At 43.4% G+C, this 72,089-nt stretch overlaps 1 protein-coding gene across 1 annotated transcript; it reads right to left on the reverse strand.

The window, feature by feature from the left end:
- Positions 1 to 11,049: 11,049 nt before the first annotated feature.
- LOC147901335 (uncharacterized) lies at positions 11,050 to 56,268 on the reverse strand. Its single transcript, XM_087375453.1, has 2 exons — positions 54,133 to 56,268; positions 11,050 to 11,859 (listed from the first exon to the last, which is right to left on the reverse strand). Exon 1 carries the CDS (start codon positions 56,145 to 56,147, stop codon positions 54,234 to 54,236), a length of 1,914 nt encoding a protein of 637 aa, XP_087231579.1. The 5' UTR covers positions 56,148 to 56,268; the 3' UTR covers positions 11,050 to 11,859; positions 54,133 to 54,233.
- Between the last annotated feature and the right edge of the window lie 15,821 nt (positions 56,269 to 72,089).

Genomic DNA, 72,089 nt, shown 5'->3' on the forward strand with positions numbered 1-72,089 from the left:
CTTCCAATTGAACGATTGAAGCTTTTGCGAGCATGAGTTTTAGGTATCAGAATGCACAGGATCATAGTGTTCGATCCACACCAAGGGATTTGTATTGACTTGGGTGTGAAGGCGTGTGGCTACATCTGTGAGGTATCAAAGCATCTGACTGTGCCACGGGACTTGGCCCAAGAACTGAGCCATTACTTACCCATAGTGGGGCATTCAGCCTTGCACATCTGTTCAACCTTGGCTAGATTGAGAGCGATCCCATCTTTAGCCACTGTGTACTGCAAAGGTGCACTTTGTCGGATTGGGCACAAGTGGGCTGCATAGCGTTTGGTGATGCAAGCTCGAGATGATGGAGGTGCTCTACCTAGGCTCTGAAACACTAAAGTCATCCAAGAAAATTTGCATGAAGGACATCAAGTATTCATCGAAAAATTCTTGGACAAGGTGTTGGAACATCGTTGGCGAATTCTTGAGGCCAAGGATCATAACATTAGATGCCAATGCCCCATTCAATAATGAAGGTGGTTTTCTCTTGATCTTCCTCAACCATGTGTACTTGTTATAACCATTGACCCCTCGACACATAATCAAGGAAGGGTATGGGGAAGCGGTTAGTCACTGTGGTAGCCATTGAGCCAGCAGTAATCCACACAAACTCATAGGTTTTTATTTTTCTCAAGAATGGTGACGACCGGGGAGATCCATGTGGCACAGTCAACAAGGTAAATGAAGCCTACTTGCAACAATTTGTCAATGTCTTCTTTCACCTTTAGGGTGTAATTTGGTTTCATCTAGTACCATCGTTGGCAGACTGCATCCTTGAGCATAATCAGGTATTGGCAAATTGGGGATTGATGCCCTTCGTATCTATGTAGCTCTAGGAAAAAATTGGGGATCGATGCCCTTCGTATCTATGTATGCAAGAAGGCATTGGAGGTCTGACTAAAAATTCGAGAGTAAGCCGGGAACTCTGCTGACTCGGACAATCCGTGGGTCGGAGTCTGAACCTAGATTCAGGACAGACATGTCCTCTTCTTTGACACAGTCCAAATGTTGGAGTTTGCATTCAAGGCTTTCTCATCCTGAATAAGTGTTTGAATGTCAGGATCAACTTCCATGCTATCATCAGGTAGTATTCAAAGTGGCAATGTTCGTTTGCATCGTGAAGCGGTAGTGTTGTTTTGTGGGGGAAGTACTTGTTGAGAATGGCTATGACATCCATTGCAAAGAGGCTAATAAGGTCGGGGTTATTCTCAAGGAACTCATCTTCTTCATCTTTATCCAATCAATTGATCATGTTGATGCCTTCGGCAACTTGAGGTCGTATGTGCAATCTTAACCAATCTGGCCAAGGAGTCATGGCTTGCCCAATAGCATGGGGTAGGTGCCACTAATATCTTCCATTTGCAGCACTACTATGACAATTATGAAGGTGAGGTCGGCAACGTTTATACTAACTCCAAGGAGAAGGGCCATTGATTCACCATTCTTACCACAATGGGGCTAGCTCCCATTAGACGATCCGAGCCGCTAACACATATCATCGGAGATAATGTTCACTCCTAACCCACCATCTAGCAACACGGTCGGAATAACTCGACCCATCAGTGTGGTTGTAATTACTACTATATTTTTGTCGTACATCTGATCTTCTTATCCCTCCACCTGTAGGTCATGATGGGTGGTGCAAACAGTCGAATTAGAGGCCATCCCCATAGGGATGCCACACTGCCGTCGGAGGCAGGTCTAGCTATTTGGGGACCGTCCCCATAGGGTTGCCTTCGCCTTCTTTATTGTCTACATCACCCTCCAGTGAAGAAGGTTTGGGGGGTGGGGAAGGGCACCCCTCACATCTCCATCCCAAGATGTGCTCGTTGCTGGGAGCCTCATGCCATTAGCCAGCCTTTCTTGAGCTACACAACGTCTGCAGGTGTTAATAAAGCGACGTGAATGGGAGGGGGCTGGAAAATTTTATTATTCGCTCCGACTCGCATCACCAGCTGTAGCCAGCATCTCCTTCTTCCTATGGGGAAGGCGAGAGCTTTGGCAGACCCTCCATATTCTTCATCCCGCACCCTACCTAGCGAGGGTATGAGGACGACCTCTTAGCACCAGTCAAGACCTACATCACACATAGTTGGAATTGTGTCTACCGAAGTGAGCTTCTTCGAGATTGGTGTAGTTAGCTAAAAAGCAATAATCACCCTTTGGTTTGGGACTCATGGTGTCGTCTACTCTGAGCATCTAATCTCTGTCATATGGTCTCATGAAGAAAGATAGATACTCATCCCTCATTTGGATGGACCAAGAGGAGGCAAGAGAGGGGCCTGAACCCATCTTCAAACATACAACAATGCTGATCTCATATTTCTTAGAACACAGGACATATAAAAGCGAAGTGCTCCTCTAATTCAACCTTCTGCAAGTCGCATAAAGTGCCATTGCAGCCCTCCCAAAGGATGCCTTTCACCTGTCCAATCTCAAAACTAACAGTGATTGAGATCCTCACAACATGGGAGAGGTGGATCTGAGTAGATCAATGAAACCAAGATCTGCAACAGGCCATGCTCTTTGTTAAAATTGAGCTCAATCGAGAGCTCACTAGGTGCTAATCAAGTCCTATACATGTGTTACTGTGTGTGTTATTTTATGGGATCCTCTCAAATGACCTAATTTGCCTCATGATAAGTATGGAAAATTGAGGGGGTCTCAATACTATATTGGAAAAAGTGACAATTTGTCCATGTGAAGCTAAGACTCAAACCATCTACATGTCCAAGCATATAGCATCTTTCATCTCCTCAACTGCTAATGTCATGAATGCGAATAGGGACAACCATGGTAACCTACGTCGACCTGGCGTGTAATCAAACTCCTTAACACAAAGGAGGTATGCGATTACCGGGAACGCTGCCTGTAGCTGAAGAGAAGCGCCATTGAACTTTGCTAGGATAATCAAGTGTGGGATTAAAGGCTTACTATGGATCATCTATGCAAAGTAGTAAAACCTAGAGCCTCTCTATTCGAGGGCCCAATCTGCATCTAATAGGTTGGGACCCCACCATACATACTAGCTAGGCGCACTAAGGAGTCGAAAGTAAGAGATATATATGCTTTCTCAAAACTGATTTTGACAAAGCTTATGACATATTAGAATGGGAATTTCTCCTACAATCTCTGGATGCCTTAGGTCTTGGTCGAAATTCTCTCTTTTATCAACTTAGTGCTCACAAATGCCTCAGCAAAAATCTGTATATAAGGTGCATTAGAATGCCTTGATATTTGTAGCCTAGCTTCTAGATTATTCTAAGACAAGATATGCAATACTAAGGGATGACCAAGACACTCTGAGGATGCAAAAAAGTCCATAAAGGTAAAGTCTTCAGACTCCTGGACATCCCCTTGGGATTTCATAACATGAAAGAAATGTGGGAATGGCTTCTCAACAGATTCAAAGGTAGACTTCACAAATGGAGAGGTTCATTTGTCATATATCTTATGTCGGTGCCCTTAGAAAACAACTTTAAAAAATGTGTAAAGATGTGCAAATCTTTCCTATGGAGAGGCAATGATACTATAAGAAGACCATTGTGATAAGAAGGGTGACAAACCCTTACCATAGTTTGTACCATTTGATGAGATTGGAGAGGGTCTCTTTGTTGCAATTTAGGCATCTATTCCAAATTCAGACTAGAAATAACCAAGGTGGCCCAATTTGGATGACAAAGGTTGCTTAGAGAGCAAGGGATGACAATGGAATTTTTATGATATGAACCAAAGCTGTTGAAAAGATATACAATGCAAGAACTCTATGAGGGTTACTTGCAAAAGACGCTTGAATGGGTTCCAAATAAAGAGGGCTTAACAAAGGTGGAAGTGAGTAGAATTATTCATTGCTGGAAATCTACTTGTCATGTTGGTGTCCTTCAAAAACAAGTCTTAAGAAATTTATAAAGATGTGCAAATCTTTCCTATGGGGAGACAATGATACTAGAAGGAGAATAGCTAAGGCGAGATGGTCCAACTATACAAGACCTAAAGACGAGGTAGAACTAGGTGCGGAGGACATTCAATAAACTAATTACAAACTGATAGCAGTAGCATAGATTATAAAGACAGTATTGCATCCAAATATGGTTCGGGCCGCCTCCTTAAAAACTTCAGGTTTCTCACACCTTTAAGATCTCTTTAATGGAAAAACTCCCTAGACTTTCTACCATATGCAATCCTAAACCATGTAGGTAGTCAGTTGTGGAAATCTCTATGGAATGCCTTTAAAGAAATCAAGAGTTACGTTATTTCCTCTAGCAAGGGCTCCTTTATGTGTTTGGATTCTATTTGGGTGTTTGGTTTTTTAAAGAATAACCCCCTAAATGATACAAACTTTATGAGGGCCAATCCCTTATTCAAAAAAGGACTTCAAACTTGGGTCTCTGTTTTTTTTCAAGAATAACCCCCTAAAAGATAGACTCATGAGGGCCAATCTTTTGTTCAAAAAAGGGCTTCAAACTTGGGTTCAAATTTGGCATAAACTCCTTGATCAAATCCTCTTAAACTATAATGATGCGCAAATTAAAGTGGATGTACATAACAACAATTTAAGCAATGGCAGAGACATTATCTAGGACCGGCAGAACCATGTCAGTCCCTGCTCTTTTCCTATCAACTAAGTACTTTGAACACTGCTCAATTCATCCTTTGTTACATTTTGTGGACCTTTAAGTGGGCATCTGCACCGCAGACAAATACTACAAAGTATCTAAGCCCATGTCGAAGATGGGAACTGCGGTGCAGTATCACTGCGCTGGTCCTCTACATGCTGTCTGAGGAACCAAGTCCATTGGGCCGCTGAGATCAATTTATTTACCGAGCTAATCAAGTATGTAAGTTGGTAGCAAGGCCCTTTTATCACCAAGAAAAATGCTATATCTTACTTGGAACAGTAAGATGATGGAAATTCCAAATTGAAGCGCGGCAAGGTATGGTAAACCAACCAAAGCATGCAGATACAGTTTTCTAAGTTACTATGAAGCCAGATCCAACATCTGTCACAGATAATCAGTGTGATATTCCAAAGCAGACCCAAAGGTCTCTCATCTGTTTCAGTTTCAGCAGAAAGGAATGTCACAAGCATTGTAGGCCTGTGAGCATCTATCTAACCACAAGGGCTGCCCATAACAGCCAGTCTGCCTTAGACTTAGATCACAGGCAGCAATAGGCAGTCCACGTGCAACTCCCTGAAGGATCAAGAAGCGAGTGGAAGAGAGCAAGAACAAGACCACAAGAGTGGTGGGTGTGAATCAAGAAGTGGTGGGTGTTCACACTGTAACTGTAACATAAAGTGTACATGAGGTGGCACAGGGCCTTAACCCCAACAACCTCCCACCTGAAGGCAATGTGCCTCAAAAAAAAATCAGAAATTACAGCAAGTACATATAAAATGTACAAGGCCAAAACATGAGACATGGCCTATCCAACACCCATCAGTGCCCTGCAATGTGCAAACCGCTCTGCTGGCAAGTTCTTGGTGAAAAGATCCGCAGGGTTATCATCAGTATGGATCTTGACAAGTTCTAACAACTTGTCATCCAATACCTCATGAATAAAGTGGTACTTAACATCAATGTGCTTGGTCTTCTGATGAAAGACCGGGTTCTTTGCCAACATAATAGCACTCTGGCTATCACAATGCAAAGAAGGAATATCCCCTGAAAAACCCAAGTCTCCCACCAGACATGAAAGCCATATGGCTTCCTTGCAAGCCTCAGTGGCTGCAATATACTATGCCTCCGTGGTAGACAATGCTGTGCATCTCTGTAACCTGGATATCCATGAAATAGCACCACCTATGAAAGTAAACACGTAGCCCGTGGTGGACTTACGGTTGTCTGCATGCCCTGCATAATCTGAATCTGTGTATCCATGCACTTCTACATCTTGCTTGCCAAAGCATATGCACACATCTTGAGACCCCTTAAGGTATCTCAATATACCCTTAATTGCCTCCCAATGCCTCTTACCGGGGTTAGCCATATACCTACTGACCACTCCCACTGCAAAAGCAATATCTGGTCTAGTAGCAACCATGGCATACATCAGACTGCCACATGCAGAAGCATAAGGAACCTTGGCCATCTGAGCCCTTTCATCATCTGACTGAGGGCTGTCCTCTTGGCTGAGTTTCAAATATGGTGGCAAGGGTGTGCTCAAAGCCTTCCCCTTCTCCATATTGAACCTCTCCAGGACTTTGCCAATGTACTCTTTTTGTGAAAGATAGAGTAAACCCTTTGACCTGTTCCTCACAATCCGCATACCAAGAATGTGATTTGCATCACCAAGATCCTTCATGTCGAAGGTTTTGTGCAGTCCTGCCTTCAAAGCATTCATATCGATAGATGACTTCCCAGCAATAAGCATATCATCCACATAAAGAATGAGTATAAGAAGACTACCATCTCTTGCCTTCTTAGCGTAGAGACAATGATCATGATTAGACCGTCTGAATCCTTGTGCTTTCATGAAAGCATCAAACTTGTGATACCACTCTCTGGGTGCCTGCTTGAGCCCATAAAGACTAATCTGCAATTTGCATACAAGCCCTTCTTTCCCCTTGACTTGATATCCCTCTGGTTGCTGCATATAAATATCCTCATGAAGGTCTCCATGAAGGAAAGCCGTCTTCACGTCCATTTGGCCAAGATCCATGTCTTGACAAGCAACCAAAGCTAAAACAGTCCTCAATGTAGTCATCTTGACTACAGGAGAAAAGATTTCATCAAAATCAACTCCCTTTTCCTGCTTGAACCTCTTAGCAACTAATCTTGCTTTGTACTTGGGCTTAGCATCCCCTGGAGTGATCTTCAACCTATAAACCCACTTGCATGGTAGGACTTTCTGGCCTGCAAGCAACTGCACTAGATTCCATGTCTGATTCTTCTCAAGAGATTGCATCTCTGAAACCATGGCTTTCTGCCAATTCTTTGCGTCCTCCCTCTTCATGGCTTCTTTAAAGCATGAGGGTTCACTACAATCTGTCACCATGATGTAATCATCAAGTGCATTCACCCCTGGAACAAACCTGTCAGGCATCCAGGACACCCTGCTGCTCCGCCTAACCCAACCATCTTGATTAGGTGGCTGATTTGCTTGCTGTTCCTGCATATTTTGGGGCTGTACAGCCTGCTCTGGAAGCACATCTTGCTGAATTTCAGGCTGCATTTGTGGCTCTTCCTGTGGAGGATAATATGGGCATTAAAAGCCGGAGGTGGCTGCTGATTTTGACCATTTTGGACAGCATTTTGATTGGCATTTTGTGGTTGTCCTGGAGGTCCTTCCTCCTCAAAAATGACTATTCTCACTCCAATGGTATTGATAGGCTGTTTTTGCATCCTATCTTCTCGAAAAATCACATCATTGCTCCTCACAATCTTGTGAGATTCAGGGTCCCACAACTTGTAACCCATCTCTCCATTGTCACCATACCCAAGAGAGATACACTTGCGTGACTTTGGGTCTAATTTGCTGCATATTTCCCTTCTGACATGCATAAAGGCCTCGCAGCCAAACACCCTGAGATGTTTGTAAGAGGGTGGCTTTCCTGACCACACCTCCTTAGGTACCTTCAAATCCAAGGCCCTGTTGGGTGACCTATTGATGAGATGTACTGCTGTCTTAACAGCTTCTGCCCAAAAACCATGGGTCAATCCTACTTGTGAGAGCATGCTAAGAGTCCTCTCTTGAATGGTCCTATTTGCCCTTTCAGCCACGCCATTTTGTGGAGGATTGTAGGGAGAGGGCAACTCCCTCTTTATCCCCTTCTCCTCACAAAATGTAGTAAATTCCCTTGAGAGGTATTCCCCTCCATTATCAGACCTGAGGCATTTAAGCTTCTTTCTTGTCTGATTCTCAACAAGTGCCAACCAAGTCTTGAAGACTTTGAACACATCACTCTTATGCTTAATGGGATAGACCCATATCTTCCTCGATGCATCATCAATAAAAGTGACAAAATACTTGGCACTGCCCAAAGAAAGGTTGGGCATTTCACATACATCTGTATGTACCAAAGTTAGGACTTCCTGCCTAACATTTCCAGCCTTTTTATGGGCTGATTGCTTATGTTTGCCATAAATACAACGATCACATGCTGAAAAATCAAAAAAATTAAGTCTCGGCAAGTAACCCGAAGAAGACAATACTTTCATTCCTTTCTGGCTCATATGGCCCAACCGGCTATGCCACAATGAAGTGTGTGGCTGCTCGGTCACATGGATTACATTAGCATCAACACCCTCAACATACAATGGATACAAGGTGCCTGATTTGCAGCCCTTGGCCACAACCATATTTCCCTTAAGTACCTTCCACATAGAATGACCAAATTGGGTAGTGGATATCAAGCTCTTCCTGAGCTGTGGCACATGTCTCACATTGTGCAATACAAATTCAGAACCATTTGGGAATTTTAGATGCACATCCCCAATGCCAACAATGTCACAGGCATAATCATTCCCAAGTTTCACGCATCCTCTCTTCCCTGCATCATACGAAGCAAACCACTGCTCATGAGGAGTAACATGATAGGATGCACCTGAGTCTAATAGCCAATCCTGTGCATACGAGCCATCATTGGCCACAAGAAAAGAACTATCACCAGAGAAGGCAACAAGTATGACATCGTCATTATCTTCATCACTGCTAATCACTGCATTGAGCTCCTCAAGTTTAGCCTTGCCCTTGGTGTCTTTGGCATCTTTTTTAGCATCTTTGTCCTCTTCTTTTCTTTCCTTATCCTTGCCTTTGTTTTTCAGCTGAAAACAGTCCTTTTTGATATGCCCCTTCTTATGGCAATACTGGCATTCAAGGTCCTTCCTAGGACGGGACTTACTGCGAGATTTTCCTTTATTTTGATTTTCCCCTCTATTTTGCTGCCTACCTCTGCCCACAGCCAATGCACTTGCATTCTTATTTTCACAGCTATTCTTACGCCTCACCTCTTCCTGCAGAAGAGCGCTCTCCACATCTTGGCATGACAATCTTGTGAAGGCAGGGGCTGAATTGCTTATGGCTGTAGCAAAAGTATCCCAACTGTCAGGGAGGGTACTCAAGAGGAAAATGGCCTTCACCTCATCATCAAAATTCATTTTCTGATTTGTGAGTTGGCTGAATATAGAGTGAAACTCATTGAGGTGAAGTGAGAGGGCTGTCCCCTCTTTCATGCTTAGTTTCATGAGCCTCTTCAACCAAAACACTTTACTAGCTGCACTCTGACTCTCGAAAAGGGACTCAAGTGTTTGCCATATGCTGTAAGCGGTGGCTTCATTCTCTACATTGAAGTAGATCTTCTTAGAGATGGTCAAAAGAATGGTACTCTTGGCCTTCTCATCCATGGTTTCCCACTGAAAGTCACTCACTTCATCTGGCTTGATCTTTTTATACTTGATAGGCATATTTTGATCTTTCTGGACCAACACATTGTATATTTGCTTCTTCCAATAAGAGAAATTTGCATTCCCCTCCAACTTCTTGATGTTCCAATAGTTGCCTTCGTTGCTTGAAGACATGATGATAAGCCCAAATAGAAGCAAATAAATACACCTAAGGCACAGAGAGCCTCAAAGTCACGTGCTGTGACTAAATGCAATGTTGTCCACTCTCCAAAACTGTAAAAAAAAACAGTAAAAAAAAACACTCTAAACGTGCCCAAATCTCTTCCAAAATTGTGGCTGCACTTGTACAAAACTGTCACAAAGGTCCCCGAGCCTTGACAAGTGACCAAATGTCACTCTAGAATGAATGATCAAGTGACACAACTATCCCAGATTGTTTAGCAGGTGTTTGGGCAAACTCTCCCACCTCAAATAGGCATATGAACACTGTCACAAGGCTAAACTCAGAACTGAACTGAGTTTTCACACTCTCCAAGAGTGTACAAATGCGCTGTCCACAACAAGGAGCATTTACCCAAAACTGACCTGATTGCAAAATCTCCTCTTTTGTCAATACATTTGACACATAGACATGTAAATCCCCTTCCAAAACTGTCTACAACAGCCAATGACACCAATTTGAGCAAAAGCCCCTTGTTTTGGCGTCGATTGAAGAGAAATTTCGTCGAATAGGCATCCACAAGTGCGTACAAGCACTCTAGCGTCAAAAGCCCCAAATTTCTTGCATGCAATTTCTGCAATTTCCGAGAATGCACCACAATGTGCACCAAATCCTCAAATTTCTGCCCAATGTGACCAAATGTCACACAATCCAACTGCCCACTTGACCAAATGTCAAGTGTACCTGCGAACCACGACTGAAATACCTCGAAGAAGGATGTTCCCACACGCGAGATGATGTTCCCACGAGTAAAAATAGGTTGCCCACACGCTGAATGTGTTTCCCACACTCGAGAGCTCAAGAAATGAGCAAAACAGGGTTGTTTTTAGCAAGGTCACGAAAGACGTCGAAGGAGGAGGAACGAGCAGCTTTCTCGAGTCTTTTTGAGCCGAAACACGACCCACGAAGGGCATAGAACAGTGGCACGTGACCCCATGAAAAAAGGACGCGTAGGGCAGTCCGAAAAACGCAGCCCGGAAATCTCGGCGGATTTTTAGGGATGGCCCGGATTTTTAGGGATGGTCCGTACAGCGTGCACGAAGATCGAGAAAGTTTGCCCGTCAAGTTTGGAACTGAAACGAGCGAGAAACGGGCTGGGACGAAGTCGGGGCAGCAAACGCGAAACTTCTGGACTGAGGGTGAGGACGCGGGATGGAGATGATGAGCCAAAGCTCTGATACCAGTTGAAGGATCAAGAAGCGAGTGGAAGAGAGCAAGAACAAGACCACAAGAGTGGTGGGTGTGAATCAAGAAGTGAGGGCACACCACAACCCTCAAGAATATATTAGGATAGACACTTGGGTGGAACCGGTTCGGAGTGAACCGTGTTCACACTGTAACTGTAACAAGTGTACATGAGGTGGCACAGGGCCTTAACCCCAACACTCCCTAGATGGGGCACTACCACATTGATAGACGCACCAAACAACATCAGATACTGTTCCAGGTCAATGGTCACAAATCAGGGTCAGCCCTAGATCTAGATAGTCAATCTGTTTCCACAGGGAGGATCAGCCTATAAGGCCCTCCAATCCCTCACTCCTCAGCATCCGCAACAACCTCAGTCATCACCTTCCAGCAACTTACTCTTCAACAGGATAACAGCAACATAGTGTTTCACAATCTCATCAACAATAGTGCTCCAGCCAGCAATCGATGACGACTTCATCCCACACCAAATTCTTTGGTACAGTCGTAGCTAGCAGATGTGTATTACCAGGGCCACAAGTAATGTCATCAAGTCGTACATTGTGCGCAGTAGTTCATACATGTCATGTATTGCATGTAGTACTTGAAGCAGATACATGTTATGTAGCTACAACAACAGGAGTCAAAATTCGGCCTCATTTGGCTCTGCACAATCTATCATCATCCTATTTGTTTCTTGTGCCCAAAATGTCTGTCAAAAGTTAATAGTAGAACGCATCTGATGAACCATCAACGCCAAGTTTCCATCTTGACACTAACTTAGAACATGAAAAAAAGGAAAACGACGAGATTTGAGATGTATCTCCATAATCATCGTGATTCGAATATTTAAAACACAATATCTTCCCAAACAATCACATCTGAAGAGCACCCCCACACCTCAAAGGAAAAGACGAGCCAATCAGAAACCATGTATTCTCATATCTGAGATGATGCTACCAAGATATTATCAGTGAAACAACCACATCCCCATTTGTGGCCTTGAACCCAAAAATCTCAACTTGTTTTTTGTCCCTCCCACCTCCAGCTTGATGCACGTCTTTCTTGCACCTGCAGAAAGCCAAATAAAAATCAACTTGATCATGATTCCACGTTTTGGAAAACACCTCTGACCTTCAACAACGAAAGGGCTAAATTGGGGAAGAGAGGGAATACAATACTAGGTTTGTTAAAAGCAGGCATTGCATCATAAGGTGAGAAACAAGTTGTGTAAGCAATAGCTAGCTTCAAGTGCCAAAAAGCAGTATCAAACTGGAGCATTTGTGACAACTGTACAGATCATAGAATTCAGTGGATTACCCAATAAAAGCCACACCGATCATCAACAATATGACACAAATATGTACCTTATTATTATTTTTGAAAATGTCATCACCCATGGGTTTCTTAGTACAGCACTCAGCAAGGGCCCTACTGAGCCCTTGCATGAGCCCATAGTGGCTTGTATGAGATACTATTTTGATTGTACCTTTCTCATAGGCCTGTGAGGCCTATCGAAGATTTCAATCTCTCTCTCTCTCTCTCTCTCTCTCTCTCTCTCATCTTTGACCCACTCATGCTGAGAGTAAACCATTCCCATCTAGCTTTCGACCTGACCCTTCCCCAACCCATCCAAAACACACATAGTACCACATCATCCACATACGACTTCGATAACTCCCTAGACCATATATATGACAACTATCGCGCCACTCTGTTCGAGCACATAGAGGAGCAACCAGATATAGATGCCAAAGCCCTCCTTTTTACTAATGCCATCCACATCATTGGTATGATGATGAAAAATGCAAAACACTTAGGCAATGCTTGCTTTATATATAGTGCTTGCTTCATATATGGTTATTGCAATTATGAATTTTTACTCATGTATGGGCTGAGTAGTTGGCTGATGGGTGTGCACTCGCATTTGGAAGAGTTTGAGGAAGGAGTAGTCATCCATGGGATGTGAGCTACCTCTCGGTTGCTGTGTGCTAGAAATTGGAAGTTGAGATTTCCTTGGGAGGGTAGGCGATGATAGTCTTGGTGACGATATCAACAAGCGATGTGGGGTCACATTGTTCGATTTTGACGAGGAGTTTCCCACGCTGGTGTGATGATGTATCATGTGACTGCCCATGTTGCTCTTTTGGGAAGCGTGAGAGTTGGCTAGTTAAGGGAAGAAATTGCTCTAGGTTCTCAAGGATTGGATTCATAGCCTAGAAAACTAGCTTTGTTGCAGTTGAGTAGTTTGAGGGAAGAGAGATTGTTCATAAGCGAAGAGAGTGGCTTGATTTACAGATTGGGGCATCACGGACATGGGCGATGAGATTGGGGATGGACGCTTGGTTCTTGAGGAGAGTGTGGCTAATTTCAGCGAGTTTTGCTGTGTTTTGGCCGGTTGGAAACAAGCGGGATTGGCTTTATTTAAGGCAAGATTGTTTTTTCGCTCAGATTGTATTTTTTTGTTTTTTCTAGCAGGAAAAGCACTCACTCTAAAACAAGATGCCAACCTTATAGAGTTCGCCCAACTTTGATGCTCCCTTCCTGCCTATTTGAATACCCATGGCCTCCTTCGCTCTCACTACTTCACCACAGCACATTGATGTGTTTATCTCTCCCTCCTAGATTCTGCCATCTCCACTACTACTTTCCACCTTGATCCCACGTATTGATCCCACATAGCCCCAGCTTCTCTTCTTGCCTATGGGAGGTGCAAGAATTTGGTCGCAGCTCCTTTCTTCTAGCTACTCTCTTTTGTGAGCTGCTCTTAAGCCATGTAAGGACATTATAGCAACAAGACACCTTCACTCAACTTCTGTCTTGTTGAGCTTGAGGATGAAGTTACGTCCAAGGTTATACCCCGTCCTCCCGAAGTGCTACTTAGGGAGATGGATTTCCTCAAGGATGAGCTTTGGGAGGCTCTTCACTACTATAAGAACCCTCAGTACCAGAAGTGTATTGCAGAAGGCTCATGCTGTCCTAAATGTAGACAGCATGTTCTAGACCCTTTCCGATGTCATCCTGCTTCAACATGTATCCACTTGCTTGGTACTATTTCTTTTTGTTTTTCAATAGTATGCTTATTAAGAAATGAAATGTTTTCCTGCTGTTTAGTTACGGACAATGGGGACTAGGTCTAGCATTTGAGGGTGGACCCCCTTGCTTGGGGTTATGGGCATTAGTGACCCACAAGAGTGATGGCCTCTCTTTGAGAGGAACATCTAGGAACCACACCCCACCTGAGTACCCAAACATGGGACCAATCAAATGCACAGATTGTATACCGACCTAGGAACCATTCAAGAGAATGTTCCCTGAGCTTTGGGTGTGGGCCTGGCAGCATGCCAAGAGTAATGGAGATACAAGATAAGACGACAAACAAATGAGCTCAGTATGGCTCAGTTATGACCTTAGAGTACGTCAATAGATAGTCTAAGCTGTTAGGAACCCGTGGGTGCGATCAGAATTAAATTCTGACAACTTTAAAATTTTAGGGTTTTTGGGAGTGACGTGGCAGCTGACACGTGGCAGACTGCCACATGGAATCTGAGCTGGCAGGTCAGTCCACCTGTCCCACACATGTGGCAACATGCATGGCAAGTGGCAGGGCATGCAGGCCAAGTGTTTGGCCCCAAATCTGGTAGATTTGGGGCAGGTTGTGGGCTGTCCTCTTTGGGACTGCAGCCCACCAAAAATCTGGGACAAGTGTCCACCTTCCACTCTAGGCCTAGGGGAGGGGGGCTGAGCCTATAAAAGAAGGCCTCTCCCCTTCATTCCACACATGAAAATTTCGTCACTTTTCTTCTCCCTCCTCTTGGATGATGCAGCAGAACCTCTCCAGCTCCTTGGGTGCAGCCAGCTTCTCCCCAGGCCATTCTCTCACCTCAGCAACACTTTCTCTCTCTACAGTTCCAGCCCCTCCTCTCCAGAAATCTGCCCCCTCTCAGCTCTTCTGGAACAGCAGCAGCTCCTCTCTTACATCTCCTCCCTTGGGATCAGCATTGGCACTCTCTCTCTACAGCTATCACTCCATAAAAGCTTTCTCTCTCTAGCCTATAGGCTGTTTTTCTAAGCTGTTCTCATTCCAGCCCCATTTCCACACTCTCCTCACCCAAGGTAGCTTCAGAGGCATCAAGGACTTCATCTACAAAAGGGTCAAGTCACGAAGGGAGCCTGTATTGTCAAGTTTATCTCATTTACAGCACTATTTCATGTTGTTTCTACTATCTTTCTAGAAACTAGTGCTTGTCTCTAATGTTGGATGTAAGTGGTGATTGTTGCAAGCTTCTTCCTTGTGGATTGGGCAAGCCAAGAGTTGAAACCTGAGCTTGGAGTCCTCTTTTGTTATCTACCTTGTACATATGCTCTTGAGTCTTGTATCTAGGTCCTAGGTTGGATAAGGAGGGGGGGGCCGTCTTGGCCCCTCAATCATATTGCATTTTCCAATGATGTCACTTTGTGTTTAAGCTGTATAAGTCTTAATTACAGCTTAATTGCAAACTCTTAAGTTCAAGTATATGTGTTTGGCAACTTGCAATCATCTCATTCAAATGCCTCTGCAAAATCCGTTGTCTGAATTGATAGAAAGCACCGAGTAGTTTACATTGGTATCAGAGCTTAGGCAGTGGTCCTGTACTCTGTGCTTTCTCTTGTTGAGTCTCTCCTTCATTGAGTTATCTTGTCATCATGGCAGCCAATGGACCTGACCCTCCTCCTAACCTGCATGAGTTGAGTGTTCTCTTGGCAAACATTGCTCAACAGGTTCAAGTGCTGGAAAGCAACCAAGCAGAAACTCATGACATAGGGCCCCAATCCCAAGGAAGAGGCCGTGCGGACAACACCAACTCCAACAAGGAGGGAAGATCATCCTCTTCTTCCCCTCCTCGAGGTAGACGGCGTCATCGGAGTCCATCTCCTTCGAGACGTCCACGGAGACGAAGGTATGCAAAGCATAAGGTACCTCTTGGAGATAAGCTCTTCAAGTTTACCAAGTACAAGGGAGAGGACAAGCCCGAGGTCTTGCTGGCCTGGATCCGAGACCTCGAGTATTTCTTTGAGGGGGATGAGTACGAAGACAAGGCGAAGATCCGGTTTGCCGTCTTGCACATGCAAGACCGTGCTTCACTCTGGTGGGCAGCTATGGTCAACACTAGACAGCAAGCCCACACCTGGAAGCGCTTCAAGAAGAACTTGATGAGGCACTTCCTGCCTAAGGAGTTTAAGAGAGATACAATGGTGTAGTGGGACATCCTCCGCCAACGCCAAGAAGAGAAAGTCAGTGAGTATGTTTATCGTTTTTGGGATACTTTGTTAAAAGTTCAAGCATTCAGTAGGAAGGATAAAAAAGAGCAGCAAAGGAAGTTCTTTGCTGGCCTACGGTATATCGTTCAGCATGAGGTGGACATTGCCACTCCTACTTCTCTCGAAGACACCATCAACATCGCCTTGAAGGTGGAGAAGAAACAATCTTTCTCCAACAAGTGGAATGGCAGCAACAACAAGCGGAAGTCCCAGGGAACCTCTTCCAAGGAACAAAAGGGTAAGGAGACAGCAAAGGACGCACCAAAAGAGCAAAAATCAGCCAGCCAGCCTCCTTCGAAGAAAGCAGCCCGCACTTTCAGCTCATTGTCTCCACAACAGAAGCAAAAGTATTACTCCGAAGGGCGGTGTTTCAAGTGTGGCGATCGAGGCCACAACTTCTATGAATGCCCTCAAGCTGCCAAAAACAGCAGCAACAAAGAAGCAGCCCTCAAAAAGCCAGTTTTGGTAGTCAACAAGGTGGAAGCACCTCCAAAAAAGGGAGCTGTAAACGACACCCATAGTTTGTTGAAAACATGGGGTCAGGTAAAGGATCAATCCGCTTTGTTTTTGTTCGATAGTGGAGCTACTCACAACTTTATTTCTCATGAGATGGCACAGAACCTCGGGATAGCCCTAGAGGATAAAGGAGAAGTCTTGGAGGCAACTGCAGCCTTCAAGAACCAAGAAGAGAAGGTGTACCCCATCATCGGCAAGCTTCGGATACACATCCAGGGATACTTGGATCATCTACCCTTCATGGTGGCACCACTTCAAGGATCAGATGTAATTCTCGGCATGCCCTGGCATAAGCAAGTCAACCCCCGAATCGATTATGTGAAGAATATTCTAACCCTCCAACATAAGGGTAGAGATGTGAGCATTACAGCGGGAGTTTCACGAAACACCATTCCTATGGTAAGTCATGCACGATCTCCCAATTTGCTTAAGAAAGGAGTATGTTCTTTTCTAGTGTTTGTACGCGATAAGCAACCAAGTGAAAAAAAGTCAGATCCTCTCACAAAAGAAAGATTAGATTTCCTTCAGGAATTCTCTAGTTGCTTCTCTCAGGAACTTCCTAGTCACCTCCCTCCTGAGAGACCAGAGGATCACAAAATTGACATAGTTCCAAGGTCTTCACCTCCAAATAGACCCCCATATAGAGTTAGTTAATCTCAACAAGATGAAATCTTCAAGCAAGTCCAAGAACTCTTGGACAAGGGATTGATCCAACCCAGTAGTTCTTCTTTTTGCTCTCCTGTCTTACTAGTCCAAAAGAAGGATAAAACCTTCAAGATGTGCATAGACTATAGAGCCTTAAACAAACAGACGGTTAAGAATCGTTTCCCAATTCCTCGTATAGACGATATCTTTGATCGTTTAGGATGATTTGAAATTTTCAGCCGTATAGATCTTAAGAGTGGCTACCATCAGGTACGAGTTGTACCTGAGGACATTCATAAAACAGCCTTCCGAACCACATTTGGGCTGTATGAATATATGGTAATGCCATTTGGCCTTACTAATGCCCCAGCCACGTTCAATCGACTGATGGAACGGTTGTTCAGGAACTATAGACAGTTCACTGCCGTCTTCTTTGATGACATCCTCATTTTCAGCAAGAATGAGGAAGAGCATAAGGAACATCTAAAGATTGTATTTCAAATCTTAGCTGAAAATGCTCTTCACATCAATGAGAAGAAAAGTGAGTTATTTCTTCCTGAGATTCACTATCTTGGTCACATTATCTCACGAGAAGGTGTCCGTATGGACCCAGCCAAGATACAGACAATTGTAGAGTGGCCTGACTTGAAGAATGCCCATGAGGTAAGGTCTTTTCTAGGCCTATGCTCATATTACCGAAGGTTTATTTGGCATTTTGCTGAACTTGCAGCCCCTCTACATGATCTCACTAAGAAAAATCTGGAGTTCAGATGGACTCAAAAAGAAAAGGACTCTTTTAATGCTCTAAAGCATGCCCTGACTACAGCTCCTGTACTTATCATTCCTGACTTAAGGAAACCATTCCTAGTAGCAGCTGATGCCAGTTGTCACGATCTGTGACGTATTCCTTTCTCTCTTTCTAGACTTATGAATGGTTTGATGAATGGACACTTGTGGAAGGGTATGCCCTTTCGACGGGACACTTCCTAAGAGGCACAACTCTTGCCCTTTCGACGGGACACTTCTTAATGAGGCACAACCCTTCACAAGAGACATTCTAATGAAGAGACATTCCTATTGTAATGTACCCTCTCATCAAGGGTCACACCCTTCACAAGGGGTACACACCTCTTCATGCACATACCCTTTGGAGTACACACCTTTTCATGTGTGACTCTTCACTCTCTATATAAGAGAGGCCCAATTGTATGGATGACACAATCACATCCACCCTACAGACATTCAAGCAATACAATTATTCCTTGTTCTCTGCTATCTCAGTCTCTTTTCTGTTCCTTAGCACAGTTCTAAATATAGTAAATCTAGGATTTCTTACAGTGGTATCAGAGCAAAATTCGCTCCTGCCTGTAGGAAATGCCCCCCACCTTCTAGCGCTGATCTGATACATTTTTGCCGCTAGAAGGACATCCGTGCACATAGTGCATGGAAGAGATGGAGAGGATGAGCGTAAAATTTTTAAACGCCTAAAGTCATCCTGGCCTCTCCATCTCCCTCACATCACAAGTTGATGTGAATGGACACGACCAAAATCGTGTCCTTTAAGGTGCTTGGGCTGTCCCAAAACCAAGGGACGCGCCTTTTCCACCATGGGACACACCTTTTGGTGACGAGTCTCGACTCCTCACTCATGGGACATACCCCATCGTGGGCAAAGGGACATACCTATTCATGCAGGGTCGCATCCCTTTTAACAATAGGGACATATCCCCTCATGAACAGGTGCACCTATTCCAAGGGTCACACCCCTTCGAATAGGCACACCTCCTAGGCCCAAGTACCTACAAAAGGGAACCTAGAGGGGTAAAAAGGGATAAAAATTAAACCCATCCCCTAACCCTAGGTTTACCCTAACTACCCTAGGGTTAACTTAACCCCCAACTTAATATTGGGGCAAATAACCCTTAGGCAGCCCAACGAATCGTCGTACCTTCCAGCCAACACAAAGAACAAAAAACGGCCGTACGGATTTCCCGCAGCCTGCGCCAGCCATCGCAACCTTCCGTACCAGCCCTGCGCAGCAATCCGTACAAGCCTGCGTCATCCGTACCAGCCCTGCGCAACAGTCCGTACAAGCCTGCGCCATCCGTACAGCCCTGCGCAGAAGTTCGTACAGACTGCGCCATCCGTACAGCCCTGCGCTGTCCGTACAGCCCCTGCATACGCAGCAGCACGCCGCCGGTCTTCTGCCTTTTTCCGCTGCCAGCCCTTGGTCTCTGTCGCTGCCAAGTTCTGCCCCTTTATAGCCCTGTTGGTATTGAGTCGCCTGCTCCTTTCCAGCCTGCAACGGGAGCACAATTACAGCCAGCCTTTCGGTCGACAAACAAGGGAACTGCAACAGTTTTCGCCATTCTTTTCCTGCTAAATCAGCAACACTTGCAGCCTCCTCTCGCGATGAAGACAGCCTGTTGACAGCCCGGACCAGACCAGCCTCGAGCGCTCCTCGCAAAACACTGCAACATGGACCTCCGGACAACGATTTGCAGCCTTCTTCTACGCAATTACTTGGCAGATTAAAGTATTGCCAGGTGGAGTCTTTCCAATCTGCTTTTTCAGGATTCTTTTTAACAAATTACAGCAAATGAAAGAATCCACATTAAAGCATGGAAACCCCTGGTAATTCACCCGGTCATTCAAGGACACCTCAGGCACCTGCTACTACACAATATCGTGTTCAAATTGCACAGCCAGCCCATTTTGGAGCCTTTGCATCTTGGGTCTTCTGTGTCACGTGCCCTCCGAGTGACTTGGATCACATCCTCTACCTTCTGCGTGAGGCACCTCCAGTTACATTATTTCCTCAGCACAGTACAGGTTGTGTTCCACGAAACACGAAGATATCCGGAACACGATATTCCTCAGGAGTTTGCTGTTCATTTTTGGAGAGAGTTTTACCCTTCACCTTCGGCATCCCCAGGGTACTCTCCACCTCCTTCAGCTCCCCGATATCCTCCTCTACAGGGTGTACCTTCTCCCAGTCAGTATTTACATCCTGAAGGCACTCCCTCTCCTGGATATCCTCCTCTTCCGACAGCAGCTCCTTACCCTTTCTCAGATCCGTGGACTCTGCTACCTACCCCTGTCTTATCCCGAGCAGTAACACCTTTTTCAGAATCTCTAGTGTTACCTCCGACAGGACCTCCCTTACCAGATTTCCACGGGTGGTTCCATCCTGCCTCGCCTGCCCCCTCCAATATGAGCAACCTCAGGGAGCAGCCCGAATCCTCTTTCAGGGATGGTACAAACTAGAGCGCAAGTTCGCGCCTCTCTCACAGGGATTTCCGACATGTCGCACCGCTCGCGTGAAGCCTCTCCCGAGATTAAAGAATCAAGTCCCAAAAAGATCCCTGAAGGCAACACCCAAAGTGAATCTCTATTGCAACTTCAAATATCTCAGCTTCAGGACAGCATCTCCGACCTGGTTCAAAAAGTTCAACAACTCCAAGATTCTCGAAGTCCAGCACATACAGAGGACGACGTGACGCAACCCGACGACGATGCGGACTCTTTCCCCCCCGAGGTAGAAAATACTGAACTGCGTACTCTCTACCGATTACTTCAAGCTTCCAAAACAAAACGACTTGACGTCAAACTTCCGGAAGCCTACACTGGTCAACGTAATCGCCGAACTGTTGACCAATGGCTCGCCAAAATGCGCATGTATTTTGACACTGTTGACCTCACGGAAGGCAAAAAGATCGCCTTGGCAGCCTCCCTCCTAAAGGATACAGCATTTCTATGGTGGCAAAGACGCTTAAAGGACGGAAAAAGTGTGTTAACTTGGGAACGTTTTGAACACGTGCTCCGTAAGCAGTTTGTACCTGCCAATGCGGACTTCCAAGCACGATCAAAACTTCGACAGTTGGAGCAAACGGGTTCCCTGTCTTCTTATATCTCTCAGTTCACCACATTGGTGCTAGAGATTGATGGTTTAACTGAGGATGATCGCCTTCATGCTTTCATCTCAGGCCTACAACCCTCGTTACGCATTGATGTTCTTAAAGCCAATATCACCACCACAGATGGCGCTATTGCTTACGCAGAGCGCATTACAGATTTCCTCAACACAGGGAAGCAGAGTGCTAATCGCACACAGAACTCTCCTATGGCCAAAGGTGCTCGCCCTCAAGATAATACCAGGTTTCGCAAAAACTTCGGTAATCAAGGTCAGCGACAGTCTCAAGATCCCCAGAAGCCTCAGAAATCATTTACTGGATTCCAACAGAAGCAGTCCCCCAAGGATCGTGTTTCTTCTTCTTCACAAAGTCATTACCGACAGCCCCAACATAAAGGTGCGGCCACTGACAAGAAGAACAACTCCAGCTCAAAAGGACTTTGTACCATCTGTACAGGCGACCATAGATGGTTCGATTGTCCCAAGCGACCAAAGCAAAATTCTAATATGGAACCTAGCACTTCCCCAAAAGAAGATGCTACCTCAGCACAAGACAAGAAAGGCAAAGCTGTTCGAATGGCGAATACCATCCACCTGAGCCTTGCCAGCAACCCCGAACCTTCCCTGGCCACTCAAGTACTTTGTGTTCAAGGATCGATTCGTGGAACAACGGTCACCATCCTCATCGACAGTGGCTGTTCTCATAATTTCCTAGCCAGTTCTGTGGTCGATAAACTTCTGTTGACCACCAGTCCTAGCCTCATGGACTATCAGATTGAACTCGCAAATGGAACAACTTTCTTGTGCAACACCAGGATCAAAAACTTGTCTTTTCGCATCCAACATTATACGGACAAGTTGAACTTCGACATTATGCCTCTTTCTCGGTACGATGTCATACTCGGACAACAATGGCTCTACGACTATGATCCATCAATCAGTTTTCGCAGCCATACTATCCAGTTTGTCCACCAGGGAAAACTTATTGAGCTAACTGGTTCCAGGGATTCTCCTTCAACCCCAGTTGCCTCTGCCCTACAAGTCAAGAAGTGGGTTCGTAAACGCCAAGCAAAGACTTCACTTCTGTTGGTTACGGCAGTCGAGGAGACACCAACAAAGGATCCTCCTGAATACCTCAACCAACCTTTTTTCCAACCTTACCTGGATCTTTTTCCACAGGAATTGCCAAAGCAGTTACCACCTCGACGACCAGTGGATCACCCAATCGAACTTATTCCCGGCAGTAATCCACCGTCAAAACCTCCTTATCGGGTTTCTCACACTCAAAATGAAGAAATCCAAAGACAGGTCACCAAGCTACTCGACAAAGGTCACATTCGGCCCAGTCGCAGCCCTTTCGGATCTCCTGTACTACTTGTGGAAAAAAAGAACAAGTCTATGCGTCTCTGCATCGACTACCGAGCCCTCAACAAGCTCACTATCAAAAACAAGTATCCATTGCCTCGCATCGATGACCTCTTCGATCAACTTCTACATGCAACACAATTCTCCAAGATTGATCTTCGTTCAGGTTATCATCAAATTCGCATACGAGAAGGTGATGAATACAAGACAGCTTTTCGAACAAAGTATGGACACTATGAATGTTTGGTCATGCCTTTTGGGTTAAACAATGCCCCGGCCACATTCATGACATTAATGAACGACATCTTCAGGCCTTTCCTCGATAAGTTCGTCATCGTTTACCTCGATGACATCGTCGTTTTCAGCAGATCCCTACTTGAGCACAAACAACATCTTCACCAAGTTTTTGAAGTTCTCCGCGCAAATTCTCTCTACATCAACATTGAGAAGAGTGAGTTCTTCAAGACCCAACTCGAATATTTGGGACATGTTATTTCAGCTCAAGGTATCTCTGTGGATCCCAAGAAGGTCGAGGTAATCCGAAACTGGCCTACTCCTAAGAATGTTCATGATGTCCGCTCTTTTCTCGGATTGGCAAACTTCTACCATACAAAGGTATATCAGTTTTCCGAAATCGCAGCTCCTATGTCCGAATTATTGAAAAGCACAGCAATTTTTCAATGGCTTCCCGAAACCGAGTATAGTTTCCAACAACTCAAGCAAGCACTCACTACCACACCAGTTATGGCTATTGCTGACCCAAATCTTCCATTTGAGGTCATGACCGACGCTTCCGACATCGCTACTGGAGCAGTCTTGATGCAAGAAGGCAGAGTTATTGCTTTTGACAGCCATAAACATTCTGATATCCAAACCCGATATCCGGTCTATGATAAGGAGTTTCTTGCTGTTGTACATGCTTATCGCTCTTGGAAACATTATCTCATGGGTGCCGACTCTGTGGTCAAAACAGACCATCACTCTTTAAAGTACATCTTTACTCAGCCAGTCATGAACGCTCGACAAGCACGCTCGGTTGAGTTTTTGGCCAACTTTCACATGACCATTGAGTACATACCAGGACTACGCAATGTAGTTGCAGATGCTCTCAGCAGGTTACCTCTAGCATCAGCCATGGTAATCTCTACATTATCTGTGGATGTTCCGAATTCATTCAAAGGAAAGTATTTCAATGATAAAGACTTCGGCACCGCAGTACAGGTTCTTTCCAAAGATCAACCTTCGACTTCCGAACAAAAGATTTTCTCATCCTATTCTTATACGGACAACCTTCTGTATTATCAAGATCGCGTCTGTGTACCACATGACAAGGATGTTCGACGTCTTTTGTTAAAAGAGCATCATGTAGTTCCTTATGCTGCCCATCCAGGCATCAATAAGACTTATCGGTTACTCAGTGCAACATACTACTGGCCTCAGATGAAAAGAGATGTCATCAACATGGTTACATCTTGCTTATCCTGTCAACAAATGAAAGCAAGTCGACGACTTCCAACAGGACTTCTTCAGCCTCTTCCAGTTCCAACTGAAAGGTGGGAAAGTATTTCCATGGATTTCATTACAACACTACCACGATCTTCCCGAGGTAACACTCAGATTATGGTAATTGTTGATCGCTTGTCCAAAATGGCACACTTTGTTGCTTGCAAAAGCAGTGCACAGGCCCCGGACATAGCCAAACTCTTTATACAACACATCTTCCGACACCATGGATTGCCCAAGAATATCATATCCGACAGAGATCCTAAGTTTACCAGTCACTTTTGGATTTCACTGTTCGAATCTTTGGGTACAACTCTATTGTTCAGTTCAGCCTACCACCCAGAATCAGATGGACAGACTGAAAGAGTCAACCAAGTTCTGGAAGAAATGCTTCGACATTATGTTCAGTCACGCCTAGCAACTTGGGAAGAGTATCTACCACTCCTTGAGTTTGCTTATAATAACTCTTTCCATAGTGCCATCAGCATGACTCCATTCCAAGCAGCTTATGGACACACTCCGATTGTACCAACAAATTTTGTACTTCAACATCGAGTGGCCCTAGCTGATCAACTGGTTCAAGAAATGCAAGACATTCTACTGCAAGTCAGGGATCATATGCGAAAAGCGCAAGAGCGGTATCAACGGTCTGCCAACAAACATAGACGTCACCTGGAATTTAACACTGGTGACATGGTGCTCTTATTAGCCCCACATCGCTATAAGACGGTTAAGTCTGTGTTTCCTAAGTTGCGACCAAGATACTATGGACCTTTCCGGATCGTCAAGAAAAATTCACCTTTAAGTTACAAATTGGAATTACCACCATCATGGGGTAAAATCCATCCAACATTTCATATTTCTTGGCTAAAGACGTACATTCCAGGCGATGAAGCAGTTCCTCTTGCAGGTGATTATGTCCCAGAAATTGAAGACGATTATGTTCTCCTTATTCCTGAGCGTATTCTGGACCATCGACAGCGAGAGACTCGACATCGACTTATCACAGAATTCCTTGTTCTTTGGCGAGATCTGGATGACTCCGACGCTACTTGGCAGTCCGATGAAGACTTACAGCAGTACCCTGATCTTTTACAGCAGTATTTTCAGCATCTACCATGATACCCATCAGTTCATTCTCTCCACCAGGGTCTTCTTTTGAGTGGGAGGGGATGTCACGATCTGTGACGTATTCCTTTCTCTCTTTCTAGACTTATGGATGGTTTGATGAATGGACACTTGTGGAAGGGTATGCCCTTTCGACGGGACACTTCCTAAGAGGCACAACTCTTGCCCTTTCGACGGGACACTTCTTAATGAGGCACAACCCTTCACAAGAGACATTCTAATGAAGAGACATTCCTATTGTAATGTACCCTCTCATCAAGGGTCACACCCTTCACAAGGGGTACACACCTCTTCATGCACATACCCTTTGGAGTACACACCTTTTCATGTGTGACTCTTCACTCTCTATATAAGAGAGGCCCAATTGTATGGATGACACAATCACATCCACCCTACAGACATTCAAGCAATACAGTTATTCCTTGTTCTCTGCTATCTCAGTCTCTTTTCTGTTCCTTAGCACAGTTCTAAATATAGTAAATCTAGGATTTCTTACACCAGTGGCGATTGCCTTGGGGCTTCTCTTACCCAGGATGGTCATGCTGTGGCCTTTGAAAGCCGACGACTAAGAGATGCTGAACTTCATTATGATATCTATGAAAAAGAACTCTTAGCTGTAATTCATGCTCTCAAACTTTGGAAACATTATCTTTTAGGGATAGATTTTCTTGTAAAAACTGATCATGAAAGTCTTAAATATTTTCTAACTCAACCTCTAATCAGAGAGAGACATATGAAATGGTCTACCTTTCTACAATCATTTCATTTTCAGATACAATATACTCCTGGAAAAGAGAATGTAGTGGCTGATGCCCTTTCTCGTAGACCACGGCTTCACCATATTCCAGTTCCCTATCATGATGAGCTAACAGCCCTCAAAGAATTCTATGAGGGAGATGCTGATTTTGCTCAGCCATGGGCACATTTGAAAGATGGAGGCACCCATCATGCCTACCACATCAGGGATGGCTATTTATACAAACTATGTATCACAAAGCAGCTTAGATCTAAAGTGATGGAGGAAAGCCATAACCCACCCTATGCTGGTCATAGGGGTATTGTGGCCACTTTTTCAGCCATGGATAAATTTTTCTACTGGCCTAATATGAAAAAGGACACTGCTGCCTACATTTCAGCTTGTCTCGCATGTCAAAAAGCTAAGTATGAGAGAGGAAAACCCAAGGGTTTACTTCAGCCCCCACCCATTCCTGAGAGACCATGGGAACACATCACCATGGACTTCATTACAGGAATTCCCAGGACCAATCAAAATCATGACATGATTTGGGTGATAGTAGATCGATTCAGCAAGCAAGCCCACTTCATTCCTTGCAGAAAGAATCTCAAGGCACCTGAAGCTGCCCATTTATTTATTAGACACATCTTTAGACACCATGGCATGCCCAAGTCTATAGTATCAGATAGAGACTCAAAGTTCACTAGTAACTTCTGGCAGGCTTTGTTTGAGAACCTTGGAACTCTTCTAAGTTTCTCCTCAGCTTTTCATCCTCAAACGGATGGCCAAACTGAAGTTACGAATAGTACACTCTTGGATTTGCTGAAATTTTATGTGCATGACCAGCAAACCTTTTGGGAGAAATTCCTTCCTCTTGTGGAGTTTGCTTATAACAACACAATTCATTCCTCCACTGGAAAAGCTCCTTTCGAAATTGTATATGGTAGATCTTTACCAACTCCACTCATGCAAACAAAAGAGAAAATCTTTGCCGCTGATCAATTCGTGTAGGATTATGACTCTGCTTATGCCACAGTTCGAGCAGCCATTCAAAAGGCACAGGAGAAACAAAGAGCAACTGCAAATAAAAGACGGAGGGCGTTTGCAGTGAAAGAAGGCCAATGGGTCTTATTGAAATTTGAGAAAGCCCGGTTAAAAACCAAAGTGGGCAAAAAGCGCATCTACTTCAAGCTATCCTTTCGATATTATGGTCCTTTTCAGGTGTTGCAGGTAATAAATGATGTCTCAGTCCGATTGAGACTTCCAGAGCATTGGAAGATCCACAATGTCTTCCACGTAAGCTTGGTGAAACCCTTCATTGGGGAACCACCTCAAGAGCCCACACTGGACGATGCACCTGAAGTAGAGGACACTGAGATCTTGTTGATCCCAGAGCAAATTATTTTGCATAACTTCACTACGGGACGTCGAGGCACGACTCGCAAAATGTACCTTTTGAAGTTCAGAGGGCTCCCATCCACCGATGCCCAATGGGTGGACAGAGCTACATTTCAGGAGTGTCCTGAAATCCTGGATGCTTATGAGGAAGCATTTCAGTTGCGGACAACCGAATGAAAGACGGAGGGAATGTCATCCTGCTTCAACATGTATCCACTTGCTTGGTAATATTTCTTTTTGTTTTTCAATAGTATGCTTATTAAGAAATGAAATGTTTTCCTGCTGTTTAGTTACGGACAATGGGGACTAGGTCTAGCATTTGAGGGTGGACCCCCTTGCTTGGGGTTATGGGCATTAGTGACCCACAAGAGTGATGGCCTCTCTTTGAGAGGAACATCTAGGAACCACACCCCACCTGAGTACCCAAACATGGGACCAATCAAATGCACAGATTGTATACCGACCTAGGAACCATTCAAGAGAATGTTCCCTGAGCTTTGGGTGTGGGCCTCGCAACATGCCAAGAGTAATGGAGATACAAGATAAGACGACAAACAAATGAGCTCAGTATGGCTCAGTTATGACCTTAGAGTACGTCAATAGATAGTCTAAGCTGTTAGGAACCCGTGGGTGCGATCAGAATTAAATTCTGACAACTTTGAAATTTTAGGGTTTTTGGGAGTGACGTGGCAGCTGACACATGGCAGACTGCCACATGGAATCTGAGCTGGCAGGTCAGTCCACCTGTCCCACACATGTGGCAGCATGCATGGCAAGTGGCAGGGCATGCAGGCCAAGTGTTTGGCCCCAAATCTGGTAGATTTGGGGCAGGTTGTGGGCTGTCCTCTTTGGGACTGCAGCCCACCAAAAATCTGGGACAAGTGTCCACCTTCCACTCTAGGCCTAGGGGGGGGGGCTGAGCCTATAAAAGAAGGCCTCTCCCCTTCATTCCACACATGAAAATTTCGTCACTTTTCTTCTCCCTCCTCTTGGATGATGCAGCAGAACCTCTCCAGCTCCTTGGGTGCAGCCAGCTTCTCCCCAGGCCATTCTCTCACCTCAGCAGCACTTTCTCTCTCTACAGTTCCAACCCCTCCTCTCCAGAAATCTGCCCCCTCTCAGCTCTTCTGGAACAGCAGCAGCTCCTCTCTTACATCTCCTCCCTTGGGATCAGCATTGGCACTCTCTCTCTACAGCTAACCTCTCCAACTCCTTGGGTGCAGCCAGCTTCTCCCCAGGCCATTCTCTCACCTCAGCAACACTTTCTCTCTCTACAGTTCCAGCCCCTCCTCTCCAGAAATCTGCCCCCTCTCAGCTCTTCTGGAACAGCAGCAGCTCCTCTCTTACATCTCCTCCCTTGGGATCAGCATTGGCACTCTCTCTCTACAGCTATCACTCCATAAAAGCTTTCTCTCTCTAGCCTACAGGCTGTTTTTCTAAGCTGTTCTCATTCCAGCCCCATTTCCACACTCTCCTCACCCAAGGTAGCTTCAGAGGCATCAAGGACTTCATCTACAAAAGGATCAAGTCACGAAGGGAGCCTGTATTGTCAAGTTTATCTCATTTACAGCACTATTTCATGTTGTTTCTACTATCTTTCTAGAAACTAGTGCTTGTCTCTAATGTTGGATGTAAGTGGTGATTGTTGCAGGCTTCTTCCTTGTGGATTGGGCAAGCCAAGAGTTGAAACCTGAGCTTGGAGTCCTCTTTTGTTATCTACCTTGTACATATGCTCTTGAGTCTTGTATCTAGGTCCTAGGTTTTCACTGAGTTCATCAGTTTGGAAGGTGCATTGCACCTTGGTCTTGTATCTCCATTTTCAGAAATAAAGTGAGCCTGGATAAGGGGGGGGGCCGTCTTGGCCCCTCAATCATATTGCATTTTCCAATGATGTCACTTTGTGTTTAAGCTGTATAAGTCTTAATTCCAGCTTAATTGCAAACTCTTAAGTTCAAGTATATGTGTTTGGCAACTTGCAATCATCTCATTCAAATGCCTCTGCAAAATCCGTTGTCTGAATTGATAGAAAGCACCGAGTAGTTTACATCCGAGTTATTGGGAAGCCTAATTATTTGGTGGTCACCCACTTCTTTTTTGGCCCGACTAGATCTTTGAACCACTTTTGGTTTAGAAAGTCCCCAATGTTTATGACTTGTGTATGAAATTATCTTGTTATTAAATTGACCGGATTATGGTTGGTTTGGTTTCTGCTTTGTAACTAAGTTGGCATTTATAATTTAATAGTATTTTCTAATTATATAACATGCATATATCTTGAAGTTTTCAGATATATGGTACATTGATGATGCTTGAGTATTTGTTACATATGCTTTACAAAACCAGAACTAACAAAGGCAATTCGATTACCAACAAGGGCTCTGTGCTCTCTGAAGATTCTATCCACTCATCCAGTTGAAAGTGGCAAGTGCATTTGTCCATCCACATGGCATTACGAGAAATTCATACAAGCCAAATGTGGTCCTGAAAGCTGTTTTATGCATATCCTCAGGTCGTATCCTGATCTGATGGTAGCCACTCTTTAAATCTATCCGTATGAACATTGCAGACCTCTCTAACCTACCAAGATATCATCTATCCTCGATATCCGGAATCTGTTCTTGATGGGTATCTCATTCAGAGCCCTATAATCTATGCACATCCTCCACGATCCATCCTTTTTTTGCACAAGCAACACGGGGGAACAATAGGGAGATGACCTGGGCTGAATCAACCCCTTCAAAGGTTTCGTAAAGCAAATGTAACAAATACTCAAGCATCATAAATGTACCATATATCTGAAAACTTCAAGATATATAAAAAATTGCATGTTATATAATTGGAAAATACTATCAAATTATACAGCGAGTTTTGCTGTTTTTTGGTCGGCTGGAGAAAAGCAGAATTGCCTTTATTAAAAGCAAGATTGTTTTTTTGCCAAGATTGTAGAAAAGCATGTTACTTTCCTTTTTTTTCCTCTCTAAGCACTCGCTCTAAAACAAGCAGCCATCCTTTCTAAGTTCGCCCAGCTTTGATGCTCCCTTCTTGCCTATTAAATATCCTTCTCTCTCACTACTTCACTACAGCATATTGATGCGTTTATCTCTCCCTCCTAGATTCTGCCATCTTCTCTCTCTTGCCTACAGGAGGAGCAAGAATTTGGTTGCAGCTCCTTTCTTTTAGCTACTCTCTCTTTTGCGAGCTGCTCTTAAGCCCAGGAAGGACATTATAGCAACAAGACACCTTCACTCGAACTTGAGGATGAAGTTACGTCCAAGGCTATACCGCATCCTCCCGAAGTGTTGCTTAGGGAGATGGATTTCCTCAAGGATGAGCTTTGGGAGGCTCTTCACTATTATAAGAATCCTCAGTACCAGAAGTATATTGCAAAAGGCTCGTGCTGTCCTAAATGTAGACAGTGTTGGCTTTTGGAGCCACAAATCTAGGATTGAAACCACATAAAATGACAAATCATACATTACGTATTTCAATGATACGTCATAAAATCACGAGACCTTCCAAAATACATATTTCCAAATACAATTGAGACGAACAAGTGTGACACAGCTTGAGAGGCAAAAACCTCTATTAGAGAAGAACCGACACTGTGAGACTCTGGCCGCACCTCTACAAAGTTTGTAGGCCTTACATGGAATGAAACAAGACTCTTCTACAGACCCTAATGAGTTTGCTCAATGACCTCTACTGACACCGACTCTCATATGAGAGTTTGGACAAAGAGAAACAAGATCTCCTTTCAACCTATTTGTAAAAGAGTCCAGCTGCTTCAACCATCATCTTACAAGAGATTCCATCGGTCCACTGTCAAAGCGCCATGCAATTACGTAGGCAGATCAATGCATAAGGTGACACGTCAAATTATCCATCCATGCCTCCAAGAGCCATCCAGAAGATGGCGGTGGGTTATTTCACCCCCCACAAACATAGCTTCCTACGAAGATCATTTTCCAACAGACAGCATGTTCTAGATTCTTTGTATCACTTTTGAGTTATTGGGAAGTGATGAATAGTCTACGATCCTAAGTTTTTAGTTGTCACCCACTTATTTTTTGGCTCTACTAGATCTTTGAACCACTTTTGGTTCAAAAGTTCCCCAATTTTAATTACTTGTGTAATTGTCTTGTTATTAAATTCACCAAATTTTGGTTGGTTTGGTTTTTGCTTTGTAACCAGTTAAGCAGGTACATGCACAAGACTAGTACACAGCATTGGCAAGCAGTGAATCGGGTCTTTCAATACTTGAAGGCTACACAGCATTTGGGTTTACTCTATGGTTCAGAGGCCCCACTTATTTTGCATGCATTTAGGGACAACGACTGGGCAGGATGTTACAACACTAGGGTGTTACACAGCGGCAATTGTTTTATGCTTGGAGCTTCATGCATCTCTTGGTTCAACAAGAAGCAGCCTACAATTGCCACATCCAATTGTGAGGCTGAGTACAAAGCAGCTTTCATAGCCACAGTAGAGTGTGTTTGGCTTGGCAAGTTACTTGCAGATCTTGATATCATTCAGCCCGACTCTACTACGATCTACACCGACAACTGGAGTGCTTTGGCGGTTGCTAGAAACCCAGTGTTTCATGCATGCACAAAGCATATTGAGGTCCACTATCCTATGTTTGAGAGCGATTGTCTAGTGGAGACATCCAATTATCCTATGTTCCCACCGAGGACAACTTGGCAAATCTTTTCACAAAAGCTTTCCCACAACCCAAGTTTGAGGCATTTCGACATGCTTTACACTTGGCTCCTTTCGTTACGTGAGGGATCACTCTGTACATATCATAGGTTGCTATATCCCTCTTGGACGAATATGTGCAACCATGATGTAGTTTCCAGGTATTCCTGAGATATTTCCAAGATACTTCAGCCATACCATGGAGGGGGTTTGTTAGCACTTAGCCCTGGTATGAGCCTTGTAGGTCAGGTCAACTCTATGAGTTGACTTCTTTGGTCAATCATATGGTTGACTTGGGGGCCATATAGGCCACTCTTTGTATTTTCCTCTTATCCATTTAAGCAGTACTAAGTTTTGCTCCAGCTTGTTGTTTGCTTCACACACTCCACTCCTGTTCCATTGCTTCCTACACCCAACATGAAGGGTGTTTTTAGATCGTAGTAGTGGATGTGTGAAGGCCAATTTCTTGGAGATCGAAGCAAGAATCCTCTCAACCTTGTCTTCCATCTTTCCTCCTCTCTTTCTTTCTTGATGTCCCTTCTCCTACCCTCCTCCTCGATCTTCCCCGTTCTTTCGACTTCTGCCCCAATGGCTTCTTTGCGGGAACTTACAGAAAACAAGGTGAAGATTCCCGTTTTGCCCATGTTCCCTGTCGACCGTCCTAACAGACTTCATTCTGGTAGGTGTCAAAAGGCCATATCCCCTTGAAAAAAGTTTAGGTATTCTCGATCAAAAGGAAGGCGAGAATTTGGCTCAAATCTAGGACTGCATCAACGAAAGGTCTTTCTGTAGCAAGACTTCCCCTATGAAGAGGGTTTCTCTTGAGGTTCAGATGAGGATATTATGTCCTGCTAAGTCTTCCTCTATTGGGGAACATATCAATAAGCTTCATGAATTTCAACATGAGGTACTTCAAGGTGGGAAGGAAATATTGTCTGAAGATATGGCCATTACAATGCTTTCTCATCTCACTTCCCTCTACTCTACCTTCTATTCTTCGCTGATCACTAGTGGCAAGATGAGCTCTGTCACTTGGAAAGTCGAGAAAAGGTCGTTGAACCCCTGATACGAGGACCGAAGCAAAGAAGGTGGCACTTGAGACGGAGCGCTCCTGTAATCATTGTGGCGAGAAAGGCCACTATTGGAAAAAGTGCCTTCATCGGGTCAACAAAAAGGGTACAGGTTCTTCTACTGCTACTATAACTCCTGCTTTTGTACACATTGAAATGATCGATTCTCTCGCTTCCTTTGTTGAAGAGGGGATTCTGTCTCTTCAAGCCAAAGATTTCTAGACTTGGATCATCGACAGTGGGGCATCTCGTAATATGAGTCTTTCTCTAGCTGGGTTGAAGCATTTTGTGATCTCCAGAGGGGATGTCTGTATCGGTGATAGCTCTGACATCAAAGTTCATGGTGAAGGCTATGAAGAACCAGACTTTTCGAGAATGCAAATGTGTGCAATGCATGCAGAATTTGAATGCCAATTGGCCATCCAATGGGGAAGAGCGCCCTCATGAGAGTACTTGTTTCTATTTCAACCTACATGCAAGATGGGAGAAAGAAGGCGGATGAATGCAATGTGGTAGAGAGAATGCTATGTGAGATTCACAATGAAGGGTGATACCCTTTCATTAATGTCCCTTGAGATCACTTAAGTTCCATCTTTCCATTTACACCTACCCTTATCCTATGACCCATGCACCTACCATTCAATGCAAAATGCACCCTTCCCTTTCCTATTGCCCCTAGGACCTAGACACATGTGTGCACATCTTTATTACTAATCATTGGCCAATGTTACATAGTTTGGCGGTACTATTTACACCGCTTGATCGATCATAAATACAAACATATAACCGCACCATCAAATTGGCACCTAACAATAATAAGGTTCTAATGACTATTAATTAACTAAATAATCATTTCCCTTGTCATGACACTCCCTCCTGCTTGAATGAGCAGAAGTCCTCTTCTGGATTATTGCTTCTCTCTTCCTCTTTCGTGCACTTTCTCTTGTTACTTCTGCAATTGCATCGCTCTTTATAATCTGCAAGTATCTGTGGAAAATATGTAAAGAACTCTTCTTCCATCCATTGTGCATCACTAGTTGGCTGGTTTTTAAACTTCAGTAAATACATATATCTCTTCTTTCCACGAGTACTCTTCTCTTTATGATACATAATCTATTCCGGAGTAAGAACTTTAGTCCCATCTTCAAGTTCAAGTTCTTCTTGATGCTGAATATCCAAAAACGCAGAAGTATCGCCATGGTATCTCTTCAAATTGCTCACATAAAAGATATTCTTCATACGCCAGTGGGCTGGTAATTTCAGCTCATACACTCTGAATCTTTCTTTTGGATATAAAGCTGCTGAATCTGAAATGGACCATAAAACTTCGGTGCTAACTTGACATGTTTTGTACTTCCTCTAACTAACTTGATTCTTCTTTTATCAATCTTCAATAAAACCCAATCATCCTCCTTGTAATAAACTTCTTTTCTTTTCTTATTGGCTGCCCGCTCCCCCAAGTGTGTTATTGGAGTGGGTAAACATTGCCCATACATGATTTCAAATAGGGCTTTCTTGGTGGAAGTATGTACAGTGTTATTATAAGCAAACTCTAACATGGGTAAGAATTCTCGCCACCTTCTAGGTTGGTCATGGACAAATGCTCGAAGTAAAGTAATTATGGTTTGATTGGAATTCTCACTTTGTCCATCTCCTTGAGGATGGAAGGCTGTAGTAAATTTCAGTTTTGGTTCCAAGATTCTCTAATAGGGCTGTCCAAAAGTTGCTAATGAAACGGCCATCATTATCGGATACAATAGATTTTGGTAACCCATGTAACCTAAAGATTTCCTTAATGAATAACCTTGCTGTTTCAAGAGCAGACAACTCCTTTTTACAAGGAATAAAATGAGCCTGTTTACTCAGCCTATCTATAACAGTGAAAATCTGCTCAAACTGACCAACCTTGGGGAAACCTGACACAAAATCCATTGTAATGTGTTCCCACCTTTCAGAGGGAATAGGCAAACGATGCAAAAGACCAGCAGTCTTACTTGTGTCAGATTTAATGTGCTAACATACGTCACATTGTTGAGCAAAAGCTTAAACTTCGCAAAGAAGTTTAGGCCAATGGAAGTACCTCTCAATATTATCAATGGTCCCTCTAATGCCTCTATGTCCAGAATATGAACTCGCATGTAACTCACTCATAACTAGATACCGAAATGTTTTTGGTACACATATGGCACGTTCCAACAATAAGTATCCATCCATGATGGAATAAGCCTCTAAACCCCCGACCTCGTTACGTTGAAAATTTCAGCTAAGTCCTCATCTAAAGGATAAGCTTCAACCATCGCTCCTAATGATTTCTCCTTAATCACAGAAATGTCATTAACTTTGGGGCCATCTACTCAAAGCATCAGCTACTAAATTCTCCTTTCTTGGCGGACATTCAATATTTGGTTGCCTAAAGGATTGAATATATTCAGCCCATTTGATTTGCCTTGAAGAAACAATGGGTTGAGAAAACAAGTGCTTGATACTTTGATGGTCAGTCTTAATCTTGAAAGCAGAACCATATAGATAATGCTTCCATGACTTTAAAGCATGAATGACTACCAGTAACTCCTTCTCATACGTGATATATTTCAATTCAGCCCCTTGAAGCTTTCTACTCTCATAAGCAATGGGATGCCCTCCTTGCATCAACACTGCCCCAATCGAGGTACCACTCGCATCCGTACATACAACAAAGAACTCTTTGTCCATATCCGGAAGTGTTAACACTGGTGCAGTGACCAATGTTCTCTTAAGCTACTTGGTAAACCTCTCTTTACTCATACAAGGAATGCTTCTTCAACAAATCTGTTAGTGGAGATGCAAGACGAGCAAAATTCTTAATGGATTTGCGATAATAACTACACATCCCTAGGAAAGATCTCAGCTCATGTATATTTTTAGGTATTGGCCATTCAATTATGGCTTTGACCTTTTTAGGGTCAACCCGAATTCCCTCAGTAGACACAATGTGTCCCAAATACTCTATTTGTGTCTTGAAAAACTTACTCTTCTTGGTATTTAGGAACAATCGATCCTTCCTTAGGAGCTCCATCACCTTAGCAAGATGATCCTTATGCTCTTCCTCAGTCTTGTTGTAAACTAAAATGTCGTCAAAGAAGACTATGACAAATTTTCCCAAGTAGGGACGCAAAACCCTTCTCATCAGCCTACTAAAAGAGGCTGGAGCATTAGTTAGGTCAAAAGGCATGACCAAAAACTCATAATGTCCAATGAGAGTGTGAAAAGTAGTCTTATGTTCATTTCATCTTTCATCCAAAGTTGATGATAACCAGATTTCAAATCCAATTTGCTAAAAACTTTAGCACTTTAAGCATATCCAATAAATCATCCACTCTTGGAATCGGATACCGATTCTTAATCGTAAGTTTATTCAAAGCACGGTAATCTATACACATATGATATGATCCATCCTTCTTCTTGACCAATAATACAGGTGCTCCAAATGGAGAAAGAACTTCTTGGTTGAATCAGGCCTTTTTGCAATAGATCTTCAACTTGTTTTTCTACCTCCTCTATTTCTATCCTGTTAAAACCGACTCGTTACTGAAAGACAGCCATTACCACTCAAAAAGACAGTAATTGTGCTTTCATAAGCTCTCCCTCACTCCCTCTCTCTGAAGATGCACTAGGGCCCAGGACAAAACGTCGAGCTGGACCCCCCCGAAGGTCTTTATTCATGAGAGAAAATCTATTACAGAAGTTCAGCGTAGAGCTGTCTGGAAACCTCTACATTTCAAAACGTGAAAAATCCACATTATTACAAGAGCTTCAAGCTCAATTCAAATTGGCAACATGCCACTTGTCTAAAATCTAGACTAAGTCCTATTACAAGCCACTAAGGGCCATTCTGGAGTCTTCAAAGCTCTCGGTCACACGAACCGCCTCCTAGATGCTTGTCAGGCTCCCATTACGCTTAGGAAAAATAATTCTTCCTAGTACCTGCAACAATTAAAATAAAGCGCACCACCATGGCACCCATTAATTGTTAGCGCTTTGCATGCAAATAACACACTGTGGACTAATTCTAGTCACGGTGGGCGTCCCCACTTAACACATGTGCACATCTAAACAAATATATATACAAATAAATATATATATTCTCTGGTTGACCGGCAACTGGACGGAAACAATTATCGTGTTTGGCATGTCATGATGGAGTCGGTAGCCGACTGAAGCGCTACTACATCAACACGCAAGCCATCCCCGACAAAAATGAAGATTTGGGAAACCAAGCCTTCCTTAGTTAGGATTAGATTGTATCACGAGCACTCACTTGCATATGTACGTCTCCGCACATATAGGTAGCATTAATCGATTTTACCTAGAGCTCAGAAGTGATGAATGAGTGTATTTTTAAAATTTACCCCCCCCCATCAAAAGAACCTCCCACTTGGGCCTCACATATTATGAAAAAATATGTACAAATCTTAAAATCTTGCATATTTTTCAAGGTATCTTAAAATCTTGCATATTTTTTAAGGTATATACTGAATATTTTGAGGGAGGGGAACATGAGATTTTCATATTCTTCCCTTGCTTATTTGAATTTTTTAAAGGAAATCTATGCATATTCTATATGGACCTTGTCCCCCCATACCTTGGATTTTGGATGAGGGAGGTAACATAATACATCTTGCCAGGCATCATCGCATCAAACTCGATGGCGAGTGGAGTTGGAGGGTCGCTTTGGCGACACGACGTACATGTTTGATGCTCTACCGACATGTCATCGACTCTAGAGAACCGGATGTTTGGAACCCCCTACAAGTGTCATCGGAAGGCGGTGCCTCCTGGAAAGGTGCCGTGCATGGTGGAGATGCCTTTGCTGCTCTTAGACACCAGTCTAAGGGGAAGGCCTCGAGGCACCCTAAGGGTCTTTACAGATCGCCCAAGTCCCCGCCCGCCAAGCTTTGTTGCACTCACACGCTTTCGCTTAGACACATAGATGATTGCATGAATAATTGTACCACATACTTTCATTCCACACTCTCAAAGGATGTATAAAAAAAAGATCTCTCTCCCACACACACACCGTTAACAAGGCCCAATCACTGGAACTTGTCTGGCCACCCACATCGACTTATGCTCTTTCCCAGGAAGCAACATCTTACTTAGAGCAACGGGGTCTAGGCAGTTTGCATGAGAGCCTCAAATCCTTGGAGGACAGTCCTATCTTGACCACCTACATCAAGGACTTTCTCCATTCTTACTACTCCAGCAATGCAAAGGATGGAAAGTACGGTACACTCTTGATTATAATTAAAGAGCTTTGACCAAAGGTCGAGGCGCCTTAATTATAGCCAAGTCTCTCCAACCGAAGTTGGCACAACTCTCCAACCGAAGTTGGCACATCTTGGTTAACCGGAGTTAACCCTCTTGGCGTATGCCAAGTCTTGTTGACCGAAGTCAACACTCTCTGACCGTAGTCAGCTCTGTGGTTCTCTGGTTAACCGCAGTTAACCCTCTTGGTAATAAACCAAGTCTCCTTGACCGAAGTCAGGTTTTACTTGACTAGAGTCAAGTATCTTTGACCGTAGTCAATCCTTTGACCATTAAAATAACTCTTTGACCATAATTAATACATATAAAACTCTTTAATTATGATCAAATAAATGGTCAACTGTACTTTGACTTAGGATATTTACATTGTGGTGACATCCCCTCGGCTTCTATTCAGTTGACCTCAACTAAAAAGCTTCCTTGTAAACATCCAAAAGTTGTGGATGGTCGGATAACATGTCTTCGTCCATCCACTTGGCATCTAATGCCGTATAATTCTTGAATTTTACAAGATACCTGTAAAATTACTTACCCTGAGGGCCTTTACGCACAGTATGGTACACAATCTGATCTGGCTGAAGGATCTCCTCCAGCTCATCCACTTCTGGTGGATCCTCTGATACTGGTTCTGTAGGCTCTGGTCCTTGGAATTTCTTTAGAAGACTCACATGGAATGCATTGTGAATCCTCCAATGCTCTGGCAATGCTAATCTGTATGCAACCTCATTTATTCTTTGTGTAACCCTAAAAGGGCCATAGTATCTGGGAGATAACTTTGCATACACTTTCTGTTTGCCTTTAAACTTGCGGAGCCTAGCTTTTTCAAACCTCAAAAGTACCCAGTCCCTTTCCTTAAGATCCAACTGTCTCCTATACTTATCTGCAGCTCTTTTATGTTTCTCTTGAGACCTTTCAATTGCTGTCCGGACTTGGCTGTAAGCTGTCTGGAGGTCTCTCACAAACTGATCAGCTGCAAATATTTCATCTTTGGTCCTCAATATAGGTGGCAAAATCACCTTCCCATATATGACCTCAAAAGGGGCTTTCCCTGTAGAGCTATGTACTGTATTATTGTAAGCAAACTCTACTAGCAGTAGGTACTTTTCCCAGTCTGAACTTTGGTCACCCACGTAGCATTTCAGCATATCCAAAATTGTAGAATTTGCTACTTCACTTTGACCATCTGTCTGGGGATGGAAAGAAGACGAAAAATTCAGATTCGTCCCCATGTTATCAAATAAAGCTCTCCAGAATAGACTGGTCATTCTGGGATCTCGATCACTAACAATGGACTTAGGCATACCATGATGTTTAAAAATTTGTGCCATGAAAAGCTTAGCCATATGATCTGCCTTTATGGTTTTGCGAACCGGAATGAAATGAGCTTGCTTGCTGAATCTATCAATGATAGTCCAAATCCCATCATTCCCTGACTTTGATCTCGGCAAATCAAAAATAAAGTCCATTGTAATACTTTCCCATGGTGCCTGAGGCACGGGAAGAGGCATAAGTAGGCCAAGTGCCTTCCGTCTATCATACTTCATTTTCTGACACGTAAGGCATTCAGTAACAAATTGATGTATATCTTTCCGTATCCCTGGCCAAAAGAAATACCTCTCTAGTGCTAGAGTTGTTGCTGTAATTCCTCTGTGTCCAGCATAGGGAGGTGCATGGCATTCCCCCAAAATCTTTTTCCTCATCTCCTGGGTGATGCATAGGCAATCATCTTTCATTAAATACCCATCTTTCAGGGAATAGTGATTGGTGGATTGCCCCTCTTGCATTTGCTGTAAAATTTCACCAAAATCTGAATCATGAGCATATTGCTCCCTCATGCCTTCCAGGTCCTGGTGATAAGCAATAGTCACATTATTGACCTGGGGTCTTCGGGACAAGGCATCTGCCACTCTGTTCCGAATTCCTGGAGTATGGACAATCTGAAAATGATACATTGACAGCATGTTTGCCCATTTCATATGCTTCTCGGAAAGCTTGGTCTGAGTCAAAAAGTATCTCAGACTTTGGTGATCTGTCTTGACAGTAAAATCTGCACCCAAAAGATAATGCTTCCATGTATGGATGGCATGAATTACAGCCAATAACTCTTTCTCATAGATTCCTAGATATCTTTCTGCATCCCGAAGTCGCCTGCTTTCATAGGCTACTACATGACCATTCTGATGCAATGCAGCCCCAACACATTCTCCACAAGCATCGCAATCAACATCAAAAGACTGATAAAGATCCGGGACTACCAGAATAGGCTCTGTAGTCAACTTCTCCTTGAGTGTATTGAATGCTTTCTTCTGTGATAACCCCCATGTGAAGGCTGCATTTTTCTTAGTAAGGTCATGTAATGGAGCTGCGATATCAGCAAAATGTCTGATAAACCTTCTGTAGTAAGAACACAGGCCTAGGAAACTTCGAACCTCATGCACAGTTTTCAGCTCTGGCCATTCCTGAATGGCACGGATCTTCGCTGGATCCATTTGTATCCCATTCTTGGATATTATATGCCCCAAATAGTGGATTTCTTCCAAAAAGAATTCACTTTTCTTGCTGTTTGCATAGAGCTGATGATTTCTCAGCTCTTGAAACACTATAGCAAGATGTTCTCTGTGCTCTTCTTCTATCTTAGAAAAAACTAAGATATCATCAAAGAAAGTACCCGTAAAATGCCTGTACTTTCGGAAGATGCGATCCATCATTCTATTGAATGTGGCTGGAGCATTTGTCAACCCAAAAGGCATCACTAAGTATTCATACAACCCGAATGTAGTGCGAAATGCTGTCTTGTGCACATCCTGAGGCTGTATCCTCACTTGGTGATAGCCACTCTTTAAATCTATCCTGCTGAAAACTGAAGCTCCATTTAATTGATCCAGCACATCATCAATGCGCGGAATAGGGAATCTATTCTTGATGGTCATTTTGTTCAGTGCGCAATAATCGACGCACATACGGAATGAACCATATGGTCATTTTGTTCAGTGCGCGATAATCGACGCACATACGGAATGAACCATCTTTCTTCTGTACTAACAGTACAGAAGAACAAAAAGGAGACGAGATGGGCTGAATCAACCCTTTGGACAGCAAGTCCTGTACCTGATCCATAATCTCCTCTCTCTGAGTCGCACTGACTCTATAAGGTGGTCTGTTTGGTGGCTCACTACCAGGCATTAACTCTATCTGATGATCTTCTGGTCTCTCTGGGGGTAACTCCCCTTGTAAAGTATCAGAAAAGCAATCTTTAAAGTTTATAAGAAACTGAAACTTATCTTTGTCTGCATCATTCATTTCAGCATGCATATCATTCTCTTTTTCTTTTACAAAAACCATGTACGCAGAAATTGTAGACTTTATTGCTTTACCACATGTAACATCAGATACAATGGGGATAGTGTCCCCTTTATTCCTGGCAATTAAACGCTGATTTTTCCCTCTATGCACGAACTCCAGCACTCTTTCAAGAAGAGTCAACTTCACTGCCTTGCGGTGAAACCAAGGCATTCCCAAAACTACATCATAATGTTTCAGTGGAGAAATGAAGAAGTCTTCCTGATCCACATAACTCTGAACATGAAGACGGAGCTTCCCTATCAAGGGAGTAACTGGCACAGGATTCCCACAGAACATCTGATCGACATCCAAAGCCCTGCCTAACTCCTCCGTCTTTATTCCCAGCCTCAGGGCTAGATCCTCTGATATGAAATTATCAATAGCCCCTGGATCAAATAAAATTAGCACTTGCTGGTCTCCAACTTTGCCCCATGATAGCAGCAATTCTCGTTCTTCTGGGTTCAAAGCATGACCTAGTATGTCAGGAATTTCCCCCGCCATTGGCTTTTGCGGTCCTCGTGGCTTCTCTGCCTCTTTTCCCTTCGAAGTTGAAGGCTTTTCTGGGCACTGGGCAGCCACATGCCCCTCTTTGCCGCACCTGAAGCATTTCCCATCTCTACGGAATTCCGCTATCTATTCAGGGGTGAATAGAGATTTGCCCTTATAAGTTCTTGAAAACTGAGTACCCCTCGGCTTCTGAGGCTGAAACCCTTTCTTTTCAGCCTTGGGGTACTCTTTCTTGTCTGATTTTGAAAAATCAGTTTTCTTTTTATCAGCACGTCCTGCATGCAAAGATGGCACTGTAGATGGATCTTGTAGCGGCACAAGACTCGCTACTGAAGCTGAATGCATAAGGTCTTGAATATTCTTTGCCCCCAAAGCATTCACTACTGCCTGAATTCTTGGAGTGAGACCTGCTCTGTATTTTCTCATTTGGGTGCCTTTGGAGATCTTTTTGAAAGGTGCAACCTGCAAATAAGCATCCCAAAACTTTTGGTTGTACCCATCCACTGTATCTCCTGCATCCATATGCAAGCTGTCCCAGTCTTGAAGAACATGGTCTCTAAACTGTTTAAGCATAAACTGCTGGTCTGTCGAAGCTTCTTCACTAATATACTTGGGAATAATGATTCGGTAAATAGATGATATATTGGTAAATTCCTTGGGAGAAGGCTTTCTTGAAGTCCTTCCACTTCCTTGGGGCTGACCCATCTGTGGTCTGTGCACTCCACCATGCACTAGCTGTTGTTGTCAAGTGCAAGCTGACCATTCTTAACTTGGAGGATTCTGAAAATTTTTCTGTACCGAATGCAGCATCAAACTGTCTGATGAACTGCAATGCTTTGTCTGTATGACCATACTGTCCATTGTAGGTCATAAACTTGACAGATTTTCCTCCCTCTTTAAATTCCTTGGTCTCTTTGGACGTCTTTCTCTTTCTAGACTTCTTGTGTTTTCTTCTTTTCCTGGATGGTTTATCTGATAAGGAAGAAGAAGACACAGAAGTCGAACTCGAGGTAGACGGTGATGGACTAGGAGATTGGTGATGATGCCTCGATCTCTTTTTACTATGGGACCGTCTCCTATGAGATCTCTCTTTCTCAGACTGTACACGAGAGTGTGCCTCTGGCATTGGCACGTCATATACTGGATTAGGCATAGCTTCTGCTTGAAACAAATGCTGAGCCCTTGGATCCCTTTTGAGATTTTCCAGCTCTTGTATACGAGTGCGTACCATCTGTTCAAATTCTTGTTGAGTTTGCGGCACACTTCTCTGTCTTGGATGTACATCCCTATCTTGTGAATCCCACTGGATAGGTGATTGATCCATATTCTGGGATCTGCAGATTTCACACACCGTGTAGGTAACTGATGCACAACTACCTTTGCTTTTCCAACAGAAAAAATACCTCAACAAGTGGTGTTTTGCATTCACAATCTATGCCAGTACTGGCTGTCAGTTCAAGGCATATACCCACACAGTTGCCAAAGCATCAACAATTATATTGCCCTTTTCTGGCTGCTGCAGATGGCTTCAAAAGGCATCTGTTTTTCCCTCTTTTCACTGCTCAAAGGCATGCATATTCTTTTTCTGCAAATCTCTGATTTCTCTGCTTTTCTGCTGCTTTTCTGACAGTAGAAATCTACTTTCTCTGTTTTTCTGCTGCTTTTCTGACAGTAAAAGTTTGACAAGCAGGTGAAAATTGCTAGCAGAAAGTCTCTGCAACTGTCCTTTTTTTTTTTTTTTTTTAAAGAACAGTAACCAGATGGAGTAACTGACTAGTTACTCTAACCAGATTAACTGGTTTTCGTCTGGTTAGTTTGCAACTGGACTAACTGGACTGGTCACACCAACCAAACTGGTCTGGTTAGGCCAGATTAACTGGACCAAAGTTGAACTAATTAGATACTGGTTCAGCTAACCAAAGTTAACTAGCTGTAGTTAACTTAACCACATTTTCACTAACCACAGGTCAACCAACCAGGAATTTAACTGTACCAAGGTTAACTTAACCACGGGTCAACCAGGCTGGCTGCCACGTGTCAGTGCCACGTCATCTACTGCATGTGTGGACGCCACGTCAGCTGGACCTGCTGGCTGACACGTCAGCTGTCTGTCAAGCCTGCCATGTCAGCGCCACGTGTACACCTGTGCCACGTCACCTCTGCAAACTTTGGCAAAGATTTCCGTCGAGAGGATCACGCGTCGCGGCTTTTGCATCTCTGCGTGAAGGTACGTCAGCCAGCCTTCTGGAGAGTCGAGACCACCTCTTTAAGATACACACAAATCCCGTTGGAAATTCTTCCGTTTGACAACAGAATGTACCCACGTGAAGATATCTTCGACGCTGTTTCCCGTCAAACAATTTGCAGGATTTGGTCGGGCCGCCTAGCGCATGACTTCTTCAGGGCATCGCTTGTCATGGAAAGGCATTCGTTCAGCTGTCCGTTGTCTGCACATGCCTTATCGCCATGTTTGAGGAATCGCACACAATTTCACGGGTATACCGACCTTGGCAGAAAATTTTGTCACTCGCCAACAAGGTTAATCCTTGCACTAGCTCATGATTTACGTCAGCCTTCACGATACTCTCAGCCTGTTCTGCGTCGCACGTGCACCGCGTACACACATAAATTATGCGACCCAGATATTATCTCCGTCAAGCACTTTGTGACCTTCATGGGCTATCAAAGTACACCAATCCACTCTTGCAATCTCGAACCGTGCTCCTTTGAGAAAAAGAGCAGACCTTGCTCTGATACCAATGAAACCGACTCGTTACTGAAAGACAGCCATTACCACTCAAAAAGACAGTAATTGTGCTTTCATAAGCTCTCCCTCACTCCCTCTCTCTGAAGATGCACTAGGGCCCAGGACAAAACGTCGGGCTGGACCCCCCCGAAGGTCTTTATTCATGAGAGAAAATTTGTTACAGAAGTTCAGCGTAGAGCTGTCTGGAAACCTCTACATTTCAAAACGTGAAAAATCCACTTTATTACAAGAGCTTCAAGCTCAATTCAAATTGGCAACATGCCACTTGTCTAAAATCTAGACTAAGTCCTATTACAAGCCACTAAGGGCCATTCTGGAGTCTTCAAAGCTCTCGGTCACACGAACCGCCTCCTAGATGCTTGTCAGGCTCCCATTACGCTTAGGAAAAATAATTCTTCCTAGTACCTGCAACAATTAAAATAAAGCGCACCACCATGGCACCCATTCATTGTTAGCGCTTTGCATGCAAATAACACACTGTGGACTAATTCTAGTCACGGTGGGCGTCCCCACTGAACACATGTGCACATCTAAACAAATATATATACAAATAAATATATATATTCTCTGGTTGACCGGAGTCAACACTCTTGATTATAATTAAAGAGCTTTGACCAAAGGTCGAGGCGCCTTAATTATAGCCAAGTCTCTCCAACCGAAGTTGGCACATCTTGGTTAACCGGAGTTAACCCTCTTGGCGTATGCCAAGTCTTGTTGACCGAAGTCAACACTCTCTGACCGTAGTCAGCTCTGTGGTTCTCTGGTTAACCGCAGTTAACCCTCTTGGTAATAAACCAAGTCTCCTTGACCGAAGTCAGGTTATACTTGACTAGAGTCAAGTATCTTTGACCGTAGTCAATCCTTTGACCATTAAAATAACTCTTTGACCATAATTAATACATATAAAACTCTTTAATTATGATCAAATAAATGGTCAACTGTACTTTGACTTAGGATATTTACATTGTGGTGACACCTGTTCATCCTGTATGGGGCTCTACATGGAGCTCTAAGTCTATGGCATGATCATCTTCTCTCTCCATAGGCAATTCGAATGAGTCATCTCTTGAAAATCGATCCTCATAAGCTCTAAGGAACTCATTTCTCTCCTGATCTTCTTTTGAGATATGAAGATATCGTGAATCCTATATATACACAAGATTACAATCTACCCCTCTTTTAACCAATCTTTTCGCTTGGGTAGGAGTAATCAATGGAATTGTACACACATCTCGATGCCCTATGATCCATATGTTTTCATCCTTATGTACAAAGCAACAATGATGAGTATGAGGATGAATAGCAGGGTTAAAAATCATACCGCCATGGTTTACCTAGAATCATGTCAACGTCTTGTAAAGGAGCTACTAGAAAATCCCTTCGATCTCTATATTTTTATATACGAATAGGAACATTCCATACTATGGATGTGTCTTCTTCATTATGTCCCCTAAAAGCTCCTGAGAGTGACATGTTTTTTTATAGGTTCTGGTTTAAGATGGAGTAATTTTACCAATCTATCACTCACTAAGTCATAATTACATCCATCATCTAGGAGAACCACTATTCTCTATCCATTCACGAATCCATACACCTTTAAAAGATCATGAGGCCCAAAGGTACTGGCTGAATGGACAGCATTCACTATTGGCTCAATAGTCACAGTAGATTTCGAGGGTGACAAGGTAGAAGCCTCACCCTCCTGCTTGGATTCCTTGGCTTTCCTTTTTACTGAATTCGTCTTGGCAATTTTAGCCAAGAGAACGGGACACTTATGCCATTCGTGCCCTAGCTTATGTTTCTTACACTCGAAACATTTTTCTTCCTTAATCAAATTCTTCTTCTCTTCGTCCGTCATAGAAGGAAATGGCGCCCATCCAGGACGTGATTGGCTGTTCACATTCCTTACAAGAGCTTTACCCTTCCCTTTATTATTCTTAAACCGGTTTGGTTTCCTAAAAGTGGGTATGTTGTTGGTCTTAGATGTTGACCCACCCTCCTTATTGTATAGTTTACGAGGATTCAATTCCCTCTCGTCTATTTCAGCCAGCTTAGTGAGGTCCTTAAGTGTGGTCGGGCTAAACATTTCAACCTCGTATCTTACTTTTGGGCTTAAGGCTGCTAAATACTTCTTTCTTCCATCTTCCTCACTCTTTTCGGGTAACTCTAGAGAGAGTTTCCAAAACATGGCCGTAAAATCTGCATTACTCTCATTATCGAACTGCCTAAACCTCTCCCAACGAAAGGTTAGGTTCTCTTCATGCCGGTTTTTATGAATTTTTTCAAAAACCATCGCGCAAAAAGGCCATCTTTTTCAAATAAACGTAAAATTCACATGAAAAAGAGGAAATTTTCAAAGATTCCCCTAGAGTTCTCTTTTTGAGGTTACAGTTCTCAAATTAGATGTTACACTGTCTAAAATGAAAGGGAATAAAAGTACTAATCAAATGCAAGGAGTATGGCATCTCCCTAAATCCAACAAAATGCCAGTTCATGGTCATCCAAGGAGTTGTTTTAGGACACATCGTTTGTCAACATGGGATTGCAACTAACATGGATAAAATGAAAATCATCATGGAATTGCCTCCACCTACAAATTCCAAAGCTGTACGGGTCTTTATGGGACATGCTGGCTATTATAGAAGATTTATATTGCGTGAAAGTGGCTTTCAGTTGCTCCACAAACTTAGCCCATTCATGAATAGGCTCTTTTCCTGTTTGTGACAAAGACCGCCACATTAGAGCATCCTTTTGCAGATGCAATGTGGCAACCGACTCCCGCTTCGCTTGTGTCCAAAAACCTCTTCAAATGACCTCTTCTTCCCTCTCTTTTACGCTCTTCTTTTTGTATTTCTGCTGTAAACTGGTACACTCTATTCGGGCTACTAATTTTGAGTGGATTGGGGCTCTAAATACCGTTATAGGGGGTACTTGGTGGGTGGATCACCCCCTTAAAATCTTGTTTCGATCCAACTTTCCGTTTGGGAGAACGGGGGAGGTCTCTTTTCCTCACGGTTTAAGAATTTAAAGGGTACATTCACACTTTGTACGCCGGCCCGTCGCTTCATGCGTCCTTTTCGCAATGCACGAGTGCTACCATCGTCACGCCCGCCACAATTTCACACGCTGTTGCTCACTTCTTCCCTGATCGCATCGACCTCTACCCGCCCCCGCACTGCTCCCTCCCTCTCCTCCCGTCCCGGTCATGAACTGTCACCGCTTAGATACCAAATGTGAAGAACCAAACTTTTTGAGAATGCAAATGTGTGCAATGCATGCAGAATTTGAATGCCAATTGGCCCTCCAATGGGGAAGAGCGCCCTCGTGAGAGTACATGTTCCTATTTCAACCTACATGCAAGGTGGGAGAGAGGCGGTGGATGAATGCAATGTGGTAGAGAGAATGCTACGTGAGATTAACAACGAAGGGTGATACCCTTTCATTAATGTCCCTTGAGATCACTCAAGTTCCATCTTCCCCATTTACACCTACCCTTATCCTATGATCCATGCACCTACCATTCAATGCACCCTTCCCTTTCCTATTGCCCCTAGGACCTAGACACGTGTGTGCACATCTTTATTACTAATCATTGGCCAATGTTACATAGTTTGGCGGTACTATTCACACCGCTTGATCGATCATAAATACAAACATATAACCGCACCATCAAATTGACGCCTAACAATAATAAGGTTCTAATGACTATTAATTAACTAAATAATCATTTCTCTTGTCATGACAAAGGCAACCTCAACATCATTCCAAATGGCAAAGGAGGGATGAACTCTTCCCGTGTTTTGTTTGTTCCCTCTCTTGGATTCAATTTGTTGTCTGATTATGCGATGTGCCATCTTGATACCACGGTATTCTTTGATGAACACTTTGTGGAGGTCCGGCATAAAGCTACCGGTCAGGTGGTTCAAATTGGTACAGTAAGTCATGGCATTTACACCTATTGCCAGCCTTGGCCGGGCTCTCTACTTCGTGCTGCTGGTTGATGACTTTCACTACTATCATCATCCACGGTCTCTGGGATAAGAGGTGGGTCGACATCAACCATCGAAGAAGCAATCTGTTCATCGAAGATAGCATCCCTGCTGAGGATAATCTCCCTCTTGGACAACCTGTACCCTATAGATTGGGAATTGTACCAGACAAAGATCGTCTGGGTTGACTTCACCTCTGACTTCCCCCTTTGCTTCTTCGAAATGTGAGCAAAGGCATCACACCCGAACACATAGAAATAGGATACATCTGGCTTCTTTCCAAAGTAGGTCTCAAAAGGGGTTGCTTTAGGAACAATAGACGTAGGAGAACGAGAGTTAGTACTGCGCCCTAGCACTGTTCAATCATTGGTGTCAAATGGGTCTACAAGACCCCAAGTATTTCTAAGATGGTACTATGGATAAGCACAAATCCCAACTTGTGGCTAAAGGATACTCATTGCGATCAAGGATTGACTATGATGACACATTTGCTCCTACTGCCAGGATAGCCACTCTTAGAACAGTATTAGCTGTTGTTGCAGCTCATGAGCAGTGGCCCATTTACCAGATGGATGTTAAATCTACCTTTCTCAATGGAGATTTAAAGGCAGAGATTTATGTGGAGCAACCGTGTCACGGGCATCCACAGCCCGTGGCCATACTGGACTACCACGCAGGCAGCCAGCTTAGCAACAGCCCGCGCAGCAATAGTCACAGCTGCAATCGCGGCAAAGGCGCCACATCAGTATGGGCAACAGTACGGTCAGCCATCCTAGTCGGTCTATTATGAGGCCCAAGGGGGCCTATAAAAGGCATCCCCTTGGCCTTCATTTCACATCCACTCCTCAGACCTTCAAGCCTTCAGAGCAGCACAGCCCAGGCCTCCCCGCAGCAGACCAACAAGGTAGCCTCAACCTCTTCAAGGATCTCACCTCCTCTAGGTATTCTAGTCTTTCAGTTTTGCAGTGAGGGTTTCAGCCCCGTCATACACTTGTATTCAGCCCTTTAGGCATTCGTTATTCAATTGTATCTATTTCCTCTTCGGAAGTCCACTACATTCTCTCCCTCTGATTCTCTCACATCCACAGCATCACTTTGTGTATGGAGAGCATCATCTTGCAATTGCAGTTAGTATTGAGCAGGAAAGAGAATGAGGATAGTCTACATCCTGCTACATTGGTATCATAGCTTCAAATTCTTTCCTGAGGCAGAGGGTTGAGCTTCAGATTCTTTCCTAACAGAGGGTTATCCTACATTTGTTTTGTTAAATTTTGCGTGTACCACGGACTAGCGGTAGTACCATACTCCATTAGCCGCTCCCTGCCTTACTTCATTGCGCATCGGGCCGGCTCCCGTCTTCACCCATAGGTCTTTACACCTTGCGGTGTGAGGGGAAAGTTCGTTCAAAAGTCAAGAGGTCAGGGACAGCCCCATCATTTATGGTCCATACAAGATCCGGTAAGGACACCATGAGCACCAATGAGCAGACCAACACAGGGGGGGAGGGTTCGGTGCCTCCCCCACCACAAAACCCTGCAGACACTTCCATGTCTACCATGACAGCCATGTTGCAGGCTATGATGCAGATGCACCAACAACAGTCCGAAGCTCTCTTCACCCGCATGACCCAACTTCAGAAGATGCGGGAAGATCATGAGCAGGCCACCAAAGGCTAGCTCGGGAGGCAAAAGAAGAACGCGATTGAAAAACTCGGGAAGCAAAATAAGAACGCGATCGAGAAGCTCAAGAAGCCGAAAGGGCAACTCGGGAAGCAAAAGAAGAACGCGATCGAGAAGCTCGAAAAGCCAAAAGGGCAGCTCGAGAAGCAAAAGAAGAGCGCGATCGGAAAGCTCGAGAAGCCGAAAGGGCAGCTCTAGAAGCAAAAGATGAACACGATCGAGAGGCTCGAGAAGCCAAGGAACTCCGAGACCGCAAGGCTTAGAAGGCTAAGGAGCTCCGAGAATATACTGCTTGAGAAGAGAAGGAAGAACAGGCTCTACTTCGAGACCAAAGGGGGGAAAAAAGGAGAGACTTCTACCTCCAGCCAAGCCTTCTTTTCCGAGGAAGCTCAACTTCACACGGTACAATGGTAAGCACGAACCCTCAGTGTTAACTTCATGGCTCAATCAGTTCGAAAGTTATTTTTCAATGATGCCGACGAAGGACAACGAGCGGTTCATCTTGGCATCCATGCACCTCATAGGCGATGCGGTCATCTGGTGGATCAAGTGGCAGAAGAACCACTATGATGCAGACAAGGAGACACCTTTCTACAACTGGACAGAATTCATGAAAGATCTTCGATCACGGTTCCTACCACCACAGTACCTGGGCAAGCTCCAGGGTCAGTTCTATGAGCTACGCCAGGGAGACACCGAGACTTTGAATCATTATGCCAATAAGTTCACTCAGGTGTTTATACAATTGCAGCTAGAGGAGCATCAGAAGCTGAGCAAGTTCCTTCATGGGCTGCGATCAGACATCCAGTGGTACGTCCGTAGTTTTCGACCACGGGACTATGAGGGTGCATACGAGCTTGCTCAGAACTTTGAGCTCAAGCACAAGGGTCAAGGACCCACGCCGTTCAACAGTAAGAAGCCCCTGGAGTCCTTAGCAGCCATAGATGGAGGAAAGAAGGCTAGCACGGGGCAACAGAAGAACAACTGGCCAGCAAAAGACAGCAACGGCTATGGAGGGTACTTGGATGCAGCCACCTGAACAACCTATGCCAAAGAGAACCGTTGCTTCTTTTGCCATGAACAGGGGCACAAAAAGCAAGATTGCCGGCATTTCAAAAAGCAGCAAGCCAATGGATCCACATCCAATTTCCATGCACGGGCCCAGCCCCTTTGCTGGTCTGTGGGCCGACTTGGTTGGCAAGCCCAACCAGCCCCTATATAAGGGCAAGGGGCCAACCACCCTTGCTCCTCTCTTTGCCCCTTCTGTCCTCCATGTAGTACTGCTGGTCCTGCATCTGTTCAGGCATGTTCCAACCCTTAGATCCTGCTCTAGCCATCCACTGCCAGCATCGCCATACAGTTGTTGTTGGTCCACGCCATCATTGCCAGGTATGCTGTGAGGTGTGCTGCCACATGGCAGTCTATTTGCTGCCCATGTGGCAGCCCCATAGTTCTCTCTCTCTCTCTCTCTAGGAATGATGCCCACATGGCAGCCACAATTCTGCCCATGTGGCACTCTTCCAAACCCTCCCCAATGCTCTCCTTACATGGGGGCTTACAAATGGGGAGGTCACCTATCCATTTCCAACATCCTTTGTTCTCGAGGGTACTGGGGGTCTGATGATGAGTCCATCCTCCGATACTCTCAAAAAGTGGTCGTGATAGAACTGGATCTTGGTGGCAACTCCTGACCACCCCCAAGTTGAGATGTATGGAGCTGGAGGAGATCTAACCGTATGATACAATTAATCTCATCACGTGGGATCAACACGATCAGTGCATCCATACTGTACTGAAAGGAGGGAAGCTGGTCCATCTAGATACCGTGGTAGGCAAACCATACCATACTTTATCAACCTTGCTCTATGATATCTGTCTAGATGTAGCATCATTTCCAGGAAGCTGGGTGTGCCGTTGGAGTATATGAAGGAATCCATCGCGTGAACCACCATCGTTGAACACCGACACGTGTATTGTCGGAAGATGCCTCCTCTTGGCACAAACCGTCTCATTATGATCACTCGAAACCTGAAGTGCAAGCTCCCAAGCAACATGCGCATGGCAAACTCCTCTGGTCTGGTCCTGTACTGATATCAAAATCCAACTGATCTGCCATGGTTACAAGATCCGCTATCCTCTGTGGTAATTACATCACCATGCTACATAGCCCCCTCTCTGAGGTCAAATCTGGTAGACGGACACCAATGAACCACTACGCTCCACAAACGACGGGCATCCAGCAACTCACTAGGAGCAAAACTACAGTGTCCAAAATCTTGCATTGGCAATCACCTCATCCGACCCATCCAGATGTCCAACATCTTATCATACATAGCACTAATGGAGAAGGCTAATCAAAAAATAATCCACATTCTCTTCATTCAAGCTACGACTACTTGTGAAGACTATATAATTTTATTTTAGTCTCTCCCAAACAAGTATTTCCAAGCAAAAAATGCTTACAAGCTAGCTGATAGTGCAACACACCACTTAAGATAGAACAACAGCATGAACATGGACAAAAACTTCAAAAGGAGAACTTTGCATGTCTGCTAAAACGGCAAGAAATATATCTAGATGAATCTAGCAATGTGCCAAAGCTCATCCTCTGAAAACTCAACACAGTGCAGTTTCAATCTCATGATAGTCACTCACAAGGTTGAAAACCATAAACTCCATCACACATTGCAGGGACTAGCTACTATAGCATCCCCTTGATGTCTCAGCGCCCAATGCTGGGTATAGACCTTGAGCATCCATTTATATACCTAGATGAATCCAGGAACATTCCCAAACTTATCCTCTAAAAACACAACATAGTGCAGTTTCAATCTCATGATAGTCACTCACAAGGTTGAAAACCATAAACTCCATCATGCATAGCAGGGACTAGCTACTATGACATCCCCACTGACGTCATCAGCGCCCAACAGTGGATGTAGACCATAGTATAGAAGGTCTTTGTACTGAGTTTCTGTGAGGACCAGATCAAGAAGAGCAAAGGTGACAAGAGGGGATACAGACTTCAGCAGTATGCCCACACAACAAATAATGTTCAAGGAATCAGAGGGCAGAAAAGGCATTAGCATCGAGAGAAGTTGATGCCAAGATATGCCTAGAGCTCAAGGCGAGAGGGAGGCAAGGAATAAGAAAGAGCTGCAAAGGAGATGCCAAGCATGAATGCACAGAGCTAAGGTGGATAGAGCACTCTCTCCAAAAAAATATTATAGCATGCAAGAGCCATCGAAAGATGCTGAGCCAAAATGTCTGTCTACATACCTTTAACCACCAGAAATCGAATTAAAAACTATAACTACCTATCTTTTAATGGAGCACTCATTTGGGTACATTCACATCTCCTGCTATATTGCATAGGATTTCATGGCTGCATTAGATACCAGCCTATCAATTAACCAATTTCAACTAAATTATAAGACGAGTGCAAAAACAGATGCCGAAACCCTGGTCACGTATAATGCACACCTTGGCCATTTCTGAGCAGTCCAAACATGAAGCTCTCCTCCCAACCCAATACACTTGCATCTGCCAATTTTCAACGAGCTGTGCTTCATACGCGTTAGTGACTAGTCCTGTGATTTTTTAGCTCGGGATAAGCTTGAATCAGCCTTCGCGAGGACATCAAGTAGCTTCTTGTATATCTCAGTCATGGAACCAGGACCCTGCATTACCTTGTCGCCCAAAATCTGGCAGGCAGATTGTATCTTATCTGCCTTAGCAAGTGACGTTGCGATCACACCATATGTCACATCATCTGGACTACAATTCCTTTCCACCATCAAATCTAGCACCTCGAATGCCTCAACTACATCAGCAGCCATACAAAGACCACCAATACAAGCAGTAAATGATATTACATTGGGACTACAACCCCTATCCCACATCTCCGTCAAAAGCTTCCCTGCCTCTGGTATTCGATGTGCCTTGCAAAGACCAACTATTAAAATGTTGTAGACGACAACATTCCATGTGCAGCCTCTTTCCTCCATCTTCTTAGCAAGCTCGAGTGCCTCCTCCAAATAGCGAGCTCTACGAAGCCCATTCATTAGTATGCTATAAGTCACCACATCTGGCTTGTGACCCTTTTCTATCACATCTACTAGAGTCTGATAGGCTTCAACTAAAGAAAGTCCCTTGCAAATATTCTCCATGATGCTATCATAAGGGGCAGCACTGCTCTTTACCATCTTCTCAAACAATTGACTTGCTGGCTCCAGTCTGCCTGCTCTACAAAGAGCAGAAAGCAGTGTGTTGTAAATCCAGACATCTGGAACACAGCCAAACGCATTCATCTTCTCCAGTACTTTAAAACATTTGTTGACATCGCCTAGCTTGGCAAAATAGTCCACCAATATAGAGAACGTAGGAGTAGTGGGTGCACAATCCTCGTCCTTATTATATTTCTCCTCCATAAAATTTATGATCTTAGCCGCATCATCTATTCTGCCTGCTTTGCAGAATCCATCTATCAAGGTATTATAAGTGACAGAGTTTGGTCCGCAATCCCTAGAAGCCATAACATGTATAAGTTTGGTAGCCTCGTCAAAACGAGATGCCTTGCAAAATCCACTCATCAGAGCATTGTAAAAGGGAGTATCAAGGTCCACATTACGTTCCACAGCCTCGTTAATGAGCCACTGAGCTTCGGCAAGTTTGCCGACATCGCAAAATCCACAAACAACGGTCGTGTACGTCACCTTATCAGGGATGAATCCTGCTTCTGTCATCTCTTTTACGAGTTCAAGAGCATCTTCCAGCCTTCCAACCCTACAGTACCCATCGATCAGAACAGTGTAAGCGATTTTGTCAGGCGAAGAGCCCGTATGCACCATCTCTTTAAAAAGCTCCTCGGCCCTCTTGATGTACTTGGCTTTCACAAAACAATGGAGGAGGATAGTATATGAGAAAAGCGAGGGCTGACAGTCAACACTTTTCATATGCTGGAACGTTCTCTCGGCTTCCTGCAACATGCCCAAGCGACCGTAAATCCTGATCAGGGTATTGAACAATTTCGCATCCCCAGCTATTCCTTGGTTTTGCATGTCCGCTAGACAGCGCGAAATACCACGGACATCTTGCGCCTGGCCCAAGACGTCTATAAGAGTAGTGTAAGACTTGACATTGTGCCTGTAGTTTCGTTGCTGTCCCGCCCAGCCGAAAAAACCTGTAGCAACGGCCGCACTGGCAGCACGTTTCAGAACTACGCGAACAAGGTAGGGTGAGACACTGGCAGCAAATGGACTGAGTGCTTCATTGAGGAGCGGGCCGGGCGAACCTCGTTCAAGGATCTGCAGGATTTGCTCGATGGTCTTCCAATCCTGGAAGTGATTCCATTGCTCCAAGTTTTTCTTCCTCGATCGACTGTTGGGACGTCGAAGGCCATAGCCAAACTCAAGACCAAAAGCACCTCCATGGATACTCTTTCCCCGTAGATTTCCCCGTGCGACTGCACAAAAACATGTTCGACGGGAGGAAAACATGGTGGGAAGTAGAGGCTAGAGCTTGGTGTTGCCATGAGCAGACGAGGAAGGACAGTCATCGCTCATCTCCTTAAACCCTTGACGATCCTTAAACCCTCACTTCATCATCCAAGAACTTGAATCTCTCCCTTCCCACAAACAAATCCTTATACCTACTCACCGAGTATCATACTCGGCGGTCGCCTCTCATTCGTGTTGCTATGGGTGTCCACAGCCCTTGGGCGACGGCGCCCACCAGGGGGAGGGAGGTGGGCGTGCCGGACACCCTTCGTTCCCTTCACGCCCATAACTCATGCCTCACCGTGTATTGGTCCCTTCTCATTCGTGCTGCTGTGGGTGTCTAGAGCCCTCGGGCGCCTGAGGGAGGGAGGTGGGCGTGCTAGACACCCTCTCCTTCATGCCCACAACTCAATATCAAGTGATTTTGAGCCACATCATCACTCGAACTCCCTTGTTGCAAAGTTGGGCATCCGGTTGGTGTGAACCCAGCCTTCGGTAGGATTCAAGGAATGTCTTTGCTCTCAAATCCACTTCTTCCTCGGTAATTCGATATGAGTAATAAGTGGCAACTTCTTGGGAAATCCCCTATTAGGGTGATTCCTTTTTTAAATGGTTGGATACCTAATTCCTCAGAACGTGAGTGGCAGGACCCTCGAGATATTCTCTTTGCTACTCCAATTGCTCTCTCCCAACTTGGATTGGGCGCCAATGCGTTTAGACCAAGTGGCTAAAACGTGTGGGTGTACATGTGCCAGTCCTAAGTTCAAGCCCTAGAGGCCGCTCAAGGCCACCCCATATGGGGGCGTTGTTGGCACCTTCAACTTCAATAATACACACACACACAAAAAAAACATCCTAGATTGGGCACTTGCTATACCTTTCACACACGGCCGGATGTTTGGCCTAAATGGCCTCGTACAAGCGCCCATCCTCCATTTTTTCTAGTCCAATAGTCCAAGGTTGCCCAAGAAAAAAATAGATTTATTGTGCATGCAATTAATCAGGCTTATGCACAATGGCAGGAAGCTTCTTCGTAGGTGTTTGCCTCGTCCTATGGGTGTGTGAAATGTCAACACCCAAAAACTAGAAAAAGCACCCCCCAAGGACATGGCGAACAAATGTGAATCCAGCCTTATTTTTTGCCCTGTGAAGGTGTTTTTTGGGCCTTCCATGTTTTTCTTTTATATTTGGTCAAGCTTACTTTCTTATATAAGTCATTAGTGTTTTAAATGAGTTACTTTATTTTAAGGATGCCATTAGTTTTGTACTTGATCAAGCTTACTTTGTTAAGTAAGTCATTAGTGTTTTAAATGGCTTTAAAATGTTTAAGTTAGCTTAGTCTTCTTGGGATCGGTATACTCTTCCTTTTATTAAAAGCTTCACTAAAAGCACGGCCAAAGTGGTCTTGCCACCTTGTTCATTTGCATTTAGTTAAGCCGAATTGTTAAGGAGGTCAATATTGTTTTAAATGAGTTTTTTTTTAATTAATAGAGCTGGTTAACTATAAAATGTTCAAGTTAGCTTAGTCTTCCTGTTATCCATCTACTCTCCGTTCCATTAAAAGTAGGGCCATAGTGCTTTTGCAATCTTGTTGATCCTATTTCTTCAACAGGAGAACCTTTCCAGAATGTCTAGTAACTTTTGAGCCGAGTGACCGTCGACCTTGGGAAGACCAAGGTTATGATTTTCAACACCTCACGAGCCATTCTTCACCGGCACATCTCCACTTACCAAGGGGAGCCCATGGAGATTGTATAGTCGTACACTTACCTAGGGGCAGCCTTTGTGGGTCTAGTCTCACAACGACTCACGCAACTAGGGCACGACTTACGTGAGGGCAGAGAGCTCTAGCCCAACTAGAGAGACTATGCTTTTAGGCACATTTCCAGGACCCCCCTGACAAAGTGATGGCTATTAGACATGACCTTCTAGGATAACTCTAGAAGATTAAAGAGTCAATCAAGGGTTATGGCCCAACCATTGTAATATCTCCATATTCCTTATCGACTTTAAGGTTTTAAATTATTTTATCACTAATATGACACAGAACTTCCAAAGCAATATCAATGAGTAACGAGTTGATTTATGCCACATGTTGATATCTCTATAGTCTTTATTCCAAGAAAATAACAAATGGAATCCAAAGAATATGAATTCAGCGTCATATCAACAGTCATCATACTAATATTACATAAGCTATTGATTTAATCATTGCCATGCATGATTCCATTTTTGTTGCTTTTAGTCAAAGGCCTCTTCATCTTTCCTTCTCTTATCCTCAATTATTATGCATTATTGCCACCTTTATTTTTATTATGTTCTTCATCTCCAACCCATCATTCTTATTGTCATTAGATATGAGTGTTATTCTTCATCAATCTACTTTTAGACTCATGCTGTTGACTTTTGTTCACAAAGGTCCCCTCTAAAGGTCTACTAACCCACTCCACTCGTAACCCCTTCTTAGGTACAAAAGCTTTCTTTTAGGGAATGCTTAGGGGATTCATTGCATGAAAACTCCACATAGCACATGCATTCAAGGGGTATTATTAAAACCCCATTATCTATAACCTTATGTAACTTTTAGGCCTTTCAAAAAACCCTTTTCTATATACAAGCTTACGGATTTTCTTCAAAATCCCCTTCCATAGGTGTACTTTTATAATGTTTTTACAGTTTTGGAAATTAAAAAGCCCATCCTATTGAACACGTACTATATTCACATATTGTTGAGTGACCCCCCAAGATGTGAGGTTGCTTTATTGTTGAGATGCATGTACACAAAACTATTATGTCATGTATGTCTCCTCGAACAGATCCCTCGTCCTCTCTAGAGCTACCAACACAACTGTGTAGGCTACATGCAACATCAGTGGATAAGTTTTATTAAGTACATCAACCTTATGTAACTTAAAAGAAGTTAGTTATGTTATGAAAGTAAGGGCAAGTTAGTTATGTTATGAAAGTAAGGGCCGCCAAATACTTACCTTGAACATAGATGCATCGGTACTCCCTTGCTCTCAAGCTTGTCAAAGAGAGCTTGAGTATTATGTGCATAAGCATAGTTATATTCATCATTCTTTGGCATACACCAACCACATGAGTCTGCAATAGGTAGTTTATCTTTTGCGTAGCAAATCTCTGACCTATGATGAACCATCATAAGATGCATGTGGTCTACCATCCACATCCTATCAACCTATAGGTGCTTTGGCATAAAAAAGCTCTCTATGGAGCATGTTTATAACATAGTCCTTCTTATCAGTAGCTTGATATGTCCCATATATTAAATATGTCCTTGGAAAAGACAATGCTCATGATCACAAAATATATAGGACCCTTGTGATAAGGTTTCCAAAATGGTGTCCTTGGAACCATAGTTTGTGTGCCCGATAGGTTTAGGTTGAGTCTAGGTCACTCCCAAGCTCCTAGGGTCCTCGTGTGAGATGTCCAGTGCATGATGGGATAGGGGTGGGTGATTTTCTTGGTAGTGCTACACTGTGTTGCCATCCCACTAGTTGGTTGCATATCATGGCAACTAACATGCATATACTCAACAACATCACTTGCCCCCCCCACAGTAAGTGTCCTCTCCATGGGTCCTAATCATCCTAGTCATCCTCTTGTCCTCTCTATGATGGTGATGTGGAGGCCCCTAGATGACATCTCAAATGGAGGCATTTTATGGTGGTGAATAGACCCCCTAGTGCCCATGTGAGTCATAGCATAACTTGCCGCTCTAAAAGAACTCAATAAGCTACTTAAGACCCATCTGAGATACACAAGGATGAATAGACCAAGAGGAGGACTGAACCATATGACCTACAAGACAACATAGTTTCACATGCCAACAAAAAAACAAGGCCTTACAATAGCATGTGTTTCTAGTGAAAGAAACTTGACATGAGTGAAAGGAGATAGGCAAGAAAGAGAATACACATTGCTTGAAGAGAGAATATGAAGAGCTTCCCTAAATAGTGATAGAGAAATAGATTGAGATATCTACAAAATTAACACAAAAACATCCTCAGATTTATATAGTACAAAAAAGAAGGGAGGAGCATAGAAGAGCAAGCAAGCCACAAGTTGAAAGGAGAAAGATAAGCAATCTCCCTCTTTCTCCACTTCTTTCTCTTTTCCAATGTGTGCTTGCCCCAATGATTGTTTCTTTCATTCTTTCATGTAATATAAAGAGAGAGGAGCTCCAAAAGATAAGGTAAGAGGAGATTCAAGGTACCTCAAGCTTCCTTTTTTTCCATCTTGATCTTTCTCTCTTCCAACCCTCTTTTCTTCATCTTCTTCTTTCATTCTTGCTTAAGAAGAGAAGAGAAGCGTGTTTGTGCACACTATGTAGGCTATAGATTTGATGTGAGCATGTTTGTCATGTAACACATTCGAGACTATGGGAAGTTATGAGGGATGATTTTGAAATTCTAGATGGTACTTTGATAATGAGTGAGTTTCATATTTCCATCTACATGTGTACCTACTTCCATCCTATCTTTAAAACATGATAGATCATGTATGTTTCTCATTGTGTAGGTCAAGAGAGCTTGAGATGACTTGATGGATATCTTATTGAATAGGTTTAGGCGAGCTTATAAAGATGTTGGGGATGGATAAATATCACACTTGGAGCCAAACAAGGAATATGACGTCCTTGAGGACACATCAGGATAGCTTTTTTGATGTCCAGGATGAGGGAATGGAGGGCATGATGGATGCAATCTTTAGAGGCATGACCGAGCATGTACATATCACAATTGAGTCTAAGGTCAACATGACGGAATTGAAATCAGCCCCATTATATGAAGGTGCATCTATGTCAGAGCTATGGGCTTGCCTTTTGATCCTATGAGTGGTTAGACACTAGTGTCTCATCTTTATTAAGGTAAGTTTAGAGTTTGGAGTTTCAAGATTAGGGTATCGGATTTAGGGTTTAGGGTATTATCAATCATCAACATCATGTTACTAACATTGTGTGAGATTATGATTTGGTACAAGTTGCTCCAAAAAATGTTGCCAAAACCAAGTACTATGCCACCTACAAGAGATGAAGCAAAGAAGATGTCAAACTAGTATTGGCATGGACTTCAATACTATCCATGCTTGTCCTAATGATGGCATACTCTTTTAGCATGCATTTAACTGTCCAAACATTGAGGCTCTTATTGTATAGACAGGACTTAGAAGGCCAAACCATCCAATCAAAGGTATTGAGACACTTTCCTATCATTAATAGGATCCAACATATGTTTAGGTGCAAGTCCATAGAAGAATTGATGATATGGGATGCTACACATTGTTCCACCAATAATACTTTTAGTATTTCTATTGATTGTGCTCCATGGAAGCACATAAATCACACATGGCAAGACTTTGTAGAGGAACTACGTAACTTGCATCTCGTGCATGCCACAAATGGCATGAATCCTTTTGGACTATGCCCAACATCTTGGTCAACACGGGTTACTAGTAGTTTTGGTGAATTGCAACATTTCTCCATGGTTGACAATAAAGAAGGGAAACCTTATGATTGCCCTTCTTACCCAAGGGAAACACAAGGCAAAGAATATGGACGTGTACATGGCACCACTAATAGAGGAGCTCCATACCTTATGGAAAGGGATGCACGTCTTTGCAGATATCTCCAAAGCTCATGATATTTTCATTAGGGAAATCTTGATGTGGACCATGCATGCCTTCCCTAGATATGGGGAGTGCTCAGGTGAGATTCTCCTTCCCTTTTCATGTATGTGATTATTGGCATGGATCATAGGCATTCCAAACTAGTCCAAGTAATGATTGGATGATGTAGCTAAAGTGGTAGAAAGATAGCAAAATGTTTATATGTGGCTTAAGTATGACCTTGTATGGTGCTTCAAGTGCTAGATTGACGAGCGAGTCCTTATCATTAAAGGAGATGAAGAAGAAAGCCTACAGTTTTGTCAAGGCCATAGGAGATTGGAAAAAAGAGAGAAAAAGGTCCTAAGACAAATTGAGCTTTGGCACCTCCCTTGATGCAATGACAAATTATATAACTACTAGCAAGCCCAATAAGACAACTACCACGTTTTTTGTGGTAGATATGGAGATCATTCTAATATTCAAAATGCACGTACCCTATGCCATAGCTTACGCCACAAGTATCGAAAGACGGAGTTCCCTATTTGATTTGGATAAACTAGTTACATAGTGCACTAAATGTCTCCACTACAAATGATATTTTAAGAAAATGAGATCACACACATACACACACACACACACACACACACACACACACACAATGGGCACACAACATATGGAGAATGGGAGAGTGCTCGGCGGGTGAGAGTCCCCTAGATATGCACAAATTCACTAGATATGGAGAGTGCTTAGGTGAGAGTCCCCTCCTCTTTTCATGCATGTTGGTTATTATCGACGATTCATCTCAACATCATGTGTTTGATATTGTGCATAGCACTAACACATAGAGTGCTAAAAGGCACAAGGGTTGGAAACCCTAACACTAACCCTAAAGGGCCCTAAAGGGGTTTGTATATGTTCTTTATTTTAAAGTAAATCTAGCGTACAATTAGTCATTTGTGGTGTGCTCTCTAGCTATGCCCTCTCTCCTGATCTCCACTCTACTCCTCTCCCCTCTTCATATTTGTTCATGGTATCAAAGCTCATGGTTTTGCCTTCCATTGAGGCACCATCCTTGTGAGAGTGGTTGAGAGATTGAGAGTGGTTGAGTGTTCTTTCATTCCATTGATGAAAGATTTCCATTCATTCCATTGAGAGAATTTCCATCCATATTTTGTGAGAGGTTCATGAGTTATTCCTTGTGAGAGTTCATTGAGAGAGAAATTCCATCGTGAGATACTTCTTGAGAGATCTTTGTTTTCCCTAGAGAGAGGCATTCTCTATTCTCCTTGAGAGTTCCTGAGAGAAAGAGACCTATCTAAACTTTTGCACTAAGAGTTTTGACAGCAAGCTTCTACAACAAACTACATTGACCTATCACTATGCTCATGCACATGCGACTCCTAAGCAATGCCCTAGTGATGTTATCAGCTACTACGAGCTCAACTACAGCATGAGCAACACCCATTTCTACATCGACAATCCCATGAACTTGCAGCCAAACACAACAATGAGCAAAGCAACTTCCACGTCTTACCATAGCACAAGGCAATGCATCGACTCCTTAGGCTATGCTGGGCAACAACTACATCAACCCTAGACTGGCAATGGCATCTACAAATGATAGTAAAGAGCGCAAGGACTCCTACCTTCAAGCAACAAGCACCTATAGCAACTTCACGCAATGCAAGCACATCACTATGACTCTGACCTTTCTCTCCAACGATGGCCTCAATAGCCCCACAGCTTCATCAACCCCATAGCTCCAAGGCCCCAACGGCCTTCGACCCAATGAGCTAGCGAGGCAACACTCATAGTGAACACCCTGGCCTCCATCTACACCTTTAGCAACTAACTAAAGCTCCTACAGAACCACCAACCAAGCACGTCCAGCATCGATTCCCTCCAGTAAACTGCCATGCATATGACTACCTTTAGCAAGCTCCAACCTCCATCAAACGACTTCCACGACAAATGACAAAATGCCCACTCAACTCTCAGCTAAGGTGACCACAAATGGACTCATCAAACAAACTTTGCAAACAAAGCTCCAACGCTTTGTTTGAACAACGTCAACAAACTCCTAGCAATGCCGACGGTAGCTTCACCTACACAAACGAGTTATCCCACAACCCGAAGACCTAAGAACCAACACAATGACCATAGCTTGATTGTCCAACCACGAAGAAGATGACAAAATCTCGGGGATTTTTTAGAATCTCAAAGATTTTGATGATCCTTAGCTTAGCTCACATAGTGACACGTGGCCTCATATAACATTAACATGTGGTAGTCTATCTACCACATCATCCAACCTTATCTTAAGGTCACCACGCACAAAGGCTTGGTCATAGTTTTTGACATGTGCCATGTCATCTGCCACATCATTATGGCCACATCATCACTAACGTGGCACACATCCCTTCTAGGCATAGTCTCCTCTTTGCATGTGCACCCAAGTGCCACCTCAGCACAGTGCTCCATAGGCACACCCCTTCACATGCACAGTTTCTCATGTGAACACAGATGCCACCTCAGTTAAGTGCTTCAGAGGCACACCCCTTGCCATGCATAGTTTATGGATGTGAACCCTCTCACCACATCATCATTTGCATACTTTTTGTCCTCCACCTAGATCAAGCCGTATCTCTTCTTCCAAGAAGAATTCGAGGTGCTACAAAAAGAAAAAATGCTCGATTTTTTGTGCTCTATATGCTCATCACATCAAGCACATGACACTTGTATCACACTTTTTAGCCTTGGCATCAAATCCACTTCTTGCGCACGTTTTGAGCCTCTACATCGATGCATATGACCCAACACCTGAAAGGAACAAAAGGAAAAGAAACTATTTGTTACTTTTCGTGGCTCAACGGTTGGTCTAGCTTTAGATCAGATTAGATTAGTTTATCCATAGAGGATAAAAATCCAAAGCAACCAATCAAAGCCATGTCTAAAAATTCCCAACTAGTTCCTACTAGGAGTCAGTCCCTGTGCTCACATGCGGTTTCATATCATCACATTTCCTAAAGCCCGACCATCTTCAAATTAGTGAGCAAATTTCAGAGTGTTCAGAGGTATTGGCAGATTGTTCAATGGGTAGATTGCACATCATTTCCTTTTGCACTCACATGCCTTCATTGTAAAGCCCTTATTAGCTATTATTTTGGCATTTGTGCACATTATTTGAGCCTTGTAAAGCTTGTCGACTATTCTCGACATCATTTGCCACGTAAGCCTTGTAACAGATTGGAATATATTGCAGTTCTATCTTCACTGTGCTCATATTGCAGTTGATTTAGACAGTGTTTTTCACAAGCACTTTGAGTACTATTTTGCGTCATGTCTACTACTAGCAACCTCAATTTGGAGGCATCTACAAAGTTAAGACAACTCCAACTATGGCACATGGAAATACCGAATGGAGACCATCCTTGTACTTCAAGTTAAATGGGAGTATGTTGATGGGTCCACAACCGAGACCATCCAGCATATCAGCAGCAACTCCCACCATTGCTACAACACAAGCAGAAGGGTCTACACCTGCACCAATGGTGTCCACAACTACAATAGATCCTGCCATTGCCCAAGCACAGGCAGAATGGGACAGACTCAAGCCATTCAAGCACGCAAAGGCCATTTCAATGATCAAGCATTCACAACTTCAGACAGAGGTAAAGGCAGAGACAAAGGCGGAGGCAGAGCATCTCAACGAAGTGGTCATTAGCATCAAAATCATAAAATCAAAATCAACATCAATAACAACATCCATAGCAATAGCGTCAGCATCAACATCTAAGAGGAAATAATTCCAATTGAGGGAGGTTTCAAGGATGAGGGAATGCATCCACCACCATGTTAAACATTCAATGCAACTATTGTCATAAGTTTGGACACTATGAAAGAGATTGCCACAGAAGTAGTAAGACCAAGGAGGTCAATCTAGCAGCAATAGAGGGAATTTTTGTGGAAGAGAATCACCATGGTGGACATGAACAAGTCACAATCATTATGCCAATGAACCTCAGACCATGTATCTTGCAAGTGAGGATATGCAAAAAACTGACACAATGTACATTGACATCCAAAGGGGAATGCAGCTATCAAGTTGATCAAGATCCTTGGTACATCGACAATGGTGCATCGTCTCACATGACAAAGCATCAGGAATGGTTCACATAGATGAATCCATTAAAAGGACCTAAGAATGTTATCTACATAGTAGATAACACACCAAATCTAGTTCAAGGGAAAGGCATTGTCCCTATGAACAATTTCACTAGTACAAAAGGATTGGTGAAAGATGTACTCTATGTTTCAAAGCTCGATGAGAACCTCTTGTTAGTTGGGCAAATGGCAGACAACAACTACTGAGTCATCTTTGATGGAGATGAATGCATGATCAGAGACAAATCCAAAGGATATCAGCTAGTGGGAAAAGCAGTCAAGGAAAGACGCTTATTTAAAATGCTAGCTTTAGTACCAGATTTGCATGCCATGTTGGCTCAGCAACAACAGTGCCACTTTCTGCAGTATGGCCTAAGAGATATGGACATGTCAATTTCAAAAGCTTGATGCGATTGAGAAATCAAAATATGGTACTTGGCTTTCTAAAACTCCAGTTTCTAGGAAAAGTTTGCAAAGCATGTTGCGTTAGTAAGAAAAAGAGAATCAACTTGGCGGAAGTACCTCTCTAGCAAGAGGAATTCCTGATTTGATTCATATAGATGGATAGGGTTATGCACAGACCCGCAGCATCAATGGTTCACTTCAGTGACGACTTCAATAGATATTGTTGCGTCTTTTTACTGAAGAAGAAATCTAAAATCTCCAAACCTAATGTGCTCTACTAACTTAAAATCAACATGACGTACAAACAAGTCAGCCAAAGAGAGACCAATTATCATGGTAGCACGTTGATTTCTTTCCTTCCAAGATTTGGATGTAGCAATTTTGATTTTGCTAGCATCTACTGACATAGTTGGTGCCTCATCATCTCCAAATCAATTTCCCATAGCCCTTCTTGCAGCAAGAAGAACTACATCTTAGTTTGCCACACTGGGAATCTAGTCCCTGAGAACTTCTCAGAAGTGGGAAGAATAAACATTGAGAATGATGTCAAGGTAAGAGATGGCAAAAAGAGGGATGCGATGAGATAAAAAATAGGTCATGCTTTGGCACCAAGTGAGCTTATTTATAGAACAGTGCATGATACTGTGTCTAAATCAACAAAAATGTAGGCAGGTAGATCTTTCACATAGGTGCTAGTTACAAAGCCTTGCAATAGGACATATCCTTCAGATGGCCATGCACTGAATGGATAGGACAACAAGATGGAACCGATGTAGTTGGTTGAATAGCAAGGGGCATCATTATTTAAAAAAATAGACTTAATAGAGATATGTGAGCATTCTAGGTTGAGAAGCAGAGGTAGACCAAAGTAGCTAGGTAGGATTGCTCATAAAGACCTCTCAAATAGTGCCAATAAATTGACACTTTCAGGAATATATGGAGCAATCACAAAGTAGAAACCCCTATCATGACAATAGTCTCAAGATATTGCTTGAACCTGATCAAATGCTATCGAAGGTCCCTTACTTAATTTTGTGTATAAAGATCCCCTGCTACCATAAATGAGCTCTCACTATAATCTCGGCCAAGATTGCTGACATGCATTCAGACCAATTCTTTGTCTACAAGTTGGTTGATGAATCGTTCTTGATTCATTCATCTTAGCAACTCTACCTCTTTTGCTTCCTCTTGTTTACTTACGTCCCCTGAAATGTAGACATGCCAGTGGATTACTTTGAAAGATAGCAGGTGCTTTTGGTTGACATTAGAGTCCATGCAGATTGGTCTACATATATTGGGACAAGAAGAGAAGGCTCCGATACTCTAGCGGTTCGAGAAGAAAGCAAAGAGTGAAGAAAGGATAAGAGCATCACAAAGATATGTGGACTAGAATGTATGACTTTAAATTGGTGTAGCTCTCAGCCCAGCAGAGAATGGTGATGTTGATAGCTCCACACAAATTGTCAATTGGTCATCCCGGTTGAGTAGAATGAAATACTCCTCCTCATAGATGGTGGCAATATGGAGATAGGAAAACGTCCTCTATAGATCTTGGTCGAGGCTCAAGGTGTTAGATCTCCTTTTCATATCTAATACCACTTGTTGTAGCTCATGGTGGAGGAGAGGGTGAGACCAACATGCAAAGATGTAGAGGCACCAAACATGAATGGATTCCTTGCTATGAAAGGCAAGAGAGAACAAGTGCACTTAAGCACTGGATTTTGTTCAAAAGGAAAAGGTGTGATAATTTCTTTCCCAGGTACTTTATTGGGAAATACAAAGTTGACCCATAGCATTAATTCCTATCTGTTGTACTGGCTCCATCTCTTGTACCCTAGCCACTAACCACAACAGTTGTTGACAGTTGACCGAGTGAATGACAAAGTACAGTAATTAAGCACAATAATCAAGCATAATACTAGTAACTAAACCACACAAAGCACTTACCATTAATGTTGCTGCAAAGATACAAATTGAGATCTCACAAAATTCAAACGTCATTGCTTGGTCAAGTTCACTAGTTCTATCACTTGTACTTTGGCTTCAGTTATGTTAAGGAGATGTGCAGCGGTTGTTTTGAGTTTGGGAATCTAAGGATGGATTTGCAAGGTGCTATAAATAATAGGGGGTGGATTGGAGTATGCTCAAGTTGTTGCAATGCAACTATTGGGAATTGGAGTGTCTGTTTGAATTTTGTTAGTTTTATGTGCTTTTGGAAACGTTTAAGCATGCTGGCGTTGAAAAGCTCCGTTGTAAAAGGTGCGATCATTTTAAGCTTAGGTACAGAAGCATGGAATTCTAAGGTGCTACAAATGATGGTAGCCATGGTGGGAATTGATACGTAATGTAAACCGGTCTATGGTCAGTCCAATATGCTTGAGTTGCTCCAATGTAACTATTGGTAAGTGGTGCATTTGTCTAGATATGATCAATTTGAGATCCATAGATTGTTGTTGGGTCTTTGTTCACTAGCTACAAATGATATTGTTCCATGAGCTTTGCTAGTTGGATTTGCTTTTGTGAACGTTCAAGCATGTTGATGTTGAAATATCCTGAAGCAAAATTTGGGTGACTAGATGGTTTTGAGAGCAATACTTGTGATAAGTGAAAGTGTGAAGGTGACACGCCTCGGTCTGGTATGTTGAAATAATAAACATTGATTGCCTCCGGTTGGAAATTCACCATAATCATTTCAAGGCCAGGGACTATGAACATTTTATGTGACGAGACAAGGAAATCTTACATTTGTATAAGAGCGATGTACCCATTCCTTGGAATGTCATGATTGTAGCAAGCTTTTGTCTATTCATGTAGTCTACTGGATGTGTGGTTCTAGTTTTGGTGAGATAGAGCAAGTGAGATTCTTGGAGACTATAATCTGCATTTAAATTGGTTGCATGCAATTGCAACGAACATGTGTTCAATGTCTATAAGATAACATGTGTGTTTACTCCAATTTTTAGAACGAATTACATTGAATTGCCCAGCTGCAGATGTAAGAAGTCTTTGCATTTCTATAGAAATAATTAAATCTACATGGAATTGAGTACTGTTTAAGGATTTCATGAGGTAAATATTTTCCTTGACATGTACTCTTGAAAGTGTTGTGCATATGATGTCATGCTGTGGCTTGCCTGTGGGATCAAAGCATAGCGATTTCCATGTTGAACCCTGTGTATGATGCACTATTCTTAGTGAGGCCGGTTGGATTGGGTATTGTTATCGTGTGACAATACGTTAGGTATTATGTCCTATTTGAATTTCTTTTGTAATACAAGGAAGGTACATGTTAAGCTCATGATGTAGGTTGAGACATGATGGTGGCAAGAAGTTGTATAGAGTGGCAATACTAGGATGAAGAGGACCTCGAGTGAAAGAAGGAGTTACTATGGGCATACAAGTCAATAGAGGCAAGCAAGCAGTTGGTGGTCTGAGTGTGTGATGAGGTCTGCGATAGTGCATCACACTATCCTAAAGAGATGGGAGATGCTTGCTATAGAGAGGTTGATAAGATAGTCGGGAGATTGGAATTTCCCTAGGCCGCAAAATGTTGTCGTATTTTTGAAAAAATAAAAATCTTGCAGGCATTTCTTGGACTTGTGGACTTTCTCGGACTGCCATCATCCATGATCTATGGTGCTTGTAATACTTGATTTTGTGTCAACCTGCTTCCATGTTAATACTTAAATGTCTTAAGTAGATCGGTGGTTGAAATCTGATAGTTAAAGATAAGTAGCCTAAAGGGGACTGTTTTAGTATAGTACTTTGCAACGAATTTTAGGATAGCACGATGGTAGTGCAAGATAAGTGGTCGCCAGCATAGTGGTTGGTTGCACACTTGGATATTAATAGCCACCAGCATGGTGGTTTGCTTATATTATTACAAGATGAATGGCATACAATTCATTTATTTAGGATTTGTGGATTGTGGATTTGTTATAGCATTTAATAAAACTAATGCAGTGGTTGTTTGGGATATACTAAAAATAAGCATGGGATTTATCATTTGGGATTTACAGAAATAGGTGCGGTGGTTAGTTTGGGCTCAGTTTGGGATTATTTAAAAGAAGCGTAGTCTCAAATACATTTTCCATTTTCCAGGATAAGTGGAATATTGTTTCCTTGCAATGAGACTACATTTTCTTAGTACTATCTTAGTTGTCCTCGTCCACCACCACTCCAAGACACCCGAAGATGTGCTCATGCATGTCCGAATCCAATTTGAAGACACTCTTGCCCTTCTTTCATTGTGGCACAGGTTGCATCTAGAACTTAATAGCTCTTACTGGATGTGAGTACACAAATGTTTGTGGACTCTTATGGAGTAGCTTGTAATTGCGGCCTCTCTTGGATGTCTTTTGTACTAAAAAGCTCCGAGTACTACATCCCACTTCTCATAGGTTGTTCCTCAATTATCCTTAAATTCTTCCTCAACCTTATTTTGTGCAGTGCAACAGAAAGTATGGGTCATCTTCCTTGTTCTCCCCAGAGGTAGCGACAACTACAAAGTTATCCCCCTCTTCTAGATAGTTAGTGAGGTCATCGAAACTCTCCCCAAACTCTAGCGAGTCATTTTCTCTCTCTCCATTGTTTGTCACTTCATCTGAACGTAGAGGGAAAGCTTGAACGCTCCCATGTCTTCACAGTTGCAATGTTCTCACAATCATCATGATCCCCTATGATGCACACACTGTAGAAACAAGAAAGTTTCTTATTTTAATTAGGTGGTTGTTTGAAAAGCCCCATATTATATGCAGACCACAAACCCCTTTAATTTTCTTGCAATCATGTTGGCTTGTCCTTTTCACTTCATATACTTTCACTTCATGGAACACTTTGTGTACTACACTATTTTTAAGGCTTTGTTTACTGTACGTTGAATGTGCGCTGTGTGGAGGTTGGATGTAAGCCATGTTACAACATCATGGACATCCTTGAGCTTTTCTTGAGGGCATGTTAATTGGTGTTTAAAAAAATCTTGACTAATAACAACACCAAATCCATCATGCTCACCCTTGCCATGGCTAGACCCAAAGCAATTCCAAATCATGTCTAGACCGGTCACGGATTTGAACCTTGAGATAAAGTAGAATTCACGGGCTGATTTAAATTGAGAGGCAACACTATCTGACCATACCCAATGTTGTTTTATATTTTTTGCATGGGGATTTTCCTTTTTCAGCCATTCCCAATGCAGTAGAAAAGCATGCTGCACAAATAAAATGTCATGTTCCCTATCATCTGAAATGTAGAAATGGTATGTGCGTTGCACTAACCTGAAATGAATAATTTTTAGCAAAATCTATGATGGAGACAATAGTGTCATGGGGAAAATTGGCAAGGCACACCTTGAACTGCTTATCCTACCAGTTGGCTGTGAAATTGTGAAGCACATATTTTGGGATGGATTGAACCATGTGACCTATAAGCTCCCTCGGTTGAGTGCTCTTATACGATAGTAGCCATCTCTTTTAATTAGATCCTTCAACCTTCAACTTCAGACTGCAATGCTTGCATGTGCCATGAATGCATTCAATGCGATGCCACTCATGGTCTCCCTTTGGAAAAACCATTGGCTCCCATAGAGACCTTAGGCTACAAAACCTGCTCTCCCTTGGAATACATGATGAGGATCCAAATGGTCTATAGACTGCGCATTCATCGTCGAGACATGGACATCGATCCCCATGGAGCAATGCTTCAGGGAGGTAGCAAGCTAAGGGTGTCCACTTTCGGACCACTTGC

This window comes from Dipteris shenzhenensis, chromosome 6 (genome assembly GCF_047967505.1).
Source record: "Dipteris shenzhenensis isolate YYH24624 ecotype China chromosome 6, Dip_SZ_1.0, whole genome shotgun sequence".
Taxonomy (NCBI): Eukaryota; Viridiplantae; Streptophyta; class Polypodiopsida; order Gleicheniales; family Dipteridaceae; genus Dipteris; species Dipteris shenzhenensis.

Bases quoted from the DNA above. Each gene is read 5' to 3' on its own strand.
- LOC147901335 (XM_087375453.1), bottom strand. From the start codon at position 56,147: ATGTTTTCCTCCCGTCGAACATGTTTTTGTGCAGTCGCACGGGGAAAT.